The sequence below is a fragment of the Pseudochaenichthys georgianus genome, chromosome 17 (assembly GCF_902827115.2).
Source record: "Pseudochaenichthys georgianus chromosome 17, fPseGeo1.2, whole genome shotgun sequence".
Lineage (NCBI taxonomy): Eukaryota > Metazoa > Chordata > Actinopteri > Perciformes > Channichthyidae > Pseudochaenichthys > Pseudochaenichthys georgianus.
Window position 1 is genome coordinate 36,784,861 of NC_047519.1, and position 72,089 is coordinate 36,856,949.

The 72,089-nt window shown below is 41.6% G+C and overlaps 4 protein-coding genes across 6 annotated transcripts; 3 read left to right on the forward strand and 1 right to left on the reverse strand.

The window, feature by feature from the left end:
• The first annotated feature begins 3,617 nt into the window (after nt 1–3,617).
• Nucleotides 3,618–17,350, forward strand: cryz (crystallin, zeta (quinone reductase)). Its single transcript, XM_034105324.2, has 8 exons — nt 3,618–3,849; nt 7,812–7,964; nt 8,750–8,913; nt 9,700–9,751; nt 12,277–12,426; nt 13,365–13,466; nt 14,779–14,874; nt 16,499–17,350. The coding sequence occupies exons 1-8, from the start codon at nt 3,745–3,747 to the stop codon at nt 16,658–16,660; spliced, it is 984 nt and encodes a 327-aa protein (XP_033961215.1). The 5' UTR covers nt 3,618–3,744; the 3' UTR covers nt 16,661–17,350.
• An 8,333-nt stretch (nt 17,351–25,683) lies between these two features.
• LOC117462951 (tripartite motif-containing protein 16-like) lies at nt 25,684–27,411 on the forward strand. Of its 3 annotated transcripts, none has more exons than XM_071206435.1 (2): nt 25,696–26,754; nt 26,797–27,411. In XM_071206435.1, the coding sequence occupies exons 1-2, from the start codon at nt 25,696–25,698 to the stop codon at nt 27,352–27,354; spliced, it is 1,617 nt and encodes a 538-aa protein (XP_071062536.1). In that variant the 3' UTR covers nt 27,355–27,411. The 3 variants fall into 3 exon arrangements, with proteins under 3 accessions (XP_033961213.1, XP_071062536.1, XP_071062537.1); XM_071206436.1 differs by having other exon boundaries at nt 25,696–26,665; nt 26,792–27,411; XM_034105322.2 differs by having other exon boundaries at nt 25,684–27,411.
• A 5,781-nt stretch (nt 27,412–33,192) lies between these two features.
• LOC117462952 (tripartite motif-containing protein 16-like) lies at nt 33,193–35,066 on the forward strand. The gene has a single exon (XM_034105323.2). It carries the CDS (start codon nt 33,209–33,211, stop codon nt 34,835–34,837), a length of 1,629 nt encoding a protein of 542 aa, XP_033961214.2. The 5' UTR covers nt 33,193–33,208; the 3' UTR covers nt 34,838–35,066.
• A 9,263-nt stretch (nt 35,067–44,329) lies between these two features.
• Nucleotides 44,330–57,108, reverse strand: LOC139435681 (uncharacterized protein DDB_G0286299-like). The gene is made up of 2 exons (XM_071206443.1): nt 56,632–57,108; nt 44,330–46,678 (listed from the first exon to the last, which is right to left on the reverse strand). The coding sequence occupies exons 1-2, from the start codon at nt 56,879–56,881 to the stop codon at nt 46,074–46,076; spliced, it is 855 nt and encodes a 284-aa protein (XP_071062544.1). The 5' UTR covers nt 56,882–57,108; the 3' UTR covers nt 44,330–46,073.
• Nucleotides 57,109–72,089: the final 14,981 nt, after the last annotated feature.

The following is a 72,089-nucleotide window of genomic DNA, read 5'->3' on the forward strand; positions in this document are numbered from 1 at the left end:
AAATAGATTTTGAAAGTGGAGATAGAGAGAGAAAAGCAGCGCTGTCTGCTTAGTTGCAATACTGTAGTTTATGCAATTTAGGCCTATACATTGTTTATGTAACGTATGTGCCAGTGTGTCCATGGTTTTGAGTCTGTGTGTGTCTGTTAAGCACAGCGCCGTCTGCTTTTTGCAGTACAGTAAATTAAGTAGGACTAAGCATACCGGTAGTTTCTGTGGACCTGTCTGCCCGTTTTGTGAGTGCACTGCGCGTGTGCGCACTTGTTTGGCATTGTTTGGGATTACCTAATTTAAAATAGCGTCCCCCCAGTAAAAAAATCCCCACTACACCAGTGTGTGTGTGTGTGTGTGTGTGCTTGTGCTTTTATGCTGACCATTTGCCCCTCAAAATAAAGCTTGATTTCCTGTCTCTGTACAGATGAACCCTCCACTGATGACATGTACGCAGTTTTATTCCTCTGAAGACTCCAGCAGAGTTATAGATGCTTCAGCATGTGCATGTTCTGAGGATTACAGTACACAGCGGTTAGAAACGCAGCAGCGCCACCTGCTGGAGTGAAGGGTACTGCAGACACATTCAATATACTTAACACTGCTCTAAAGTGTTCCAGAAAAAACTAATTGGTAAATCAGTAATCAGTGATGTAAAGAAAATAAGTAGATTTACTAAAGTAAAATGTTGATATTTAAGTATTTCAATGTTTTGCTACTTAGGCTATACCCCACTGCAATTCAGAGGTAAATGTTGTACTTTTACACCACTACATTTATAATAAATGATTTATTTAATACCTTTAGTTACTTTGGATGAATGATGTGAAATATAATCAACACTTAACCTTAATTACACCTGGTTTAAAATGCAACAGCGACACTGCAATATACAAAGTCATTCAAGTTTTGCTCAATTGTAAGTAAACCAATACTGGTAAGCGCCCAGGGGTGCCCAACCAGTCGATCGCGATCGATCGACCGGTCGATCGCGGGGAGATTCCCAGTCGACCGCGAGATGTGTCTAAAAATAGAACAACAATATTCTGTTTTATCGTTAATGTCCTATAATATAATCTTCCTGTGCCAGAATAATGCACTTGAACGCATCAAAGCTTTGTGATTGGCCGGCGTGACCCCATGTGTCGGGGCGTGGCTGGTGGGCAGTGGGCAGTGCACTAGTTTCGCTAACGTTGTCCGTGTCAACACCAGGAGTGACAGTCCGCACACACACAAGAAGCAAAACATATATAATTTTCACTCCGAGTGGGAGGATGATTATTTTTGTATCTATTCCAATTCAAAGTCCATCTGTCTCATCTGCAATGCGAGCGTGGCTTTATCGAAGAAGGGTAATTTAGGAGCGGCATTTCAAAACAGTGCACAAACGCTACGAGACGGAATTCCCTCCTGATTCTGCCCTACGCTCCAAAAGGGGAGAGACCTGAAAGGACGGCTAAATGCACAGCAGTCCATTTTCACCAGTCCAACAACAAGAGCAAGGCTGCTACCAGAGCATCTTATCGTCACGTTCTTGCGTAACACATGAAGTATTTCAAAGACGGCGAAGTTGTGAGTTGCGTAATAAAAATAACAGTAGCATTTCAACAGGTTTTTGATATGATAAAAACTCAAGTTAGATACCGTTATTAATCAGCTTTAAGTTTGAGTTTGTTTGAACTTATTCATTATAATTATTGTACAAAATGGTATAAGAATGCAAAGTTAAATTGATTATAGTCTATTATCAATTCAGGTTAAGAAACTAGTGTTGCTTGCATCCTATTTTTTAAAGGCATTTCTTTTTATAATCTACTAAAATGCAACAAAAAAAGGGTTTGATTCTATTAATTGTGTCTTTTTTTATTGCACTGTTGCAGCAGATTCCTGTGTAGCTTCAGATCTGAATTGTCTTATTAGTAAGCCTCATTTATACTTTTGTAGCGACACTATTTTTATATAATGGCAAAGAAAGGGTTCAGAGTCTTTTCTTTTTTCCCTGTGTCATATGTGGCAGCACTGTTCAATGTTTCTTAAGACATTACCCACATGTGACGTGTGAATAAACTCCAACTCTGTATCAACAACACTATTGTGTAACTTCAGTTAAACAAGTATGTGAAAAAACAGCCACATAACCTCCAAGACACTTGCAGGCTTCTCAACAAGCTATTTAAATGACCTTGAGCAGCTCTGAGGGCTTTTACTTTTCCACCAGTTTGAAAGACCTGTCGGACCTGATAGGGTGGTGATATGCAGACTCACTAACTGCTTTGGAAAGCATACAGTCTACACAATAACAGTTAGAGAATATGTAATCATTGGAATTAACCACTGCTTATTGAGACTTCAGAGGAGGGGAATAGATGTGCAGTATGCTGGATGCCTGCACATGAGGGGGTTCAAGGGAATGAGCATGCTGATAAATTAGCAAAAGAGGCATTACAAAAGGAAATAGCAATACCAGTGTCACTTGGAGAAGGAGAAGGAAAAGCAATAATTAAGAAAAAGGGTACAGTATGGAAATATGGCAGAAATGGTGGGATGAAGATCAGAAAGGGAGGAGATGCCACAAGTTACAAAAACCTCAAAGACCTCAATATATAAAAATAGTTGAAGGAAAAGAAAGAACTATCAGTATGGCGCATAGTCCAGAATTATTTTTGCAAGATATCACTCAGACTCAACAATCATATTTACAGATGGCTCCAAAGATCCAGAGACAGGGCGTGCAGGGGCAGCAGTATATATCCCACATATAAAGAAAAGGGTAACAGACCATGTGTCAGTATACACCACAGAGTTGTAGGCATTGGTGTTGTCATTGAAATGGATAGAGGAGAAAGAAATACATAATAGTGTAATTGCATCTGACAGCTTTTCAGCATAGATCAGGTAGATCTTCATTTAGAATGGACATAATAAATGAAATATTTCTAATTTTATATAAAATGCAAAACAAAGGCATAGCAACTCGTTTCATCTGGGTTCCTGCTCATGTTGGTGTGGAGGGTAATGAACAGGTAGATAGTCTGGCCAAACAAACACTCAGAATTATGAACATAGACTAGAAGTTCCACTCAGCAACGCGGAGGATAAAACATTCATACAGAAATATGCACAAACAACATGGCAAGAACATTGGGACCTTAGTGATACAGGAAGACATCTTTATAAAAGTCAAAGGTATGTGGGGGATGGAAGGAAGGTATGGTTTAAAAGAAGGGAGGAAAATGTCATTTCTCAGATGAGAATAGGTCATAGGTCTCAATCATACTTTAAGTATAATAGGAAAGCATCCAACCGGAAAGTGTATACACTGTAGCCAGCCAGAAACTGTTGGCATGTTTTACTGCTTTGCAGGAAATATAGTACTCAGAGAAATGTGCTTTTCCAGACACTGAAGAAAGCAACATTTCATGACTTGTCGCTATCAGGGCTGTTAGGGAAAACATCAGGCAATATGTATTGTGAGATTATTACGTTTCTAATATAAATTGATAAATTTAAAATAATCTAAAGTTTTGGTTCTTTATTTTATTTTGTTTTTTGTTTTCTGCATAGTCTCTTGCCACATTCCAGTCCAGTTGGTGGCGGTAATGCACCTACAAGTTGGTTTGCCAACCGCCAATAAACACTAAAGAAGAAGAAGAAGAAGTAGAAACAGTAGGCCTACTCTAATAAACTCCGTTGTGTTAAGGACTGGGACGGCTGTCTTTAAAGTGTGTATACCCGTCTGTGTGTGTGTGCAGTATGTCGGCCTGCAGGCTGATGAGAGCCATCTCAGTGCGGGAGTTCGGGGCCCCGTCAGTCCTCAGGCTGACCGAGCTGCCCGTCCCTCAGCCCGGACCCGGACAGGTGAGACAGCTGCAGGGGGAAACACACCTGCACACACACCTTATTCTGTAAAAGTGACATAAGCTGTAGCTGCTTCAAACTACACTGTTATTCTGGAGTTGATGAAACACTATCTGTATGCAAACAGACTCAACGTTACCGCTCAGCATGCTTCTGTTGGGTTAAAAGGTCCCATTGCATCACACACAGTGCTTCCCCTTTACTCCACAAAATGTCAGAGGAAAATGGTGTACTTTTACTCCATTACATTTATTTAACGCAGCACGCACCCCCAACTCTGACTGACTTCCCGCGTCCCTGTGTAACTGGGAAACTGATATAATTGGATCATAAGATCGTGGTGTTTTTCCAACTTCAGCATAGGGGATAGGGATGTTTATTGAACTTCGGAACTTCAGCGCTGCTGCTTGCTTCAGTCTGTGTCTGCGTTCTTTCGCATCTGCCTGTAATCTGAGAAGGTCCCGCCTCTCTGGCTGGCTCCCGCCCGGAAAATCTTCAGTAATAGCCTATCAGATAGCGCTGTGGGCGGGACATTGCTGGTGTGAACACACACACACACACACACACACACACACACACACACACACACACACACACACACACACACACACACACACACACACACACACACACACACACACACACACACACACACACACACACACACCATTCTCCCCTGGTAGTCACACGGCTCCATAATATAACTGGCAACAATGTAAGAATGTCATGCATCGGCCTACAGTGGGAAAATGGTTGAATCTGTTGGAATAATAGAGTAAGAATATCAAATATCACTACTTGTCTTTTAAATGAAATGCTGACATTACAAAATGCATGGTTTCATACTGCAATGGCAGTGAGATCATTTTTGAGAGAAATTAAATAATGAAACGGGTGTTTAAAGGGTTAAAATCCTGACTGTGTGTGTGTGTGTGTGTGTGTGTGTGTGTGTGTGTGTGTGTGTGTGTGTGTGTGTGTGTGTGTGTGTGTGTGTGTGTGTGTGTGTGTGTGTGTGTGTGTGTGTGTGTGTGTGTGTGTGTGTTGTGTGTGTGTGTGTGTGTGTGTGTGTGTGTGTGTGTGTGTGTGTGTGTGTGTGTGTGTGTGTGTGTGTGTGGCGCCAACCCTCAAAGTCTGAGAGGGTGAGGAAGATAGTCACACAAAACAGAACAAGAATCGACAACTCGACCCTCTGCTCACTCCTTTCCTGTAAAATACAGGTCCAGCCCACACATATGCTCCATGGTGCTATAGGCATTGCACTTACCACTACAATAAGCATGTAAATGTTAATCTACAGCTCCGGCGATCCACTAGCACCCGGAGTCTCCACCTGCAGACACAGCCATCCTCATCAACTACTGTAGCATCACCTTGGATACGAGTCCAAACAACTCACAGACTGCATTGGGCGCTGATATTGGCGCCCTATGACCATCAGATCTGACGACGCTGATTGGCTGAAATTATGTTTAGGCGGCATTGTTTACAGATAGCAACAGTCAGCAATGTGTTGGCTGCTGCTGCACTGGCTGAGGGCTCCTTTCTTAGTGCCCAGACGAGAGAGGGTAATGATTAGGGATGCTCCGATCGCCAATTTCGGGGCCGATCGCCGGAATCAGTATCGGCCGATACCGATCGCCGATCCGATCGAGTGGGCGGGGCCTAAATGGAAGATTTAAACATCACTTTAAATCTTCCATTTAAAGTTATGTTTAAAACTCAGTTAATGGGGCTCATTCACTGGAGCTTCCACAAACAATCAACTTAATTATTACATTCATGATGTACATTATTCAAGTTTACATTCACTTTGGATAACACGGGAGAAATGAGCGGAAGCGCTCTCTTTTCCTCTCTCTCTCTCTCTCTCTCTCCCTCTCCTGACAGCCTGTCAGTATCTCATGCAGCTCACTGATCCAGTAATGAGTGACCCGACAGTGAAGAATACATATATTTATAACTAGTTTAGCTTGTTCCAGAGGTAGATAAAATAGATAAAATAGCTAAGTGCGTTAGGTCTAACTCTTTTGTGTTTCGTCCCGCTCACCGGTCCGGCAGGCGGAGCTGCAGGGTTTCTGCTTCACGTTGCATACCGCTATTTTACTGTCTTTTTCGGACACCTTAAAATAATGCCAGACCGGTGAAGCCATGTTGGCGAGCTTGTTTTGCCGCACACAGAGAAAAGTGTCATGTATTTTACGTCATGCGATCGGCTCTCGCGATGGGCATGTTTAGAGAGCACCGATCGATCGGTAGAGAGTGAGTATCGGCCGATCTCGATCGGTGACCGATCTCGATCGGTGACCGATCGATCGGAGCATAATGATACACGCTGCGGCCAGGCAGGAAACATGTGACTTTGCCTTTACAAACATTTGTGAAAAATGGGTCAGTATCTCATGCAGCTCACTGACCCACCCAGTAATGAGTGACCCGACAGTGAAGAATAAACATATTTATAACTAGTGTAGCTTGTTCCAGAGGTAGATAAAATAGCTACGTGTGTTAGGTCTAACTCTTAGTGAGTGTGTTGCTCCGCTCAGCGGTCCGTCACAGCAGGCGGAGCTGCAGGATTTCTGCTTCACACACGTTGCATACCGCTATTTTATTGTCATTTTCGGACACCTTAAAATACTGCCTGACCGGTGAAGCCATTTTGGCGAGCTTGTTTTGCCGCACACAGAGAAAAGTGTCATGTATTTTACATCATGTGATCGGCTCTCCTGATCGGCCTTTATAGAGAGCACCGATCGATCGTCCGAGAGTGAATATCGTCCAATAGCGATCGGCGACCGATCGATCGGAGCATCCCTAAATTCTATGCTTCCAACTTTGTGGGCAAAGTTTGGGGAAGGCCCTTTTCTGTTCCAGCATGACTGTGCCCCACAAAGCAAGGTCCACAAAGGCATGGTTGGATGAGTTTGGTGTGGAAGAACTTGACTGGCCCGCACAGAGCCCTGACCCCCACCCTATTGAACACCTTTGGGATGAACTAGAATGGAGAGCCCTCTCTTCCAAGGTCTGACCTCAAAAATGCTCTTCTGGATGAATGGGCAAGAATTCTCACGGACACACTCAAACATCTTGTAAAAAGCCTTCCCAGAAGAGTGGAAGCTGTTATAGCTGCAAAGGGGGGACCAACTTCATATTAATGCCTGTTACGATCTCACTAGGGTTGAGGAATGTAACACACACCAGAATGGAATTGGTAATCAATTATAATAGGGTTTAATGGAATAATCAACAGGTGTACAACAAAAAGGAGGACAAATGTAGCCTAAGCCAAACTAAGGAGCCAAAAGGGCACAGGTAAACTGCTAAACAAAAAGAGGACTCTAAAAGGGAGTCTAAATCCACACCTGGCTACACCGCTAATCACCGCTAATGGGGAGGCCGCTGGGAAATGCAGCTAACACAGGGAAAACCAAACACGCTACTCTAACACATATCTAAACACGCTACTCTACACACATATCTAAACACGCTACTCTACACACATAAACACACATCACACAAGTTCTGACAGTTTAACTCTAATGTGTCCACGACACAGGAGCAAGATGAATGAGATGTCTGATCGCAGCAGAGCCTCCCGAGTGATAGCCGTCTCCTGGCTTTGTAGTTATCTCCGGCAGGTGTGCACCGGCTGTACGCTGCGATTGGAGTGCGTCGGGCCCGGCGTGCTCCAATCTCAATCTTCAGGAGGCGGACCAGGAGATGGCAGCCAATCACGTCAGGGCAACCGCACAGCTCATTTACATACAACACAGAGTAACACAGTTAAGAGGACCAGGAAGACAGCGGCCGTGACAATGCCTAAGAATTTAGAATAGGATGTCATAAAAGCTCCTGTAGGTGTAATGTGTTGGTGGCCCAATTATTTTGTCTATAGTGTATGTATGTCTAAGATCTGTCGCATGTTTTCAGCTGTTGTGTCTCTCCTCACTGTCTCTCTGCTGCAGGTGTTGATCCGTGTCCATGCTTGTGGAGTGAACCCTGTGGAAACCTACATCCGGGCAGGGACATACCCCCGTAAGCCCCCCCTGCCCTACACACCGGGGACAGACGTGGCCGGGGTGGTGGACAGTGTTGGAGAAGGAGTGACTGCAGTTAAGGTCTGTGTTAAAAACAGAATCAATGGTGGATACATTTCATATTTACTTCATTTTGTTTATTGATATTGCATCCATGGCAAAATATAATGTAAATAAATACAATCATTTGAGCAGAAATGTTTAATAAATAATAAACTATAGCTGACAAATATTTAGTCTAAAATAAAAGAAGAATGTATGACAAATGAGTGTAAATAGTGTATGCACTAAAGAAAATGGGTGTAGGCCATAGACTATGATTAGGAAAGGACAGTATTGCCTGCACACAAATGAAGTAAAATGTTTTTATTCAAGCTGGATGTGCTTCACGTGCTACAGTGTCAAACATGAACACATCATGGATGAGAACCACCTTCAAAGAGCTACAGCCCCACTCCACTAGCTTATGTTGGCTAATGCTAGCTAGGACTGCTCATTATTTTATGAAAAAAAATCGTTGCCCAATAAAATGTCTGTAAACAGTGAAAAATGCCCAACTCCAAGGGCATCTCCCAATGTCCAAGGTGATGTCATAAAATGTCTTGTTCCATCAGCCTTATCTCCAAATATATTATTTTCTGAATGATATAAAACTGAGTAAATCCAATCATCTATGTTTTTAAGATGCTTAAAATAGTATTATGTCAATCAGAGCTTGGAGTGGTTTTGGACCAAAAGCATTTAAAGGTCGGTCATTGGGTTCTAACATTCGGTTAACCTGAAGACAATGTGTTTGAATTGAAGGCTGAGGGAGTTAAAGGCTCCTGGTGGATGTACAGTGAATCCATGTTCTGTGTGATGTGCAGGCAGGAGAGCGCGTGTTCACCACAGCCACAGAGTCTGGAGGCTACGCAGAGTTCAGTGTAGCAGCGGAGCAGTGTGTCCACAGACTGCCCGACGCACTGCACTTCACCCAGGGTGCAGCCATCGGGGTCCCTTACTTCACCGCCTACAGAGCTCTGGTTCACAAGTAAGCCCTGCAGCGCTGTGGCCCTGGCTGCTGGGTCTGGCTCTCACCCGGCATCACTTTTAGCTGATGACATGTTCTTTTGAAGTATCCTTCAACTGCATCGTTTCCACACATCTCCAACTTCCTTACCTTAGGTCATTTCTGTGAATTCACATATTTAATTTCAAGTTGTTCATTTCCGTGATGTGATAAACTCTGAAACGTTTTCAGAAGTTTATAACTCTTTTTGACCCCGTCTTTAAACCCTGATATTTCAAGATATATATGTTATGTTAGGTAAAATGTTAGCAGGAATATAAGTTGCCACACAATTATGATTGTGTATCATCATAACATTAAAGTAGCCCTATTATTCTCATTTTCAGGTTCATATTTGTATAGGACTGAGGGGATACAGAGAGGAGGTCTGATTAAAGACTCCTGCGGAACTACACTTTTATTCCATAGACGTTAGGACTGCAGGATTTGGAAACAATTACACATTTTGATTATTTTAAAGGGGGCCCATTCTGCTCATTTCACTGCATACTTTGACAGTTTGATCAGAATTCCAAACAGAGATTAACAGTGTGTTGGAGACTGTTGGGAGCACTTGGGGGATGCAGAGCAGCAGGCGATCAGTCCCATGCACTCCTGTCAGGATAGACCAGCTAGTATGAAACAGGATTTTAATAAGGTTACTAAATATATCTTTATGAAACGGACTAAAGCTTTTTGGTTTTAACCTTCGTGTTGGTTTATTTGAAATGAATGAAATGTCTCTAACTGCTGTGCTGTGTGTTGCAGAGCTCACACCCAACCTGGAGAGACCGTCCTCATCCACGGAGCCAGTGGGGGGGTACGATGGTTTCTTTCCTTTAACTTGTCTTTTAATTTGTTAACATTTAACAAACTATGAATGTGTCATACCCACTTAACGGGAAGAAACTCAGCTTTCAGAGAATATTAACCATTTTTAGCTAAACGAAACACAAGGGTAATACCCACGGCTCTGAATTAGCCCTGAGCGAGCTTAGCACGGAACTCACGGTAGAAATACTTTATTACTTTTTATCAGATCTGCACAAGCAAGATATCAGATTAAAGCTGAGATTCCACAGATTCTAGAGGTATCGCGGCAGCAAAGGCAAACCCAGACAACACACCACGTAGCTTTACTGATCCAAAACGGCAAATATGTCTTACCTTTGCTGTTTTTCTGATCAAAAGTTGTGTTTAATGGCATTAAAACGATGAAAACGCTGCTGAAGGTTAATCCAATGTGTCTGTGTGTCCCTTTGAAATGATTACTGATAATCCATCATAACATTTATGTCATCAAGAGTGTGAGAGCTGTAACCCAGCTTCCGGTTTTGGGCATGCTGGCTGCACATCACTCTCATTCACCAATGGTAATGTTTAGATGGATTTAGGAACTTCCCCTTAATTCTATTGGCTCTAACGGTTCAAAAGTGGTGTCAATCACCAAAATCGACCGATGGGTTCCAGAGATATGGCAAATCCACCCAAATCACCCCAGAGGTGTTTTTTTTTCTAAACCTCTCTAAAAAGGTCACTTGTTTTGCATCATTCTTGATACAGGGTACTTATTGTTATAGTTTGGATTCCTAAAGCTTTTAGTCTACTATCCCATCATTCAAAGGTGGTTGTCACTATAAGTGAACCAGTGGCCATGGTCCCTCCTCTAGTCCCAACTCAAGTCCCTACTCAATTCCCTTCTCAAGTCCCCTCTCTAGTCCCTCCTCTAGTCCCTTCACAAGTCCCTTCTTTCGTCCCTTCTCTAGTCCCTTCTCTAGTCCCCTCTCCAGTCCCTCCTCTGGTCCCTTCTCTAGTCCCTTCTCTAGTCCCTTCTCTAGTCCCCTCTCCAGTCCCTTCCCTAGACCCTTCTCTAGTCCCTTCTCTAGTTCCTCCTCTAGTCCCTTCCCAAGTCCCTTCTTTAGTCCCTTCTCTAGTCCCCTCTCAAGTCCCCTCTCGAGTCCCCTCTCTAATCCCAACTCAAGTCTCTTCTCAAGTCTCTTCTCTAGTCCCTTCTCGAGTCCCCTCTCGAGTTCCCTCTCTAGTCCCAACTCAAGTCCCCTCTCTAGTCCCTTCTCTAGTCCCTTCTTTAGTCCCTTCTCTAGTCCCTTCTCAAGACCCCTCTCTTACGGATTAATATGCAAACAAGTAATGGGATTTTTTTTTACTATGTTCAATCTGAATTTACTTTAAAATAAAAACATCTATATTGATTCTAAATGTTCTACATCCAACTCACAGGTGTATCATTGCTTTGAGAAAATAAATTATTAATTTACCCCTTTTTAGAAGTGAAGATATCGTCATTTGTTCTGGGCATGTCATTTTCGAGCCTAAAACCTGAAAAACAGAATGACCTTGGCTTGACCGATTTGGACAATTGTGGAGTGGTTTTGGGGGTTATTGAGGATGCTGAATGCATTTCGAAATTCAGGATAAAAAATTGCAGTTTTAACCAGAAAGTGTCCATGTTTTTATTCATTTCACATATCCAATAGATTCAACATCAACTCATGGTAGTCAAAATCAGCCCACCCGGAGTACAAATATGGCCCCTTTCTGGTTTAAACTGTTTTTCATCCTCAACAACCCCGACAACATCTCCAAAACTGTCCAAATCGGTCAAGCCATATTTGACTTTTTGGTCTGCATAGGCTTTCATCAATCAACCAATCAATGTTTATTTATATAGCCCAATATCACACATGTTACATTTGTCTCAGTGGACTTCACAGTTTGTACAGAATATCAGTATGACAATACGACACCCTCTGTCCTTAGACCCTCACATCGTACAAGGAAAAACTTCCCAGAGAAAACCCCACAGTTTAATGCTAATTAACGCAACTTTAGCTAACTTTGCAAATTGCCCAACATATGCAAGTTATCATCCGGCAGTTTCTATGTGATGGGGACCCCTACTATACATTTCTATCATAAGACTTTGGGCTACTCAACATTTTTGGGTTCACTATGATGACAACTAGACTGTTACACGTGTAGAGTAGACTGGTTAAGCAGGTCAATCCCACTTAGGAAATAAGCAAGAAGTTACAGACTCCTTGAGCCAGACAATTTTCCATGGATTATGAAAGAACCCTCTTAATGTGTAAATCCCATTTGGACTAGTACTTTTCTAATTTAACACAGAGTCTCAAAGGAACAGTCTCCCATGTGAAACAAGTCATTTACAATGTTTATCCATTCTCCCTTTGTTGGAGCTTCTTTCACAAGCCATATTTAATCATTGCCTTTTGCCAGCTATCAGTAATATCTAAAGAAGATCCTGGACATTACATTTGACTGGTATTTCAGTCAGCAATTTCTTTTCACTTTCTGTGTGTGTAGGTCGGCGTGGCAGCGTGCCAGCTGTCCCGGGCTCTGGGTCTCAGGGTGTTGGGGACGGCAGGGACCCCGGAGGGGATGAAGCTGGCCCTCAACAACGGCGCTCACCTGGCCTTTAATCACAGAGAGGAGGGCTACACACACAAGATCATGGTACACACACACACACACACACACACACACACACACACACACACACACACACACACACACACACACACACACACACACACACACACACACACACACACACACACACACACACACACACACACACACACACACGCGCTCACACACACGCGCTCACACAGAAACACCAAAAGGACGGGAAGTAGTCATGAATGGATCTCATGGAGCATTTGAACATCTATAACCCAGATTCACAGAGAGAAAGCGCATGTTGGTTCTGTCAGTTGTTGTCGTGGTGTTGCATAATTATAAACTCTGTATTTAAGTGTGTGTTTGTTTATTTTAAAATACTTGTATTGGTTTTTAAAGCTCTTAATGTTCCTGGGCCAGCTATTTATCGGATTTGCTTTTAACCTATAGCCCTTTAGAACAAGTGGTGCTCACTGCAGAGCCATAACCACCTTTAGCTCTAGCTCCAGAGAGTTGGAGCTAGAGGTTATGGCTCTGCAGTGAGCACCCTCTCCTCTCGAACCCTCAGGTGTCTTTTAATCCTACCAGAAGTCAAACAAAGACCCTCGGTGAGGCGTCTCTTCATTGTCACGGCCCGCCACTGTGGAACAGCCTCCCACAGGACCTAGGGCTGCGGGAGCAAACTCAAGACCCAGCTTTTTAATTTGGCTTTAAACTGAATTGTATTTTATTCTTATTTTATTGTAATGTTATTCCTTTTTATTATTTTTATTTAGTTGTATTATTATTTCTTTCCTGTTTTATTCAGTCCTGCGTTGGTACTAGTGTTCTTTTAATCACAAAGATATGTGTTACTCTGGTTATGGGGATATATTATTGTTATTTGTTTTTGTAAAGTGTGTATGTGTTTGGTTTGTTGAGCACTTTGAGTTACCTTTGTGTATGAAAAGTGCTATATAAATAAAGTTTTGATTTGTGCGTGTGTGTTGCAGGAAGCCACAGAGGGCCGAGGCGTGGATGTGATATTAGAGATGCTGTCCAATGTGAACCTCAGTAAAGACCTGCAGATGGTGGCCTATGGAGGGCGAGTCACCGTGAGTAGGTCTGCACCATGGCTCTAAAGAGAGAACTGGGTACGGCGATGGAGGCGGCGCCTCGTTCATTCATGAGAGCTGCTCAGTGGCCATGAAGTCAAAATGGCCTGCCGCTCACGAGAGCAAAGCGTCTCTAATGACCCGTTATGCTGCCTCTCGAGAGCAGAAGTACCAGTATGTGCGCTCTAGGGCTGCTCCCAATTAGTCTATTAAATGTTAGTCGGCGGAAAAAGTATTTGTCGCCAACATTTTCATTGGTCAATTAGTACAAAATAAATTTAAAAAAAAGCTCCGTGCGCTGCATGTGCTATGAGCGTCAGCCGGAAATCCCCTCACACTTCATTCAGAGCTGTGCCTGGTCATTGAGTTAATTTGGTTGGCTAGGAAATCCAAAGTGTGGATCCTTCTGAGCGAGTAAAGGACGAGCAAACTACGACGGCAAAAAGTAGAGCTAGAGCGAAATGTTCCGTGTGTGTCCTCGCTGCTTGTTCACACACACAATAAGAATCCTTACCGGAGCTTCTGCTGTTCACTCCGCTGCGTCCGTGCGCCGTGACTCTCATGCGCTCTCTACATTTAATTTATATTTCAAAGTTCATTATTACAGTTTTATTTTATGTGTAGCACAACGTACCATGCTGTTATAACAACGCTCTTTATCAGCCTTTGAAACCGAAACGATTTTGGGGGGGGGGAACACAAATATTTATATTTAGAATCATAATATATCATAAACGTGCGACGATTAGTCGACTAATCGCCTTAATTGACGACTATTCGTCGACTAGAAAAATCTTTAGTCGGGGGCAGCCCTAGTGCGCTCGGAGCATGCGCACTGGAGTTTCCCTTAAGCCCTGCCTCCGGTCTCCCGCTCTCTGTCAGTCAGATGAATGGAGAGAGAATTACGCTGGATTCTGCTTTTAGCGCATTTGACACATTTGAAACCCTAATGATTGAAGTAAGGGCTATACAACTGTTCGTATGGGGTAGTTTGTTTAGTTGAAAAAAATATCCGCAGATTTAGAGACGTCACTTTCCCAATGTAAGTCAATCAGAAAAAGTAGAAGATAGTAAGAATCCAGGAATGTTTTGTATTTATGTATTGCTTGTTTAGCTATTGCTTGTGTTTTTCACTATACAGGATGCACGTTGGTGTCAGACAGCTGAGTTAGTCAGCACTGCAAACTGGATTTTCCAGTTTCTGAGTTTCATAGAGATTTGCAAACTGTCCAGTGTTAGTACAGCTACTGTACTGTCATGTCATTTGTTCCGGTGTGTCTCAAACTTCATCTGTTTTCCTCTTTTGTTTAAGGTGATTGGCTGCAGAGGCTCCATAGAGATCAACCCCAGAGACACCATGGCTAAAGAGAGCTGCATCATGGGAGTGGCTCTTTCCTTCGCTACACCGGTACAGAGCAGTGACATCACACAGCCATGTTTTAAACCTCATGTCCACTGCAAGCTACAGCTATAGTCCCCCATGGAACAGCTGTTTGGTTCTTCATATTCATGAGTTGGAGACATGTTGCTGAGCCAATGCAAGGATCCGAGCTTTGTTTTGGGTTGAACATGATGTCACACCTGATCAGCTGTGACCCTACATGGGACAACTAAGAATCCTGCTTACAGTATATAGACTGCTTTCTATTTACAGCTGAGAACGAAAATACCTTTTACCAAACGTAGGTTAAAACGAGCAGAACCGTGCCTTAGAAATTAGTAAACATTTCGGAGCCTATTGATGGTATCTGGACTGTTTGAAAAAAGGAACATATAATGACATGTTTAAACACCAGTACGGGTTAGAAGCGTCCCCTTTAGGTATCGGCTCAGCTAACTCAAAAACCTTGACTGAATGTCAGTGCAATGGAACTGACATTCAGTTATTGGTTTAAATGTACAGTTAAGACAACATGACAACAACAACGTATTCTGAAAACCAGACCAACGCACAGCAACACAAAGTTATATGAGTAAAATAATACATCAACAATATCCAAGCAAGCAACACAACTCAGCCAAGCAATCTTGATTCTGTTTAGTTTGACACTTGGTGACAGCTAGCAGCATTAGGATATACATGTAGTACACAGCATACATGACGTAGGTACACGTTAGTAACATGCTGATAGGACACAGCAAACATCAGACATGCAGCACAGAGGAAACTATTAAAGATTGCAAATTATTCTAACATTCCTTTATATATTTCATAGTTTCCAAAGGCTTGTAAAGCTTAGCATGTGACAAAGGGCAGGACAAGGGACAGGTTAGCTACAAGGGTTCATCAATAACTTGCCTACGCAAAACCAAAAATGAACCAACCGAGTCGTGCCGTTTATGATGACAACATTTCGCTGGGTTTAAATCCAGATAAGGCAAAAGCACATATATCCTTCACTCAAGGAGAAGTACAGATACTCGTGTTTAAAAATACTCTGGCAAAGGTTGAAGTACAGACTAAACCTTTTTACTCAAGTAAAAGTAAAGAAGTATGGGCTGAAGTAAAAAGCAGAAGAGACCAGCTGGTCACTGGACCTCACTTTATAGAACATTAAAGAACTTCTATTTCAAATTGTATTATTGTCAGTGCTAGCAGTTGTCTTGCTGATCCTGCCTTGCTCCATTGAAATACCTTCGTAGGATACCAGTAGTTTCTTCCTGCTGACTGCCAGCGTTGGCACAGCTCTCATTGGTCCCTTTTTCTTTCGAGAGGACCAGGACAAAATTAAAATAGGCGCTCAATGACTAAATCATAATGATCACACCACCAAATGCAGATTCAAACTAAATCCTGTTTTGAAAATGTGAATAGAAGAGAGTACAGGTATGTGTGTTAGAAATGTTAGGAGTAAAAGTCAAAAGTTATGATATATATTGTGGAGTATAGTACTGATACCAGAAAAATCTACTTAAGTAAATTAGCGAAGTATTTGTACTTCACTATTTCCCACCTCTGTTTCTATCCTACTTGCATCTGAAAGGCTGTCACACGGTTTATTGGAACATGTCTGATGTACTTCCTGTTTCAGGCGGAGAGCCGGCAGTGTGCGGCGCTGCTGTCGGCGGGGGGGGAGGCTGGCTGGCTGCGGCCCGTCGTCGGCTCTCAGGTACCGCTAGACCAGGCCCCCCAGGCACACCATGACATCATCCAGTGTCCCGGGGCTGCTGGGAAGATCGTCCTGACCATGTGATGAGGAGACCACCATAAAGAGGAGGGGCTTACTACATCAATGATATTATCCGGTTACATTACGCTTAAAATAATGACTGGAGATCACCTTTTGAAATGAGAACTAATGTCCTCATTTATCATTACTGCCTCTTTGTAAATCATGAGCACTAGAATATGTGGAGGATCGCTGTTGAACTTTTTAAAACATCAGTTAATCATTAATGATAACATGACCTAAGAATCAACATTTCATCAGAAATGTGACTATATAACAATGAGGTTTGAAAGACTCTTGAGAAGATGGATCACAATACATACATAAAAAAAAGAATCCTCAGGCCAGCAGGCCACTTAACAGGCCAGGCCATCGGGAAACCTCCCGGTCCTCCAGATGGCAAGTCCGGGCCTGTCCCCCCCCCCCCCCCCTCTTGTCGCTACAATGAGGGAAATAAATTACAGGCCAAAAGTTTTATTTAAAAGTATTAAAAGTAAGCAGAGGACACCAAACCAACTGAGACCTGTCTGTCCGCTGCATCGACAACACACATACACTTAAACACTGTACAACACACACACCTACACACTGTACCATACACACACCCAGCGCCGTGCAGTCAGGGGAGGCAGAGCCTCACCTGTCATACTCCAATGTAACGGAAAACAACTAAAGAAAAACTAAATAGTAATAATAATAAAATGTCTCCACTGATCTGTGTTGTAAGTGTGATTTCTGTATGATTCCAATCGCTTTTTATAGTCAAAATCAGCAAATTGGCCGAACTCCGCTACAACTACATGGGAGCGATGAGGAGTGAGGCAGGGATGAGCTCTGCCTCACGTAAGCCCACAGTAACTGGCTGGAGCGCGGGCACTAATGTAGCGCAGGCATTTATTTTGTGAGCACGCTCAAGCCAGTTACTGTGGGGTGAGGTGAGGCACAGATGAGCTCTGCCTCACCTCAGAATGCGTCACTCCACAGAAACTGGCTGGAAAGCGGGCCCTAAGCGCATGCCTGCACCATCTCACTGTATGTCACCAATGTAATGTTTGTAGATCCCTTTATTACATTTATCCTCGCCATCCATATTCTCTAAATAACTTATTTCACGTATATATGATATTTAGGCCCGCTGGTCTCATCATACAACGGCAATGAAAAAAGCACCTGGAGAGGCAGCCATAACCTCTGCCGCACTGAAGGGGCGCACGTGAGCCCACAGGTTCTTGTTGCTACTGTTATTCTACGCAGAGACGGTAGACGCAAACAACAAGCTAGACTTTTGAACCTAGAGGAAGATAAGGAGGACTTTTACAAAAATGGAATGGAGATTGTTGTCCAGAAGGATAGCATCTTCAAGTCAAGGTAAGACCACAATTGTAATGAACATGGGATTTTACTAAGAAAGAACAATCCAATATTTAGATTGTGGGTATCCTTTTGTTGAACAGTCTGTTTAAAATGAATCGAAGCATCAGACTAAAAAAGCTTTTGAAAATAACCGAACATTTCGATTAAGGTCAAAATATAATATTTGTAAATCTGACTCTGAAAGAGTCAGTGCCTCACCAGCCATGAACCTCACTGGACACTACACATCATTCTTTTAAACATAACACATTTTTGTATTGGTATGTTACTTTTGAATAAAAACAACCAAATGGTCAGAGACACAAAAGCCCTTATAATAATAATCAATTCAATTCAAAGCCTTTATTTATCCAGGTGAAATCCCATTGAGATCAATGATCTCTTTTTCAAGGGAGACCTGTAGCAGTAGGTTCCACATGAAGACATACAAACATAAACAACAGAACAACAAAAGGACAATAATAATAATAATGATATATAACAAATTAATAAAAAATAAACCAAATTATTTTTTAAACAGATAAAATAACAACAACGACAGACATAATGTTTTCATCGCTGTTACTGTTTCCAAAGATCTGATGAGGTGTGTGTTGGTCACACAGATACTGGCAGTGTACAGGTTACATTTATTTTATTTAATCGTGTATTTGAAGAGAGATAATGCATATTGATGAACATTTAAAACAAATAATGCTTTAAAATGTAAACATGCCGGATTTTAGCTTTGAGCTCATTTCCATCCAAAGTCCCTCACATACAACATATAAGAACATGACATATAAATAGCAAAAATAATACATGATATGCAGAAAGAGCAAGAGCAGCATACAAGCATTAACCACATGGCAGTACAATGTAGCAGCTACAACATATTAAGTGCAGGAGAAGATACAAGAGCTACATAAAGTGCAAGAGGAGATACCCCTGTGTTTAAGTGCATTTAGCGGTGATTACAGGTCTGTTTGTTTCTCAACCATTCTTTGAGTTGACCTTTAACACTGTTCAGAGCGGGTCAATGAAGGCTCGATAATCAGCTCACGGCATAAAGGTGTAAGCAGGCCAAGCAGAGTCCTGCACGGGTCTGCTTTTCAAGACCCGCTCCCGCCCCACACCCGCGACGTGCAATATCGAACCCGCCCCGCTACCCGCACATATTACCAATTAGTTCCGCAACCCGACCCGACCCGTTGGCACAAGATCCACAACCCGACCCGAACCCGCATAGCCTATGAGCAGTGAAAACGTGCAATTATTAATACACGCAGTTGCATATTTGTCTCAAAAAGCGTGGGATGTTGGTTATTTTCTCCATCTAGGTAGGATGACATCAAAAGCCTCCCAGACGTTGGATTTCGCTCTTGAGGAAGTGTTATATAAGTGTTATACTCGCTAGAGAGCTTCACCTTTAGAATGTGGCGCGCACAGCAGCAGATTGATGCGCTGCACAGGTTATGATTATGCGCGGTCCCGCGGGGGAGAGGTCTGAGGATTTAAACATTAAACTAAATTATTATTATTTTTAATATATTTATTATGCAATACCCGTGACCCGACCCGCATCATCTTTGTTTTACAGAACCGAAGCCGGAAAAAAGCGTTATACCACCCGCGAATCACCTTTTTTGCGGGTCACCCGTCGGGTACCCGACCCGATGCAGGACTCTTGGGTAAAGTGCTATTTGTATAAGTGGATGGTAGACCTAACATCCTCTAGGGGGGTCCGGGGGCATGGTCCCACTCCTTGAGAGGGAACTTGAGAGGAGGCTTGAGAGGGGACTTGAGAGGTGACTTGAGAGGGGACTCGAGAGAGGACTTGAGAGAGGACTTGAGAAGAGACTCGAGAGGGGACCTGAGAGGGAACTCGAGAGGAGACTTGAGAGGTGACTTGAGAGGGGACTAGAGAGGAAACTTGAGAGAGGACTTTTGTCGGTCGGTAGGCCGACAGGACACGGGGAGCTGGGGTCGGCCGGAATGCCGACAGGACACGAGGGGCTGGAGTGGGCCGAACCACAGACATGACACGGGGAGCTGGAACTGGTGTCGGCCGGAGAGCCAACAGGAGACGAGGAGCTGGAGTCGGCCGGAGAGCCAGTACTGATGCCATGATGTACCCGGAAGAATCAAATGGACAGTGACGTATCTCCAACGAGGCGTTTTGGGGAGGTATTTTCTGTTTTAGAGTTTTACTCCCTACAGGGTGTACTTTGAGGGTTTTGACTCTGCACACCGTTTACATGCATAAAAACCTTCATAACACACAAGGGGACGGGCAATAACCGGAAAAGCATGACATGTCACCTTTAAGAGTTTTTAAGCTTTACCCAGCTGTTTTGGTGCTATTAGATTTAACTGCTGCCTTTGACACTGTGGATCATAGTATCCTGTTGTCACGGCTTGAACAGTCCGCAGGCATTACAGGCTCTGCTCTTGCATGGTTTAGGTCTTATTTGACGGACCGTAGCTTCTCAGAGAAGTTAGGTGTCTTCTCCTCTGCCAAAGCCCCTCTTACCTGTGGGGTTCCCCAAGGCTCGATTCTGGGCCCCATCCTTTTTCTATTGTACATACTGCCCCTAGGTTCAATTCTTACAAAACATAATATCCCCTTCCATTGTTATAATGATGATGAGGTCGGCCCAGACCCTGGGGTTTTTTAAATCAACACTTAAAACTCACTTTTTCTCTTTGGCTTTTGTTTAATTATCTATTTATTCATTTAGTTCTTTATTTATTCATTTAGTTCTTTATTTTAATATGTATAACATAACATAGGATTTCATAAAGTATTTTTAAAATAGTTTATACATTATTCAAATATAGGAATAGTAGATAGGATTACTTAAAATATAGTACCTTTATATTTCATATTTTTCCCCTTTAGACCCTTGTGGTTTATTCTTAAAAATCCTTACCCTTACACACCCCCCATTTTCCCTCTGCTGGTCTATGGCCTTGTCGAGGTTAACGGGGTACAGAGTCGCTTAGATAAGCGGGGGAGTTCATCTGACCAAGAGATAGGTTGTTGTGCTCCCTATCTCTGTTTCTTATCCTATATCTAATAGAACTGCTCGGGTCTTGATAGATTGAGTGGGGAAGTTCATGAGATCTTTTTAGAGGGTTATCAAGAATAACTTTTATCCAATGACCTTTTCCCTCTCTGTCTGTGTCTGTGTATTCTCTTGTTCCGATTAACCCAGCCAAATCTTTTTTCTCGTTTTGTATCTATATCTACGCCGGGAACCGGAGTCGAGGCTGATCCTCTTGCTGTAGTCCTGTGTCTTGGATCCTCTATCCTGAGTTCTGGATTAATTCGTGGACTTCGGGTCGTGGCTGAACCTGTCTCTGCGGCAGTGGCGAGCCGTGACTTTTATACCTAGTCCCTCTGACCCCAACCCCTTCCCTCAAGTTATTACGTCACAGCGTATACTTCAGCGGAATATCAAAACAACGACACGGGGTGCAAAACGCATCAATGAAAGCGACCCTCTACCACACAAAACAACACCTGTAAATAACCCTATTTGTGTTCTTTGAAATTGAAAAGGATATTGCATTGTGTTTGTTACTTTCGTTGCAGTTGTATGTCTTAAGTGTAATTTGGCATGCTTTTATTTTGAAGGCGAGTTAATGCTGTTGACAGGAAGTTGTTGTTGCTATGGAAACAAGAATAGTTTCACAGCGGGCGGAACTTGTCATAAAGTCCGCGATAATAACACCCACCCATTTAGAGGGAAGATATGATTGGTCAATTGTACTGTCATTTGACATTACTCTCGTTCAGTTACTATAGCTGGCCCTCTGTGAGTTCATAGCTGGACCGCCTGGACGTCCAACAGCTCCTCTCTTCACAGACTCGCAGAGATGAGCTTCTTTCATGTAACCCTTCACATTCCAACAGAAACTGAATAGGCAGATTCAAAGGATTTATTTCTTTGGAAATGTTATTTTAAATACAATTAAATCAAGTTATTTTGATAAAACTAATGAAAAATATAACCCAAAAAAAATATTAAACAAAATATTAAAAAAATAAAATATTTTGTAATGTTTTTAAATATTATTTTGCAGAATATCTTAGGCCCTCACAGAGGGCCTAGAGGGCCCTGACGGCTCGCCACTGCTCTGCGGTCCTGCAGTGTCTTGTCATGCTGCTTCCCTGATGGCTTCCACAGGATTGTAGCTGACATCCTCGTGGATTCATCTTCTTATTACAGACACATGCATTTCCTAACATTCGGTCTATATGCTGTAAAATGTATTATCTCTTCGATTTACACACGGCATCTATTGCACGTCTGTCCGTCCTGGGAGAGGGATCCCTCCTCTGTTGCTCTCCCTGAGGTTTCTCCCATTTTTTCCCCTTAAACTGTGGGTTTTCTTTGGAAGTTTTTCCTTGTACAATGTGAGGGTCTAAGGATAGAGGGTGTCGTTTTTCTCATACTGATATTCTGAACAATCTGTGCTGTTGTATTTGCTGTAAAGTGTCTAGACTGTAGGCTATTTTTATTTTATGTACAGCACTTTGGCTCGACCAAAAATCGTTTATAAATATGTTATATAAATAAAACTTGATTTGATTTGGGTCTCCTTCTCTTGGGAGCCTTTTGGAGACTCCGTGGACCTCCAAAAGACAGACGAGACCCATCAAAATCGTTCTCGAAAGAAGCTATGTTGGGAACTGTGGCAGGCAGGGGCTTAGCATGCCTGGGGCTAGCAGGCCGGGAAACACATGTCTGGAGGAAGTCCATAATCCAGCCAGGTAAGAACTTCACTAACCCTGGTTTCTCTGTTGCCCTCTGGTACGCCTCTGCCAGGGCAGCCCTCTTTTGCTCCGCACTGGTTGCTCCTCTCCATTCACCATAGCTGCAAGCCAGCAAGTAGGTAAATTAATATAACTCCACTTCAAATGGATCATCTGCTGGGTCCATATGTGGTTGGTTCGTAACTGTTACTGTTGAGTGACGGATGCAGGACCCAAATGCACATAACTCTGATTAACCTTTATTTCAAGGATAATGAAAATAACTTGGACAAAACAGAACACTCACCGGTGAACTCGGTCACAACAAAAGACGAACCAACACTGAACACAGGAAGAGACAAGACTAAATACAGGGAGGGGTAATCACAGGACGAGAAACAGCCGGGAGGAAAAACACGGGGAGAGGGACCAGACAATACACAAGGAGGAAAACAAGACAGGGAGAACCGAACAGCAAAATATACCCAAACATACAAAACTACAAACGTGACATAACCTGAGAATCGTGACATCGTATCCCCTAAACCTCCAGGGTGTACACAGTTTAATACTGGCAACTTCTAATTTTGAGAAATACGAAAACGTCTTATAAAGAGACGTGCCATAGAACATGTTGCGAAACACACAATAGCCAGCATGTTTAGTTCTGGGGGGGGGGCTGGATCCGGGGGCTGGACCCGTCCAATTCCAGTTTTGGAAAGTCTGTCGTGGTTCCATTCCATTTCATAGAGCTGTGACGCTCAGCGTAACCTTGTCGCACTGCTACTCCAACATCCAATCACAGGGCTTGATGACTAATCACGGGGTTTGTAAAGCAAGGCGGATGTTGTTGTCCCAAACGATAGCTGGGGATTCTGGGTAGTGTAGTGTCTTCAGAAACTGTAGTGTCTTAACTCCGAAAAAACTTTTTGTTATTTGTGAATAAACGTCCCTCCGGAGCGTTTGCAATGAAAGGGTCGGGAGCATGTTGTTTCTTACACGACCACTAGAGCACCTCTAGTGCTCGTGTAAGAAACAACATACACTTTAAAACGTGTTTCTGGGTCGTAATAAGGGCATGGACAATCGGCCTATATGGTCGTTTTTTGTAGGAGGACAGGCTGATATTAATGCTGCCCATTATGGATACAAGCGATTTTCACCCATTTATTAATTACATATTTTAAATTTGTACACACCAATGTGTTTTCCTATCGCCTAAACTTCCAGGGGTGTACACAGTTTAATACTGGCAACTTCTAATTGTGGGGAAAACGTCTTTTAAAACTACAATTCCCAGTAGAGACGTGCCATAGAACATGTTGCGAAACACAATAGCCAGCATGTGGAGTTCTGGGGGGGCGTTCAAGTCCAGTTTTGGATAGTCGGCCGTGGTTTCTTTCGATTTCAAAGAGCTGTTTGACGCTCGGCGTAACCTTGGTGCACTGCCACTCCAACATCCAATCCCAGAGCTTGATGATGAATCAGTAAAGTGTTACCGTTGTATTTATTGATAATAACAGAAAACTTGATTGAAAATCCTAAAAAAGTCTGTTTTCTGAGTGACCAATGCTCCTCTTTCCTTTTCTTTTAAGAGGCATGATCTGGTAAATTGTTTGCCCTCTAGAGACACACCCAATAGGTTCACTTTCACATGGTTTCTTTACTTCTATACCTCCCGAACTGCTATCAGAAGATGTATTACTGAGTGCAGAAACATGGTATGCAACAGAGATGGTATCAGCACGTGTTGTTTGGTGGAGAAAAAAACACTATTAGCAACTTTTGTTGTTAAAATCCCATCTGTGCTTTGGGGTCTCAGACAGAGGTGTGGGTTTGATGAGCAGCTGCTCCTCTTTCTGCTCCTCTTCCTCCCTCTATCAGTGTCTCTCTTTACACATGAGTTAATTAACACGGGGGGGGGGGGGGGTTGCTCTATTTTGAAGTGTAAATATCAGGCTGTTTTCATCGTGTTCAGCCTGACACTGTCTATTCAGTCTATAGTTGCATTAAGGAATTTCCTTCCAAATGTCAACAAGGTTTAAATAAAGAGGCAAACACATGGAAATAAAATAAACAGCACACATTGTTTTTATACTTTTTTGGAAAGAACATTAACTTTACTTGTGTAAGGGAAACTTCTGCAGCAATGGAAAGTCAGGACTCAGAGAGACACGAGGAGAGTTGGAGTTTTGATGTCAAACACTGGTAGTTTATTACAAGTATCGGCCGGAGAATTCATATCACAAGTTACAGCAGCCAGAGGTTCTGACTGCCCGGAGAGTCAATTCTGCCCAGCCTCCCTCTCAATAGAATATACCTTTTAACTAGTTTACAGAGAGTTAATCAACAGCTGGGAACACTGGAGATATCCCCAACATTTGGAGACACTCAGTCACTTGCCTGACTCTTAGGCTCTGTGACCGAGAGTTGACCGGTCATAAAACTGAGAATGAGTGCAGCAGCACATTCTTTAAAGGAGATAACGAGTCAGGGTTGGTTATAAACGTCAACAGTTAAATATCTTGTGAGTAAGACAGAATTATTCCCTCACAACTTGGACATCTGAAGAAAATTGATGGTATGTCATAGCTTTATGTCTAAATACTCTTATTGCACTTTGTTAATGACATAACACACCCTGCCTATCACACAAAGAATTGTTAAATGCAGTTTAACCTGTCGCTTCCTGCTATAAAACAAGCTGAGCTACACCCTATCAAAGTATTTGATTGTTCCCTCCCCTTCACAGGTAGTAACAAGTAACAAGCAACATGTTAAATGAGAAAGCTGTTCTCATTGGAGCTGTGCTCCTCATTCTCTGCAGTGAGTGAGCAAAAGCAGAAGGAGAGGAGATTTGTTGTCCGTCAGAGATTGTTTCTGTTCAGAGAAAGTGGATATTTTACTTTCTGTCTGCAGTCCGTAACTATCACTGAGAGGTGGGATGGCGCAGGGAGGAGTTCAGCTGGACCGAGAAACCTTCTCTTGTTCCATCTGTCTGGATCTACTGAAGGATCCGGTCACTATTCCCTGTGGACACAGCTACTGCATGAAGTGTATTAAACACCACTGGGATGGAGAGCTAATCCACAGCTGCCCTCAGTGCAGGCAGAGCTTCACACCGAGGCCTGTCCTGCTGAAAAGCACCATGTTAGCAGCTTTAGTGGAGAAGCTGAAGAAGACTGGACTCCAAGCTGCTCCTGCTGATCTCTGCTATGCTGGAGCTGAAGACGTGGCCTGTGATGTCTGCACTGGGAGAAAATTGAGAGCCTGTAAGTCCTGTCTTATGTGTGTGGCCTCTTATTGTGACAAACACCTCCAGTGTCATAATGAATTACATGTCTTGAAAAACCACAAGCTGGTGGAGCCCTCCAAGAAGCTCCAGGAGAACATCTGCTCTCGTCATGATGAGGTGATGAAGATGTTCTGCCGCACTGATCAGCAGTGTATCTGTTATCTCTACTCTGTGGACGAACACAAAGGCCACGACACGGTGTCAGCTGCAGCAGAGAGGACTGAGAGGCAGAGAGAGCTGGAGGGGAGTCGACTAAACATCCAGCAGAGAATCCAGGACAGAGAGAAGGAGGTGAAGCTGCTTCAGCAGGAGGTGAAGGCCGTCAATGGCTCTGCTGATAAAGCAGTGGAGGACAGTGAGAAGACGTTCACTGAGCTGATCAGTCTCATGCAGAAAAGAAGCTCTGATGTGAAGCAGCAGGTCAGATCCCAGCAGAAGAGAGAAGTGAGTCGAGTCAGAGAGCTCCAGGAGAAGCTGGAGCAGGAGATCTCTGAGCTGAAGAGGAGAGACGCTGAGCTGAAGCTGCTGTCTCACACAGAGGATCACAACCAGTTTCTGCTCAGCTACCCCTCACTGCCAGCCCTCAGTGAAGCTACACACTCCTCCAGCCTCAACATCCGTCCTCTGAGCTACTTTGAGGACATGACGGCGGCCCTGTCAGCAGTCAGAGACAAACTACAGGACGTCCTGAGAGAGGAATTGACAAACGCCTCACCGACTGAAGTGGATGTTTTACTGTCAGCAGCAGAGCCCACCACCAGAGCTGAGTTCTTAGAATATTCACAGGAGATCACTCTGGATCCAAACACAGCATACACACAGCTGTTATTATCTGAGGGGGGCAGAAAAGCAACACTCATGGGACAACCACAGTCTTATTCTAGTCACCCAGACAGATTCACAAATTGTGTTCAGGTCCTGAGTAGAGAGAGTCTGACTGGACGTTGTTACTGGGAGGTGGAGTGGAGAGGCAGAGAAGTTGATGTAGCAGTCGCATACAAGAATATCAGTAGAGCAGGGAGTGGGGGTGAATGTGCATTTGGACGCAATGACAAATCTTGGTCTTTAGAGTGTAAACAAAACAGTTATTCATTTCGTTACAACAATATCAACACTCCTGTCTCAGGTCCTCAGTCCTTCAGAGTAGGAGTGTACCTGGATCACAGAGCAGGTGTTCTGTCCTTCTACAGCATCTCTGAAACCATGACTCTCCTCCACAGAGTCCAGACCACATTCACTCAGCCGCTACATGCTGGATTTTGGCCTTATGGTTATGGAACCACAGCTGAGTTTTGTAAACTGAAATAGCCTGAAGTCATTTGAGGAACTCTTCTACTTCTTAAACTCATTGTGTCCATCATTGTTGCTGAGTGCTGAGTGTTCATGTCTTCACCGCACAGAGATCAGGGGCCTGTACTACGAAGCCGGTTCAACATAACCTGGATATGTTTGTGTTGGCCAGTTGGTCTAATCCAAAACATACGCGTTCTCGCAAAACGGTCCTACGACGCGCGTTATCAAGTGGATTGCTCAAGCCAGCCGTGTCCTATCTAGTTAGGTGCGCGTTCACATAAAAGGGGCGGGGTTAGCAACATTTGACCAATCACAAACATGGAGAAGCGCACTGACAGCGCAGCGTCATACTTCCTGAATGAAAAGTGAACTATAATATTAGACAAATATGAATACGTCAAACTTTAAACATCCATGACTTAAACACTTTATCCAGGATAAAAGCCACATAGCTGCACCTGCAAGGTGAATGCAGCTGGAAAAAGAAAAAGTGTTTGAATGTGTTCATTAACCTGTTAAGCCCGAAGGTCCCCGCCGGCGGGGACCCTGGTTTTTTCTTTCACAACACTGTGCCACAGGGCATCTTAATATTTAAAAACCTATTAACAGGTTAATGATATCACTGCCCCGTCAGACACGAGTAGATCTGACTTTAATTACATTTGACTCTAGTGTTTCGTCAATTTAATGTGTTGCTTAGAATAATACTTCTGCATACAGTATGTGACGCTGTGAGTGTTGCACGGCCAGATACGGCTCAAGAAGCTGACTCAGATAAGGAAATATATGATACATTATGATGTGATATGATGTGATATGAATGATAATGGGACACATCGACGTCTCACAGTGCCGCGGACTGTACGTAATGTTACTTTGATCCGGTTACTTATGTTGTGGCAGATATTTAAGTAAGCTTTCTTAACGCTAATGTTATAATAGTCAGATTGCTCTGAAGATGGGAGGTGATATTCTATTCATTTTCACGTTCACACAGTCGGTGATTTTGGCCGGCCGTCTTTCCTGCAATGGCAGTTTAAACTGTATTTCCTTTCTCCTGTAATATGACTTGATCGCTTTAAACTCCGCACACTGAGCTCTGATTGGTCAGCAGGCAGTGCTTTCACTGAGTTGATCTCTTATCCTGGAACCTATCCTGCTCCGGAGCAGGCTAGCCGCTCAGCATAAGTTATCTAGCCCGCTAAGAAGTGAACCAGCGTCGTAGGACCGGAAATCCAGGAAGTTAGCTCGCTAAGCGAAAATCCTGCTTCGTAGTACAGGCCCCAGGCTAGCCGCTCATAAATTACCATGGAGATCTAGTCCACTAAAAAGAGAACCGGCGTCGTAGGGCCGGAAACCCCGAGTTTTCCCTGAAGTTAGCTCGCTAAGCGAAAATCCGGCTTCGTAGTACAGGCCTCAGCTGACAATCAAACATTATGGGATGTGCTTTAGCATTACATTACATTACATTGCATTTAGCTGACGCTTTTATCCAAAGCGACTTACAATAAGTACATTCGACCAGGAAGACACAACCTTGAGGAAAACAGAATCATATAAGTACATCAGGTTTCATAGAGCCAATCAGTTCAAGTGCTACTCAACTGGCTTTAGATAAGCCAGTCCTTTATTAGTATATAAGTGCTCTGTTAGCAGTTCTTTGTTAGTCATTCTATCGCTCTAAGTGGAGTCGAAAGAGATGAGTTTTCAGTCTGAAAGGTGTGTAAGCTATCTGCCGTCCTGATGTCAATGGGGAGCTCATTCCACCATTTAGGAGCCAGGATAGCAAACCCACGTGTTTTTGCTGATGGGAACTTGGGTCCCCCTCGCAGTGAGGGTGCAGCGAGTCGTTTGGCTGATGCAGAGCGAAGTGCACGCGCTGGGGTGTACGGTTTAACCATGTCCTGGATGTAGGAAGGGCCAGATCCATTCGCAGCATGGTACGCAAGTACCAGTGTCTTGAAGTGAATTCTAGCAGTTACTGGAAGCCAGTGGAGGGAGCGGAGGAGCGGAGTGGTGTGGGAAAATTTAGGAAGGTTGAAGACCAGACGAGCCGCTGCATTCTGGATGAGCTGCAGAGGTCGGATGGCACATGCAGGTAGACCAGCCAGGAGGGAGTTGCAGTAGTCTAGGCGTGAGGTGACGAGAGCCTGGACCAGAACCTGCGTCGCTTTCTGGGTCAGCTGGGGACGTATCTTCCTGATGTTGAAAAGCGTGTACCTGCAGCAGCGGGTTGTAGCAGCGATATTTGCAGTGAAGGACAGGTTGTTATCCAGGATCACACCCAGATTCCTTGCAGTCTGGGTCGGGGAGACAGCAGAGGTGCCGATGTTGATGGTCAGGTCAAGAGTGGGACAATCTTTTCCCGGAAGGAAAAGCACTTCAGTTTTGTCAAGGTTGAGCTTGAGATGATGAGCGGACATCCACTGAGAGATGTCAGCTAAACAAGAAGAGATGCGTGCGACCACCTGGGTCTCTGAGCGGGGAAAGGACAGAATTAATTGGGTGTCGTCAGCGTAGCAGTGGTATGAAAAACCATGCGGGCTAATGACAGATCCGAGCGAGTTTGTGTACAGGGAGAAGAGGAGGGGACCAAGAACAGAGCCCTGAGGGACCCCTGTAGTTAATTGACAAGGGTCGGACTCGGACCCTCTCCAAGTTACCCTGTAGGTACGGTCTTTGAGGTATGAGGTGAGGAGGGAAAGTGCAGAGCTTGAAACTCCAAGTTCTTGGAGAGCATCTTCTCATGAGTTGTTCTGTAGATGTTGGAGTTTCTTTAGGCGGCGCTCCTTCCTGTGTCTGTTCAGCCATGGAGGCTGTCATGCTCAGGAGGATTTCTGTGAACCTCAACTCATATTACTCTGCATGGAAATGTAAACTTTGCTCTAAATATTTGTTGAATATTTCTATTGATGCATTTGTACATATTTATTTCTCTTTTAATGCCTGAGTCTTAGGAGAGAAAGCATTACAATGATATTAATAACCTTTAAGATCATAATCAATAAGTAAATAAGGTATTTTATTTTAAATAGCTCAGATTTTGGTCAACAAATTGATTGTGTGAGGAACAAATACCTTTATTATTACATTCATTATTTTTGCAGACTAACTGTTGTTGTTGTTGTTGTTGTGGTTGTTGTTGTTGTGGTGGTGGTTGTTGTGGTTGTTGTTGTTCACTGTACACGTTAAGTGTTATGATGTGTTATACAACTTTTAGTTAATAATTTCTTATTAATAATTTAATAAGAAATAATTTCTTATTTTGTTTTATTAGATGAGATTCTGGTTAAACACATTGATTGTGTGGATGAAGTAAATCTGATCTTGTAATCATTGAACAGACTTTACTGACGGGATGTTTGATCTAAAATGGAGGTTTACATAATGAATAAAGGTGTTTAAATGAAAGGTTGTTTTGGTCTTCATTTTATGTTATCATACAAAGCTGATGGATAAAATGTGAAGCTGATATGAGAATAGAACTGAGATAGTAACTAATGTAACTGAAACATCTCAGAGACACTAAGATGGTGTTTGAGCACTAAGACAATAAAGAGGATTGATCACAGAGGCTTAAAAACTGTACAAATAGTCTGAATTAATTTGATCAAGTTTGGTTGTGAAGACATTTTGTTGAACCAGACACACACGAGGAAACAGATATTGAGTAGTTCTGGTCTTGAGGTAATTTTATTCATGTAGGGTCAGAGTTCATGTCGCCAGTAGGTTGTTGCTACGGGAATAGTCTTCCACCTTCTTAAAGTATTGCTAAGGAAATAGTTGGCTTACGTTGCATAGCATGCTGTAAAAAGTGTCTACACCACCATTCAAAACAACATAACATAAGATATTCTTTACAAGCACTCACATATGGAAAAAATAATTACTTCCATGGATGTTACTAAAAGAAAAACAATGTGTTCGATCCACAAACATTTTCTAAGGTTGTTATTTTACACTTTAGTCTGTTTTCTAATTGTGAGTGTGATAGAGATTGTTTTATTGTGTACCTGCCGTTGGCCATTAGCCATATGTACTCTGTAAACATGATGTGACTAATTCAATCTTTACCATCTGCTGTTTTAGTTTTCTGTATTTCCTCTTGACCCAGCACTACTCGGCAGTCAGCACTAAAACCGTGTTTATATTTTCTTCTTAGTACTTATACTTAATTTATTCCTGCAGATTTTCATAGGAAAGCACATGTTGGATGACATTAAGAGGTCAGCACTGACAGTGATTTCCCAGAGGAGAGAGCCGTTTGCTGCAGCAGTGTCCCTGAAATGATCTGTGTCTGTCCCTTTAAATCCCACTTCTAACGCAACTTCCTCCAAAAAGCAACACAAAGAGAACCTCCATCAAACTAAAAGGTGAAGTGAGGTGACAGAGCTTCAAAAGGCAACCTCATATGACTCTAATAACTAAGGCAGATACAAGCCGTTCTGAATGACAAACTGTACAGCTGCCAATACATGTGAACCTGTTACAACACGCAGTACAGTAAATTACACAATATAATGTAACCATAAACAAACATCTCACACCCACACTTCCACTGCACCTATAAACTAAATAACACCCTATTGGTTATTGCTGTCGTAATCTGAATGACCTATAGGGCCTGTGTGCATGAGGCAAGAATCAATCAACAGGAATTAATGGAGGGTCACGGCTAAAATGCCCCCTGAGAGTTGATAAACAATCGTCAAATTAAAAACAAGGGTGCAAAAAAAAAAGCCCTGCAATAATTATGAGTTCCTATTTTACGGATTTCTCCTTGGTTGCATTTATTTGCTGTGTTGTGAAAATGCTATAATGTCCCATGTGGGCAAGCATCCACGGCAGTATGCAATGCATTCAACTGCAAACTTTGTGTGAAGGAAATTGATCGAAAGACAACAAAGAAAGAAACCAGAGCAGAACAAATGATGGAAACATGCAAGCAGCGCCAGAAGAAAACACAAACTCAATAAGAACAAGCCTGTCAATAAAAAATAAAAATAAAACACAAGAAGTTATGGGATAACTGAAGGAACATCTTTCAATCTATTGCAAAACAGTTGAATCCCAGAACAGGGAAACAACTGTAAGTATACAAGAAGTGTGACAAATATACTTACAAATATAATTGAACTGCTTCTTCTAAAAGCACCACTCTCAGACCTATAAATACCATTTAAAAACAATTAAGTATATCTTTTAAAGTGGCTCTTTTATTTGCATTTATTGGACAGCTTTTAGTTACTTTTAAGTTTTAGATTATTAGATAATTCAAAGTATAAATCAATTATTAAATACACTTTGACATATAGAATAGATAGAATATATATATGTTTAGGTTAAGATATCCAGCTGCAGGACATCAAGTTAAATTAGCTCTACATTTAATAACTGTGATAAAACACATATATCATTATTATAGTAAACCAGTAACTCAATGTATACAATTCTGAAAAGAGCCATTATGCATAAGGAGTACTTTTAATGTTGGTACTTTAAGTATATTTTGATACCAATGCTTTGTACTTTTACTTTTAACAGAGTATTTTTACACGGTAGTATTTCTACTTTTACTTTAGTAGAATATCTGAGTACTTCTTACACCACTGCTACCATGAGTGTGGAGCTGTGTGCTACAAAAGCCTGAATTTACAAGAAATAGTTTAAAGCTGAAGACTGTTTTCAAATGTAGAGCAGGTTGTAAGCGAGGCTCCGTTTGTAAATGAGGAAACAGTTCAGAGTGTCTGCTCCTCTTCCTGGAATGAGTCAGAGTTTGATAAGCCCTCCCTCTTCCTCCTGCTCTCAGACACAGCCAGCTCCACTCTGTATTTCCTGGTTCCTCTCCTTTAGATCCACACTGAGGAGGATGGGTGTAACCAACATGTGGGTAGAGCTGATAGGCCACATTCACTGCACACACACATCCTGTTCAGATCACAGCTCACATAGTTTCAGCTCTCAGGAAGTGAAACTCAGACACTCGCTGCCACTGAGAGGAGAAATGGCGCAGAAAGGAGTTCAGCTGGACCGGGAAACCTTCTCTTGTTCGATCTGTCTGGATCTACTGAAGGATCCAGTGGCTACTCCCTGTGGACACAGCTACTGCATGAAGTGTATTAAAGGCTTCTGGGATGGAGAGGATGAGAAGGAGATCCACAGCTGCCCTCAGTGTAGGCAGAGCTTCACACCGAGGCCTGTCCTGCTGAAAAACACCATGTTAGCAGCTTTAGTGGAGGAGCTGAAGAAGACTGGACTCCAAGCTGCTCCTGCTGATCTCTGCTATGCTGGAGCTGAAGATGTGGCCTGTGATGTCTGCACTGGGAGGAAACTGAGAGCCTGTAAGTCCTGCCTTGTGTGTCTGGCCTCTTATTGTGACAAACACCTCCAGCCTCATTATGACGTAGCTCCATTAAAGAAACACAAGCTGGTGGAGCCCTCCAAGAAGCTCCAGGAGAACATCTGCTCTCGTCACGACGAGGTTATGAAGATGTTCTGCCGCACTGATCAGCAGAGTATCTGTTATCTCTGCTCTGTGGACGAACACAAAGGCCACAACACGGTGTCAGCTGCAGCAGAGAGGACTGAGAGGCAGAGAGAGCTGGAGGTGAGTCGACTAAACATCCAGCAGAGAATCCAGGACAGAGAGAAGGAGGTGAAGCGGCTTCAGCAGGAGGTGGAGGCCGTCAATGGCTCTGCTGATAAAGCAGTGGAGGACAGTGAGAAGACGTTCACTGAGCTGATCCGTCTCGTGGAGAAGAGAAGCTCTGATGTGAAGCAGCAGGTCAGATCCCAGCAGAAGAGAGAAGTGAGTCGAGTCAGAGAGCTCCAGGAGAAGCTGGAGCAGGAGATCCCTGAGCTGAAGAGGAGAGACGCTGAGCTGAAGCTGCTGTCTCACACAGAGGATCACAACCAGTTTCTGCTCAGCTACCCCTCACTGCCAGCCCTCCTCAGTGAAGCTACACACTCCTCCAGCACCAACATCTGTCCTCTGAGCTACTTTGAGGACGTGACGGTGGCCCTGTCAGCAGTCAGAGACAAACTACAGGACGTCCTGAGAGAGGAATGGACAAATGTCTCATCGACTGAAGTGGATGCTTTACTGTCAGCAGCAGAGCCCACCACCAGAGCTGGGTTCTTCAGATACTCACAGGAGATCACACTGGATCCAAACACAGCAAACATACTGCTGTTATTATCTGAGGGGGGCAGACAAGCAAAACACATGGGACAACATCAGTCTTATTCTAGTCACCCAGACAGATTCACTTATTGTCCTCAGGTCCTGAGTAGAGAGAATCTGACTGGACATTGTTACTGGGAGGTGGAGCGGAGAGGGGAAGGACTTGATGTAGCAGTCGCATACAAGAATATCAGCAGAGCAGGGAGAGAAAGTGGATTTGGATACAATGACAAATCTTGGTCCTTAGTGTTAGAGAATATTCTCCTGTTGTCTGTGTATAGAAGCATTTTAGTGTTTTCACATGTGTCTGCCTGATACTTAGAGCAGGGCACAGGTCAAAGGTCCTGCCTTCCTGTTGGGGGAAGTGTGGCCAACTAGGCAGATGACTCTAAACAGACTTTATTTGTCTCTGAATATCCTTTATTTAATTATGATTAGAAAGGGCGCAAACAGAGGCTCCTCCTGGATCCTCTGGTAGAATTGCCTGTGTTTTCTGTGTATTTCTGAGTGTTGACTCGGGATTTCTCAATGCACGTTGTGGAAATGCCCTGTACTCACTCACGGCCGTGACTCTCGATTAAACTCAGTGTTTGATATAAAGCGGACTCCAGTTTCCATTTCTTCCATCAACATTGCTGAGCAGAAGTTTCTCTCACAGATTGGCGTCACGGAACAGGACACCAAAAGATCTTCAGAGGCTGGTAAGTACAATTCTATTTTGAGATTGTCTTACCAGCGTTTGGGATCAACGGTGTATCAAAATTACCTGAGAGAACTGAGCTGCTGCAATTTTTTTGGGTTTCTCTACTCATTTACATCTGGAGGCTAATCATAACCTCGGGAATCGGTGTCAAGAGGACGTTGTCCTGGCCGATTTCCCAGTGATTGTTGCTGGGACATGTGTCTACGAGCAAGCACGGCCCATGTGAAAACTATGAGAATATTTGGGGCTAATAAATAACCTCGGAATATCGAATTTCATCCATTTCCTCTGTGTGTGATTCTTGGAATTAAATCACCAGGCAATTACACACAGCAAATATTCGGAGAAACTTTTAAAGGGTGCACCAGTAAAGTGGATTTTCTGAATTAGAAGCAATGTCGCAAGATTTGTATTTAAACGAATCGCCGAATTTAGGAGTTTTCAGAGGATAATTAAAGCCTAAATCAACAGCATTTCTGCGGAGGTGCCAGCGGGTGACTGGCCTCCGACACAGACGCGTGATATGTGGATCCAGACTGTAGCTGCTATTGCAATCAAAGCATGCGCCAAAACTCACACAGATTTTTCGCTGGTGACGGCTTGCGTACAGAACCCAACAGAAACAGTCCCAGAATTTCTCCAGCGTTTCATGATAATGTGGGACAATAATGCGGGCATTAAAAGAGAGGGCAATGATTTGTTCGCCATACAGACTTTGTTGCATAATTTAATCCCTGAAACAGCTCAGGCGTATATGATGACTACCCCAGATTGGCAAATTAAAACATGGAAATTAACCCTCGCAACAATACGCGCGTTACACAGATATCAGATATTTCTGACCCCGAGAATTGCGCAAAAGTTGCCTCAAAATACACAGGCTTATCAGAGTGCGGATAACTCCCAGCGGTTTCAGGGACAAAACCGCACACAGCAGTATCAAAATCAGGGGACATCAGACAATTACCAAGACAAGGGCAGACAGCAGCAGAATAAAAATCCCAGAAAGTTGACGCCGTGTCACGTCTGTGGCGCAACAGACCACTGGGCAGGACAATGTGGACGGCGCTGGGGAGCACAGCAGGATGCACAACCCTTGCCTGCTCTTCCCCAGCCCCCTCGCCAACACCCTGCATTACTGCCCCCCCCTCCCCTGAACAGTCAAGATGTCAGGCAGGCTCAACAGGGGCAAAACGGTCAGCAAAGTCAATTTAACAGAAGATAGAGGTGCCATGATGAAGAAATAGGGTCAAATTCACAGCATTTCCCCATTCAAGCAGCAACAATTCGCCTTTCCAATAACCCGCGTGAAGATCCGATTATGCCCGTTGATTTCAGTGGTAAAGCGGTAGACATTTTGATTGACAGCGGAGCAACATTGTCAGCAGTGCGTACTAAGGAGAAAGTGTGTGAAGCAACCAATAATTTTGTCACAACAATGGGAGTTTCTGGCATTCCTATGTCAGAGCCCGTTTCAGAGAGAACTAATATTTCAATTGAAGGATCACATGTCCAACACTCTTTCATTATTTCAGATGGAAGTCCTATTAATCTAATGGGCAGAGATTTGCTTTGTAAATTACAAGCAACAATACATTGCACTCCAGACGGATTGTTTTTGACTATTCCTGACAGCAAAGTCTATCAAGCTGTCCAATTCATTCAATCATCTCAGGACAACCTTTATTGTTGGTCATTTCCAGATTTCAACATGATTTCTGTTTTCTCAACAACAGGAATTCAGAAAATTGCTAGCATTTCCCCTGTGTGTGCTTCTTTAATGTCCCTTATGCGGCCTGTATTGAATTGTCACTGCACAGCTGCTTTTAACCCATCAGATGACTATGCGCTATCAGTAAGAGGTTTTTGCAACAGCTCAGATCAGTTGGAATGTGAACAATTTCTATTTTTAGGACCCCAGGGGTGCGCATTGCCCCTGAGGCTCAAAACCGCACAACAGGCTCTTTATGCTGCAGACACGATTCCTCACCTCGCAATAGCGGTCACTTCAGGAAGTGACCCTGAAGAAGTGGGGGTCATGGCAGCCCACTGCCATGCTCTGCTGAGGGCTACAAAGGCTTCTCACACACACACATGATCTAATTGACCTCAGAGAACAACATTACATGCTGTATCTCTCTGAGCAACTTTCTCTCCCTCAAAGCACATTTCTTCATTTACAGCCACCTGCACTCACACAATATGGACCCCCTTCAGATTTTTCTGAGGTTCCTGCCACATTATGGGCTAAACACAAAAATCATGTGGGGTTTGTTTGCTCAGCCCCTCCACACAGAGTCACACTTAAAGCCAATGCCAGATTGCCAGCTATCAGACAGTACAATTTACCCCATAGAGCCATTTTGGGAATTGAAGGAGTCATCCAATCTCTGCTCGATCAGGGCGTATTAATCCATACAACGAGTCCATGTAACATGCCCATCTTGCCCATACCCAAGCACAATCGCCCTGATGAGTGGCGTTTTGTCCAAGATTTGCAAGCTATTAACGCTATTGTCATTCCGACAGCTCCTATAGTGCCTGACACTAATTCAATTCTTGCATCATTACCGTCAGATTCGAAATGTTACACAGTAATCGATTTGTGTTCAGCATTTTTCTCTGTTCCTCTGCATCCAGACAGCCAGTATCTGTTTGCATTTACTTTTAAAGGTAAACAAATCACATACACGCGCCTCCCACAGGGGTACGTCGAGTCGCCTACTGTGTACGCAGCAGCGGTTAAGAGAGATCTGGACACTTTGGTCCTTACAGGAGGTAGTATCTTGCTTCAGTACGCAGATGACCTGTTGTTAGCTTCTCCCAACATGGACGCATGTCGCATCGACTCCATTCTGCTCATGAAAAGACTTTCTGAATGCGGACACAGAGCATCCCTGGCTAAGTTGCAGTATTGCCAGACTGAGGTCACATACCTGAGTCACATTCTGAGGGATGGACACCGACTCCTCTCGCCAGCCAGGATTTGCCTTTTGAACAAAGTGGCACCACCCCGCACAAAGAAAGACATGCTGTCTTTTTTGGGCATGGCTAACTATTGCAGACACTGGATATACGAGTACGCTGCTATGGACTCTGTCCTGCGTGCTGCCACTCTGCAGGCTGCTCCTAACATTGTTCAATGGTCTGAGGACATGCACACAGCTTTTCAGGACTTAAAGCGAGCCCTGACATCAGCTCCGGCCCTGGGGCTCCCTGATTACCATCAGCCGTTTCACCTGCACGTCCATGAGAAGGGGGGCTTTGCGACGGGCATCTTGGTGCAGAAGCATGGCTCTAATTCCCGGCCTGTTGCATACTACTCATCTCGACTCTCCCCTGTGGTACTTGGTATGCCTTCATGTCTGCGAGCAGTAGCCGCAGTTGCAATTGTTATCAAACAATCCTCTCCCATTGTACTGGCCAGTGACTGTGTAGTACATGTCCCACATGCAGTTTTGCATATTCTGAACACCTCTGCTATTCAGCATATGACAGCAGCAAGGCGCTCTGGTTATGAAGCAATAATTATTTCAAGCCCACACATCACACTTAAACGCTCTCCCCCTCTAAACCCAGCTACGCTGGTACCGATTCCAGATTTTGAAATCACACATGACTGTGTCACAACGATTGACATGTCTTCTTCCCCCAGAACTGATATGTTGCAAACTCCTATCCCTAATTCAGATATGATTCTATACACAGACGGGTCTGCGAGCAGGCCGTCTGACACAGTACACTTAGCAGGCTATGCTGTTGTAAATGACTGGGAAGTTTTAGAAAGCCGGGCCTTGCCAAATGGCACGTCGGCTCAGGCTGCAGAGTTGTATGCTCTGCCGAGGGCGTGTATTTTGGCTAAAGATAGAGTTGCAACCATTTTCACAGGTACTCCAGGTATGCATTTGGTGTGTGCCATGATTTTGGTGTCTTGTGGAAAATGCGGTTTCTTAACATCGGCCGGTAAGCCTATTCAACATCATGCGTTAGTAGCACAGCTATTAGACGCCCATCATGCTCCCTACACAGATCATGTTTTTAAAATTGTTTTATTATTTCCCCTCTTCAGAAAGACTTTTCTTATAGTTAGTAAAAAAGTAATTACACATTAGTTCAGTCGCTACAAATAAAAAAGAGAATATCCTCAGGTATCACTAATAAACAATATTACGACTTTCTGAGATATTTTCACCCAATATACTTGTAACTTTTTTATAGGGCTTCAGATATTTTGCATGTCTGCATAAACACGGTTTCATCTTTCTTGAAACTGTCCGTTTTACAAAAGAGTGAAGAATAATGGCTGTTTTCTGCTTCTTCATCCTCTGAATTTTCCTCCCCTGTCCCTCTTCCTTCTCATTGCACAGATAGTGTTCTAAATCTGCCTACCTTCCCTGCACTTTTGTGTATAAAAGCTGAAAAAAGTAGATAATGAAGTACTTTGTTTTAGTAGATTTCGTTAACCCCCTGACTCTTAATGTCAGTTTGTGATTTTGAGGCTATTTCAGTGAAAACAAAGCTGTTTTGAACATTTGCCAGATTTATGCTTAAATTCTCTGAGAAAGTTACTGAAAAGATACACTTTTGTGTATAAAAGAGGACCACTACCATGAAAGTATTCTGTTTGAGGAGATTTCGCTAGGATTCTGACTCTTAATGGCAGTTTGTGATTTTAGAGGCTATGTCAGTGAAACAAAAGGCTGTTTTGAACATTTGACAGATGTATGCTTAATTCTCTCAAGAAGGTTACCGAAAGATACACTTTTTATATATGCAAAACCTGTCATTTTGGAGAAACCATCTCGAGTGATCTATAATTTGAAAGTACACAACCAGGGGGAAAGATATGCCCCTCCCTTCAGACTTCCTTACAGAGCCCCTCCTCCAACACACATGACCAGAAAGAGACTGTACTCTGAACCCGGCCCAGATGCTGCATTCGTTTCTTGACTGGCTCTTCAGACGGGTAAGCTGTCACAGGCTGGTTAAACCCCATTCGAGGCGTCTCTTGACATTTTTCTGTTTTTAATGGTGACTTGGTAAGTGTAAATGACTGTCTTTTTTAATTTAGTTTGAGTGTATTTCTATCTTCATCTAATTCCACCTCCACTATCTGCTGGCTTCATAGCCACAGGAAGGGGGTGGAGAAAAGGGGGGAGGCCAGGAGGGGGCGGGTAGACAGTCTCACGCATAACTTCAAAGAGACACCTAGATTAACATCAAAGACTTTCACCAGTGTGAAATCACACCTCACATCAAAGGGCAAAACATCAAAGGCTAATTAGATTAGATAACAAAGGGCTCTGAGGGACAGGGGCCAGACAACATAACTTCAAAGAGTCTGCCTTAATCAACATATCAAATAATTAGACAACAAAGGCACTACACAGGGGGGCTTTTCACACCTACCTGATAACACACATCAATGGACTAGACTACAAAGGAGTGTGAGGGGACAGGGGCCAGACAACATAACTTCAAAGAGACTACCCTAATCAACACATCAAAGAATTAGACAACAAAGGCACTACACAGGGGGGCATTTCACACCTACCTGTTATAACACACATCAATGGACTAGACTACAAAGGGGTGTGAGGGGACAGGGGCCAGACAACATAACTTCAAAGAGTCTGCCCTAATCAACACATCAAAGAATTAGACAACAAAGGCACTACACAGGGGGGCTTTTCACACCTACCTGATAACACACACATCAAAGGGATCTCGAACAATGGGAGGCGGGACTTAGCTCATTAACATGATTGTACCCAGGGGCGGACTGGGACTACAAATCAGCCGGGACTCTCGACCGGCCCACTTCGGTACCGCCGGCCCACCGCGGTGCTAGTGACTTACCGCAGAGGTAGACATTAAGGGTAAAATGCTACTGGCATTATATTATCGCTGGCCCCATCATTGTAACCACTTGCCCGGAGGCCCGGAGCCTTCGTCCAAAAAGAAATCGACTAATGATGAAGAAAATTAACACATGTTTCAATAGTAATTGAAGTAAGCCGGATAATCTCCACATGTCTACTCTACTTTTATAATTTTCAAATCATAAATCTAATCGATAGATTATAAAAGGGTTTTAGGACGCGTCACTGCAGCCAACTCCATCGATCAAGCTGGCTGACACTTTCTCTCCCTCTTCTTCTCATACTCCCTGTCACTCTCCTTTAACTCCTCCGGTGACTTTCTTTTATTTGAAGATAGTTTTTTGCCCGGCGCTTGGCCGGTTACCGCTGGTATTAAAAACATTTTGGCGAATGGTTAGGTGGCGCGATGTCTGTGGTGAAGGAGCGCGCTCCCGCTCACGGGAGCCTGCTCGCGCTGCGCTCCGCAGCAAACAGCTGTTTGCTTTTCACCCAACAACGACGACAAACTCACGGAACGCTATGTTGTCGCGTTAATAAACGAAACAATTTAACTAAATTGCTAGTCAAAATACCAATACCACAGGACAACGATTTTAAAGCAATATTTTTAGTGGCCCGAGCGGGCAAGTGGAAAGTACGTTATGCTGGCCTAAATAGTGCTTCCAGTTCAGCGGGCCATTTATAATGCCAATCCCTGCCGGTTACCGGCCGGCCCACATCGTCCAACCGGCCCACTTCAGTACCGGCTCATCGGGATTCGTCCCGAACGTCCCGATGGCCAGTCCGCCCCTGATTGTACCCAATCACATCAAAGGGTCTCGCAATGGGGGGCGGGACTTAGCTCATTTGCATAAGTAGGGAGAGGTGTGACCTGTCACACTACCTGTCACTTTTGACGAAAGGGGTATGATTATAACTACTTATACAGATAAAACAATCCCGCCACCTTACAAAACATGTGGTAAAACAGCTCTTTGTCAGAGATTAAAACTATGTCACAGAGAATAAGCCAATTAAAGAAAGTCATCATTGTATTCTGAGAGCTTTTCTGCAAATGATTGACCATTATTGAGGGTGCTGGTGTCAGTCGCACTGGCCTTCAAAATAAAACACTATTCGTGTATGGAGGATTGTATCCGTAACTGATCCTTTCAAACACTTCAGGGTAACTTAGCTATTCTTCTCAGGACATTATTGTGTGCGAATACATGATGAAATGATGTCAATGACTCTTTTATGAAATTATGAATGGCACCCAAAACACAGGAAAAACACAAACTCACATATAAATGCATGTGGCGAATGGCAAAGGTGAATTCAGTTGGAATAAAACACGACATTTAGATATAATAGAACAAATATAAAAAACATCTATGTATAAATATAAACAATCACGACAGAGAAACTTAAAATCTGTGGAGGAGGAGGGGGGTAACAATACAGGACAGCGAGTGTTGAGAGCAGTGCATTAAAACTGAAAAACACACATTAATAGCTATATAGAGGATATCTAGGTAGAAATGTCAAGAAACCCTTCTCCGTCGATGCGCAGCGCCAGGAGCTGCTGGATCACCTTGCTGGGGTCGGAAATAAAATAAATAACCACTGATGATGAATTCCTTCACTATCACTGTACATAGCTAATTAGGTTATAAAACATATTAGCAAACCATAGCTGTGTGTTTACCTGATGAAGCTGGCAATGTAGACGTTAACAAATGTGGCCATGAGGTACTGGCAGTCGAACCGGTCCATAATGCCACCGTGACCCGGGATCGTGTTGACAAAATCCTGGAAGAACAGACAACAGTACACGGGATCAGACTGCTGCTATGGGTATAAAATAAATGGAGCAAAGACAACAGACATTAAAAGAGATTGTTTTGAAGTAAACAAACGTGTCAGAAGTCCCTACTTTGATCTTGTAGGCTTTCTTGAAGCCGCCGGCGAAGAATCCTCCGAAGGGTCTGATGGAGGAGAAGGAGGAGAGAGAGCGATGCTGTGGATCTGGAACAGATACAGATGCACTGTGGTCTGCGTAGACAAGGAACATGTGTCAGACTGAAACGGAGACCAGTAGTTCAATCAAACTAAACTAGTTACCGTTATATTTGCTAAAATAGGACTTGCATCCCGAGGCTTTTAGTATCAAAATCAATCCTGACCGAGAAAGATATAATGAGGTTTAAACGTATGATAAAAACCTGGTGTTAAACAGGACTTCGGCTCTGTTAATGTGTACTCTAGAAACAACATTTAGATATATTTTAACTTTACTTAATGAGTAACAGGATTAAAACTAAATAACGTAGCTGACACAATTGAAGTGTTTGAAAGGTTGCACCACAACATTTTATTCTACAAATATTACGGATCCCTCTTGTTTTTTGACATACTGGATTTGCAATATAGTGATTTTATTGTTTTTATGGGTATTTCACTTTATATTAAAATGCATAACAATAAGAGTGCAGAACATCTAATACACTTCACTATGAATCCAGAACAATACAACTGCAGCAGTATGGATAAAGCGAGATGTTTGCATGCATTTTGAGCCGATTTGGGCAGAATCCAGCAGAGTGGATCGTGCTGTTCATCCTATGTAATCTATATGTAAAGAAAAAAAGTCTAAATATTTAAGATAAAGTTGTGAAACAATCTCAATAATTGGCAGCAAAAATGTAAGTCTTTTTTAAATTGGAATAAAAGGATATATGTTGAGATAGGAAGTTCTAATACCTTAAGAGAAGAGCTTGAATATTACATTTTTTAAATACAAACTCTTTTGGCTCCTTCCTGTCTTTCTACTGGGTCTTTCTTGGCTATCTTCTAGCTCTATTCAGGTTTTTTAAGTTTTTTCTAGCTCTATCCCTGATCATTTTCAGTACCTGAAGGCTCTATACGGACTATCTTCTGGATCCATCCACTATCTCTTGTCTCTGTCCAGTGAATTACACTTTTGTTACTGGAGCAGGTAAAGCATACAACAGATACTTTCAGCATAATCTGCGCACGAAGTGGAAGCTTGGATGAAACACAGCGGACTTCTAAACAATGAACACCCGCAACTTGGAAGAAATAAAGTTGGGTTTTAAGCATTCTAATATTGCAATACAAACCCATGATGTAATGACAGTAATTAAGAATAATTTAGTCATTGAATGCTCATTTCAGTAGATTTAATCAAACAAAACATAAACATATTGGACATGGCCTCAAGACTGTAACCGCTTCACATTCTGTTGAAATAGTCAATTACTAGCCATATCTTACACATTGCTGTTTTGAATCATTAATACATGATGAAAGTTGAACTGGATGATGTAACATGTATGCCATCTGCTGGAAAGCAGTGATGCAAACACAGGTATGGTGAAACAAGAGAGAACTATTCGAAGCAGAAAAAAAACAGCATAATAAACCATCTGACAAACGCCTGTGCTATAATGCTTCAATTAACTGGCTATTCTTTATAATATACTCAGATCAATAGGAGACAGAGATGTTAAGTTATAAATCAAGGGTTTTTATTATTATTTACAGCAGGGGTGGGGAACCTTTTTCCTTTCAATATTTACAACATCCTCCGAGGGCCGTACAAATTATTGAACTCAACCTCTGCTTCAAAAAACTAAAATCACAGACCATTCATTTGGCCTTTCTTTCATGTTGTGCAAAGAAAAAGCAACCTCTTAATCCAGATATCTTACCATGACTCGCGCATGCATTCACGTGCACGGTGTGGCATGACCACCAAAACAGAAAGATATGGACACAAGATGTGTGCAAATGTGTTAAGTATCCTATCCATGTGAACATGATTTAATTAGGAGGGACCTAACCTCCTCTAGGGGGGTCCGGGGGCATGCTCATTTCTTTTCAAATACTGAAGTTAAAAGCATCAATCTGGTGCACTTTGAGAGCAACATGAGGAGATCTATGGATACATCTCTCAACACCCATATGAAACAGAACTGTAAACAGATTTTTCTTTTTGGATATTTTACAAATCACTCCCCTTTTAAACTCTATTCTTGTTATTTTTAACAACTTTTTTGTTACTGTCATATAGTATTTTATACCCGTTTTTCATTTAGTCTCTAATCATGTCTCATTAATAACTATAATGATCATATCAAGGTGTGCCTTAACCTCACTGAGCTGAGGTTATTTGAGCCTCTCAGGAGAGAGCTCTCTTCCACCTGGTTGTAGAAAAGCTCTTTAAATTCGTTAGCATAGCTAGCTAACCAGATGCTAATAACAACAGATCGCCACTGTGCTTACAACTAAAGACACAGCCATGCAAACGCTGCGGCATGTGTACGGCTCCTTATGGGTACTGCAATATTTGAAGAGCTGGAGCGGCGTTCCGGTGCTCTCCGTCAGCACTCTAGTCTACACTCCTTTCAGACGAGACATAACCACGTGAAAACACGTGTTGTGTTCAAGGAACCTGTCCTTGGCCAGGAAAAACAGGCACTCGCTTGTTTAATTATTTTGCGATCTAGATTTCTTCTTTTTTGAAGTGAGAAGTTGTCCATCAGTCGGACGGACGGAATGATAGACGGACTCTCCTGTGTGGTCTCTCATGTGTGTCTTTAAACGATCACTCCGTGAAAACGTTTTTGTACAGACTGAGCAGCTGTGTGGTTTCTCTCCTGTGTGGTCTCTCATGTGTGTCTTTAAACTATCACTCCGTGAAAACGTTTTTGTACAGATTGAGCAGCTGTGTGGTTTCTCTCCTGTGTGGTCTCTCATGTGTGTCTTTAAACGATCACTCCGTGAAAACGTTTTTGTACAGACTGAGCAGCTGTGTGGATTCTCTCCCGTGTGGACTCTCATGTGTTCTTTTAAACTTCTACTCTGTGAAAAAGCTTTCTTACAGACTGTACAGGTGAATGGTTTCTCTCCTGTGTGGACTCTCATGTGTGCCTTTACACTTCCACTCTGTGAAAAAGCTTTCTTACAGACTGAGCAGGTGAATGGTTTCTCTCCTGTGTGGACTCGCATGTGTTTTTTTTAAACCTCCACTCTGTGCAAAATATTTGGTACAAACTGAGCAGGTGAATGGTTTATTTTCAGCACTACTTCGTGGATCACTGACAGATTTATGTCTATTTTTCAGTGAGTTTGAGTCTGAAGCAGGTTCTCTGGTCTCTTTCCATTCAGCACTGTCTTCAGTGTCAGGTTCAGAAGACTCTTCAGTGTCGTCCTCAGTCTTTGTTTGTAAACTGCTCTCTGGATCTGAGTTCCTGGCTGGTTCTGGTCCTCGACAGTCATCTCCATCAGCTTCTGTTTCCATGTGTTCAGTTTGTCTTTGATGAGGCTGTGAGGACTGAGGTTTCTCTTTAGCATCTTCGCTCTTCACAGGGTCAGGAGTGAAAGTGGACTTGGTGATATCAGCCTCCTCCAGCTCCTGAAGCTGCTCTCCCTCTTGACTGATCCTGAGTTCCTCATGTTCCTGCTTAATGTGTGGGGGGAGCTCTGGGTCCTCCTGGTCCAGACTGGTGCTCCACTCCTGCTGGTCAGGGAGAAGCTCTTCTTTAACCACCACCAGCAGCTGGACATCTGCAGGAAACAGGAAACACACAGTCAGAACAAACTGTTAAGTGTTAGCATTTAAAAATCTAATCACCATTCAAATGGGAGACATTTTGCAGCCCTACTTAATGCCTTTGTTTTTATATTTTCACATTATCTTTCTTAGACCGGCCTATTGTGTATTTGCGTTGTCTCAATTCACCTTATGTAGCCCAGCCCCTTTCCACTTCCAGTTAAAAATGAAAAAGGGTTTTTTCTTCTGGCGTAGCACTAGCTGCAATGTAAACAAGGAATTGTATTTGGGATCGTTCAGAGATACACTACGCCTACAGTATAACATTAAAATACTCTTGTTACAAATTAAAATCCTGCATTCAAACCTTATTTAAGTAAAAGTATGCAAGTATTAACGGAACATTTTACGGTACCTTCTTATGTAAAGTAATGATGGTGCAGTAAAATGTTCCCTGTCAGTATTCAATTTATGATGATTCTTGATTATTTCGTATGTTGCATTTTACTGCTGTGCATGTTCAAAGTTGCGCTTGTATAAATGATTATAGATGAGGGAATCTGATAAATATCAAAATGTGTTTTTTATATACAGTACCAGTCAAAAATTTGGACACCATCTCATTCAATTTGTTTTGCTTATTTTAATTTGTTTCTACTGAAGACATCAAAACTATGAAAGCACATATATTGAATTATCTAGTTAACAAAAAAGTATAAAAAAAAAAAATCAAGAATATGATTTTTATTTTAGATTCTTCAAAGTAGCCCCCTTTTGCCTTGATGACAGCTTTGCACACTCTTTGCTTCTCTCAGTCAGCTTCATGAGGTAGACACCTGGAATGGTTTTCAATTAACACGTGTGCCTTGTCAAGAGTCAATGTGTGGAATTACTTGCCTTCTGAATGTGTTAGAGACCATCAGTTGTGTTGTGCAGAGGTAGAGTTAGTGCACAGTGGAAAGCCCAGTAAAGAGAAACGACCGTCCATCATCACTTTAAGAAATGAAGGCCAGTCGATCCGGAAAATGTCAAGAACTTTGAATGTATCCTCAAGTGCAGTCGCAAAAACCATCGAATGCTATGATGAGACTGGCTCTCATGAGGACCCCCCCGGGAAAGGAAGAGCAAGAGTTACCTCTACTGCAGAGGATAAATACATCAGTTACCAGCCTCAGAAACTGCAAATTAAATCACCTCAGATTATAGCCCACATAAATGATCACAGAGCTCAAGGAACAGACAATCTTAAAGGTCCCATGACATGGCCATTTCTACTGATCATAATTCCAATATTGTTCAATGTTCCAAAATCACATTGGTTTTCTCATACAGCATCTCTGTATAGTATGTGTATTCACTCTCTGTCCTACATGACTTGTTCGAGCTCCTGTGCCCCCCCCCCTATGAGCCCACTGTGCTCTGATTGGTCAGCTCGCCCACTCTGTTTTGATGAGTCCACCACCGTTACAGCTGAACATCAGTGTTTATGTTTTACAATGGCGTTTGATAGCAACCAGCAAATGACACCAGTAGTGACAAACAGATGAGAATGCTGCGTGGGGTCAGGATGCCGTGTTGGCGGAATGTTGCGGGGCTCGCTGCTCCGCCCTTTGAGGCTCGAGGAGCAGACAGTGTGAGCTGGATTACTGGTGTCGTTTCCTGGTCGCTGCGTGGGGTCTGCGAGACAGCGAGACACCGCGGAGCTCAGCCTGAGCTCTGAGTGTGTTGGTGTACGGAGCTCCGCGCAGCACAGTGGCGGAGAAAATATAAGGGTGGGTGTGTGTGTGTGTGTGTGTGTGTGTGTGTGTGTGTGTGTGTGTGTGTGTGTGTGTGTGTGTGTGTGTGTGTGTGTGTGTGTGGAGCTCCACGGATTGGTCCATTTGGACTTCGTTACGACAGTATGCCCCGGAAGGAAAAAATGGAAAAATCTCCAACGAGGCGTTCTGGGGCAGCATAGACGTTACGTGATCCCCAGTTGTCTTTTCTGTCTCAGGTGCACCTGGTCTGCACCTGGCTCCGTCTCTGCCCAGGTGTAACTAATTCCACTCAGACGTATTATAAGGAGAAACTGGAGGAGAAGGAGGTCTCGCCTATCCAAATGCCGGGAGACACTCGCCTTTAATTATCTCTCTGCTACTTTTGAGCTGTAGACCATTGATCTGCTGATGTTTTTATGTTTAGCCTGGAGGACCTGGTAGTCCAGTTTCTGCGGCTTTATTTTGTTTCCCATAGGGTATTTATTTGAATTCTGGTTAGGGGAGGGAATCTCTGGGTCCTACGGCCTGTGGTGTGGCTGGCTCGGGTTCCCTCCTTCTGTTTGTTTCTTTTGGCCAGACCTCCAGACCTCTTTTCGTTTGCCGGATTGCTTGTGTGATTAAAGGGGTGTACTTTAATAAATGATCGTTATCAAGTACTGGTTTTCGCGTGTATTATTTTATGTTGCGGGTCTCCCCACGAGCCACTACCACGGAGTAGAGGGTGGGTCGTAACAATAGGCACGTATTTTCTGTGTTAGAGTTTTACTCGCTACAGGGTGTACTTTGAGGGTTTGTGACTTTCAGTGTGCGAAAAAGTACACGTCCCACCGTCCCGGACATGTTATTTACAATATCGGACAAGTAGATCTGTCAATTGACTTGTCCGGCGGACAAGTGACGTTTTTCGCCCCGATTTATTGACAAATTATTGATAAATTCAGTTTACAAAAGGCAGAACTCATTCGCAAATTGTCCGTGTCCGCCATTGTTCGTTTAGAAATGTTTCGGTTCTGCTTGTCGATTCCTAAGGAAATGCATCTTGCCGCTTTCTGTACAGTTAGACGGGCGGGCGGGAAGTGTAGCACAGTGGCAGGGTTGGGAAGCAAAACTCGGTTACGAGTAGAAACAAATAACAATTGTCCGGTACCGGGATTAATAAGAGTTGTGAGGACAGGAGGCGAGGCCGAGCCCCGCGAACTGCGGCTCTCTCTATGCTCCGTATCAGCTGATCGCTGCACGGTGCAGCTCAGCGTCTCTCTCTCTCTTTCTACACACAGCGGATCCGCTGCCCGTTTAACAGCCTCATCTTTGTCAACCTTTTTTATGTTCTTTCTCTAACACATAATGAAGGTTATTAAGCGTTTTAACTCCTATGTTGTTAATATTGACCGCCATTTCCTTTATGAAGTAAATCAGCCTCCCTGTCTGTCCTCGCACTGTCCTCACATCCCCGGACCGCCAGACTCGGAGGAGCACAGGGATGTCAGTATTGTTTATGAAGCAGGGTATAGAAAGTACATTATTGAAATGCTATTTATACTATTTATTTACTTTTACAAACAGTGAGCAGCTGGGCAGCTGCAGCATGTGTATTGCAGGACATGTGTAAGCGTGCAAGCGTCTTTGAGTTGTAGAAAAGCGCTAGGCCTATAGGGTATAAATATAATAATAATTTTAATAATAATAACTTTATTTGTATAGCACAGGGGATTGCAGTTCAAAGTGCTTTACATCAGTAAAAAATAAGGCATACAATCAGTGTAAAACAAGCAACAAGAGCAAAGCATAAAGTGGGATAAAATAATTAAAAATAGAAACATAGGGAATAAAACATAGAGAAACAGTGTAATGTCAATCACAGAGAATAGTGCAGTATAATAGTGTAAAATCAGTAAAATGCTTTGGTAGAGAGATGGGTTTTAAGCTGCCTTTTAAAAATGACCAGTGAATAGTGCATTGCAGTAGACTAGTCGGCTAGATATAAAAACCTGAATTAGCTTCTCTGCATCATTGTGATTTATGAATGGTCTTACCTTCACTATGTTTCTGAGATTAAAGAAAGCTATTTTGGTCACTTTGTTTAAATTGGCGTTGAAGTTCAAATCTGAGTCCAGGATGACACCGAGACTTGTCACCTCCGGTTTAATCCAAGTGGTTAAACTTCCTAGATTATTTGTTAGCATCTCTCTTTTTGAGATAATAATAATGTATTATTATTATTATTAGGCCTATGTGTTGGAGATGTGTGGTTGGACTTTGTCTCACAGGCAGAGGAGACTGGGCCAATTGTACATTCTCAAACTGCACCACTTAGAACTAACTAAACAATGCAGAGATTATTTTTATATAATTGTATTCAATAACCGTAAGAAATTAAACAGTATGAAGTGATTTGTAAATAGGAATACAGATTTGACTTCATGTTTTCATAAATATATTTTTCTCCCAGTTTGTCATGGGACTTATTTTTACCCTCTCAAAGAACCGGAATAGAGAACCGAAAATAACCGGAATCGAAAAGCAGAACCGGAATCATTAAAATCCAAACGATACCCAACCCTATGTGTGATGCAGTAAAATCTTACCGCTCACTTACGTTAGCGGTGTTGTAAAAACCGTGGGAAAGTGTAAAATACAATGACGAAGAAGAAGATTCCAGTGGCCCCAATATTTGTCCATTCTGGACAAGTGAAAAATGTATTCGGACAAGTAAATTGACAAACTCACTTGTCCATGGACAAGTACTCTCTAAAAAAAAATTCTCACACTGACTTTGCATACCGTTTGCAGAAAAAGCTACATAGCACACAAGGGGATGGGTAATAACCGGAAAAGCATGACATGGGCCCTTTAACATGCACTGTTAAGAGGACACAGCGTGAATTAGGCCTTCATGGTCCAATTGCTGCAACGATGCGTCTAATACTCGTGTATATCTCTCTCAAAATATATATTCTGTGTATGTATGTATATGTATATATATATATATATGTATATATATATATATATATATATATACTAGTGCTGTCAAAATTATCGCGTTAACGGCGGTAATTATTTTTTTGAATTAATTGCGTTAAAATATTTAACGCATTTAACGCATGTGCAGAATGGCCCGCCCCATACGTGCCACCAGTGGCAGCGCCAGGGTATGGCTGGGGTAGGCTACACCCATACCAAGAAATGGCTTAGCCCCACCATGAAAAATGATGTTAAAGTAAGCAAAATAAAGTCTGCCAACTCGCGGAGTAAATTGCATAGACAGCAGTTAGTAAGATTGATTTCAGCAGCCACGGTTTTGAAAACTTTTGTCACGTAGTGATCGTCTTCCCAATAGAACATCTTTGATAACGGCGTGGTGTTGTTGCAGGAAGTCCCGACGGAGAATACCTTTGCTGTAGTACAGGGCAGAGCCATATAATAGTAATAATATGGCTCTGGTACAGGGGTGCAAATAACTGGTAGGCAGGTTATGTGCGTAATCTGAAATGCGTACCGTCACTTGTGTCACAACGCGCATTTGCGTACCGACATACTTGTGAAGCTTTTCCAGAAGGCGGTTAGATCACCGGACGACAGAGTCGGTCTCCGTGTGCACAGACAGGGCTGCTGTTAACGTCGGTCTGTACAACGGAATTGTGCCAAAACTCCTCCCCCCCCCCCCCTTCACTGGAGAACTGCGCTAAAACAGCTGATCACATTCACAACGTTCACACTCTGTGGTCACGAAGTACTCCACTAGCCGCCGCCGCCCCCCCCCCCCCTGTCGACTTTCCTGAAGTACTCCCCGTTGATAGAAATCAACACGTAATGAATTAAGACCCCATGGTTTGATGATTGATAGGTGTGTGGGTTGTCTTTCATTTTGACACGTAGAAAAATGTTATAATAAACATAGATACTGTATGTTAAATGGATATATCCGCCTTCTTTCATTTATCTTTCCATTCCCACAACAATATACATAAAGAAATGGCATATTTTGGACATAGTTCGAATGGTGATTAATCATGATTAATTCATTTTTAAACTGTGATTAATCCGATTAAAAATTGTAATCGTTTGACAGCCCTAATATATACATATACACATACATACATATTGGCAATAATTGATTGATGAGATTTTACATGAATTTATATTAATGTTTGAATTACTTAACGACCTTTGTACTAGTTCCCCTATTCTTTATCAAGTAACATTGTAGATGTGTTTAATTTTTTATTGATAGGGATGCACGATATTGGGTTTTTGAAACCGATACCGATAACTTCCTGCTTCTCAAGACCGATACCGATAATAAAAATAAAAATTACTCCACTAATTATTTTAACGCGATTAGCGCATGTGTATTTTTTTTCCTCGGCCGCCCCGTAGTTTCAGAGCGCATCGAGTTTAAAATACCATCTACAAGCTGATGCTGACAGCCCCGCTCCTGCCGCCCGCTTGTGGCAGACCACACTTCCACGCTCACCGGCAGGCACCGACTGGCCATCGAGAGGACCGGGAGGGTGTGTGTACGTGTGGTCCGAGCGAGCAAGAGAGAGACCTTACGTGCATTGTTGTTGTTAGCATCTGGTGCTAGCTAGCAGCGCTAACGGATATAAGGAGCTGTTTAAATGAAAACAGAGGAGCGCTCTATCCACACAACTGTGCCGAGCACACTCAACAACATGATTGCAGCGTCCAGGCAGCTCCGGTTCGAGCATATGCCTTGAGTTGCACATAGCTCCGCGCACACACACACACACACACACACACACACACACACACACACACACACACACACACACACACACACACACACACACACACACACACACACACACACACACACACACACACACACACACACACACACACACACACACACACACACACACACACACACACACACACACACACACACACACACACACACACACACACACACACACACACACACACACACACACACACACACACACACACACACACACACACACACACACACACACACACACACACAATTGTCTCCGTACGCTTTTAACACACCATCGTAGCGATGGCGATGTTTCAGGTGACTGATCAGGTTCGAAGTATTAGGGAGCGCTGGATTTGTGAAGAACTCCCCTCTTCCTAAACCACTAACACCACAGTACTGGCAAAACGGGAGGAGCCGAGTGAAAAACAAGCGCCCCTCATCCCAATCCACCCACACCGCAGTATTCTTTTCTTTTTTTTACCCAAAAAATATATTGTATATTATCGGGGCTATTAATACTGTTATCGGTTTATCGGGATGACGTCATAATTCCTAATATCGGACCGATAATTATCGGCACGATAATTATCGTGCATCCCTAATTATTGAACATATTTATTCATTGATTTCTTTATGAATTATTCTCGCGCAATTTGAATTAATCCAAAGTATTTGTTTTTATTTGCTTTTACACATTTAAAAAGAAAAGGTGAATAAAGAAGCACATTAAAATTAAAGTATCAATGTATGTCACATTTAACCAACTAGTGCCTACATGTATGGGTAATATTTAAATCAGTAAATTAAATGGCATATTATTCAACCGCTTCTTGCATTAATTTAGTTTAACTCAACTGTACAAATGAGACTAAAGTGAAAGGCTAAAGATCACTGGGGACACAGTATTTATAAAAAAAAACATAAAAAAGGACTTAGCTAGCTCCACCACCTATATTACAAATCAATCATTAAAAGATAATACATTTCCATGAGCACAAAGTTGCTCAATGGTTAAATGACTCGTGTCTTACTTTAAACACTAACAAAACAGTGACAATGTATTTTACGAATAAGAAAAAAACAACCACGCATCCACAGCTTCGTGTGAATGGTAATATAATTGAAAACGTCAGTGAGGTCAAATACTTGGGAGTGATCTTGGATGCCAATTTGACTTTTGAAAGCCATATTAGAAGCATGACTAGAAAGCTGAAATATAACATTTTCAAATTTAAACATATTAGGAACTCATTAACCATAGAAGCATCGAAAATCTTTTTGCATGCCATGATACCATCACCTTTTCACTACTGTATAACCTGCTGGTCCCAAGCAACTAAGACTGCTATGAGACCACTTGAGGTTCTTTATAAACAAGCCTTAAAAGTTATGGATAGAAAGTCATTAAAACACCATCATTGCAATATACTGTCCAAATACAAACTATTCAGTTTTGATAGTCTTGTTCTACTTTTCCGAGTTCGATAGGTATTCAGAATTAGGGGTGCAACAACTAATCGACTTAATCGATTACCAAATTAGTTGCCAACTAATTCAGTCGTCGATTCGTTGGTGACGTCATCACGTGCCGTTAAGCTCCAACGTTATTGGTCTTTTTATCGGTACCGGAGACATTTAAAAAATACATGTCATGTATTATTGCTACATAAGCATTATATCGCAGTCTTAGTGTCGCCAACTCGTTTCTAATATGCAAAAAGACAAACAAATGCGTCTATGATGTATTTTCGATCTTTCCAATCCAGAAGAGAGATCATTCTCTCCCCCGTCTGTGTGCGAGGGGGTGGGGCAGTTTACACACACGCAGCTGCTACATGCAGCAACACACTGCGGAGATAACTCGCTCCGAGGTGTGGTTAAACTTTACCCGTCTCGATGCTCGTTGCCAAAAGTGCAATAAGAGTTTAGCATGTAAGGGCGATAACACGAGCAATTTGTCTAAACATTTAGCAAAAGTGCTCCACATCCAGACAGAGGAATGCACCGGGTTCGACTGTCTTTCTAGCAGCTCTGTAGCCCCATCCACGAGTAACATTTCCACGTCAGGTGTTATGTGTGCTAGCAGCAACACACAGAGTTAACTACATTATACAAACATTGGTTAATGATTAGAGGTAACTGAGTTATTTATTTTGTTAACGTTTCAGCTATTCTGTTTACAGTTCTGTCATCACATTATTTAATACGATTTGTTAAAACACTGTTGTTTCTTTTGATGTGAAATATTATTTATTTAATTTAAATAAAAAGCAATGCTAATTTTGTTCAAAATGTGTTTCATTAATATAATAATATGTATTTTTGAATCAAGTATTCATCTTTATTGTCTTCATTGTTAGTTTCCACAAGTCTAAAACAACCTCAAGATAAATCTAAAAGTTGATGGCTAAATAAGAGCGTTTGAGAAATTGTGCAAGGCATAATAGTCCGAATAGTCGATTAATCGATAGAATAATCAATTATCAAATTAGTCGTTTGTTGCAGCCCTATTCAGAATCATTCACAATTCTACAACACCACCGTTGAGGAGCTTTTTTCAGCTTCGCCGTGAGCAGAGTTGCAGAAACTCCAGATCTGCATCAAATGCAGATCTAAACATCCCTCTGAGGCGCACTGCCTTTGGACGACCAGCATTTTCGTGTACGGTCATCAAGCACTGGAATACTCTTCCAGTTGAACTTAAAACCTGTTCTGATTTTAACTCGTTTTCTTATGGTGCAAAAAAAATGATATTAAGCAACCAGTCATGCCAACATTAATTACACTGTAATCTGAGTTTTTTTTTTTATTTGAACTGTATTGTCTTGCTATATCTTAGATATTTAAGTGTATTTGAAGTGTACTAAGTATTATGTTCGCAACATGTATTTAAATCAGGCTTTATAATTATTTGAGTGACCGAGATCATGTAAGTGTATTTCAAGTGTACTATGTATTAATTTGTTGAGCTGTACTTAAATCAGGTTTTAAAATGGTTTGACTGATAGAGATCATGCAATGTTATTATTTGTTTATTGATTGTTATGAACCTGCATGAAGACCACAGATGGAAATGAGCTATAATCTGGCATATTGCATCTCTTCTCTTTGCTGAGATTAATGTTTTTGTATGCATGGTCCTTCTATAAATAAATACAAAAACAATGTATGTATTTTTATAAATATATTTATTTTTGGTAGGTTTGCTCTTCCGTAATACCTTTAATTATTATAATAAAGGACATGTGTCTAATTATACTTACATACTTTTACTTAAATAAGATATGAATGCAGTACTTTAACTTGTAATGGAGTATTTTCACAGTGTGTTGTTTGTAATTTTACTTCAGGATCTACTACATGCAGCAAGTGCTGATAAAGGGACTAAACTCTAAAGTGTTATTAATGTGACAATAAAGTGCTACTGAAGAGTGTAACGTGTTAATTAAGGGTAAAGGGAACAGACCTGCTCTGTGTATCCGAAGCTGAGGCTGTAAAACGGCGTCCAGTCGTTTCTGGAGTCTCTTGTTCTCCTCTTTGGAAAGAGACCGCTCCTCCTCGTACTCTGCTATCGTTTTTTCAAACAGAGCAAATATCTCTTCAACAGCAGCAGTGAGTCGCCGCTTCTTCAACGACAGCAGCATTTGGACTTTACTCATGTTTATTAGATCACCTTTTCCTGCAAACTCCGTTAAACACACCGTTTCTCTCTCCATCAAACTCTCAATCTGACTAGTGTTGCTAACGTGTTTCCAGCTAGCATGCTAAACTAGCTCCTATAGTCCGAAGTAAACGCTGCAGAAAAAAGAGCACACAGTCCATTCAGAGGTTTATCCAAACACACAGATGATGGATCAGCAGTGCTGGAGCTCACACACACTTTCTCAGGAACACAGAGAGAGAGAACCGTAGCGACGAGACGCAACCTCGATCCAGGTTAGAAAGAGCTGGGAACTTCACTTCCGGTGAGGTTTGATGACGTCAAAATAAAAGCGGGAAGGATTTCTTCTTTTTGGTTTTAAGAACGATTGGCATCCGGACGTTCCCTTAACACCTACTACTGGATCAATAATAAAACCACTCTTTCCAAAAAAAACTATTATAACTAACAGAAAATACTCATAAAGGAAAAAGGGAAAATAAATAAACATAATTAAGCTAAACAGGTCGCAGTACACAAATCAAATATATGTATAGCAATTACAAATGTTTGGCATGTCTGAAGCAAATTTTCTTGCAGGATTCGTGCTGTTCGGAGTTTGCATCCTCGTGGTTGATTGACTTATTGTAAGCTGCAGAGGTGGAATAAGTACTCAGATCTTGTACTTGAGTAAAAGTAGAAGTACTCAGATCTTGTACTTGACTAAAAGTAGAAGTAGGCCTACTCAGATCTTGTACTTGAGTAAAAGTAGAAGTACTCAGATCTTGTCCTTGAGTAAAAGTAGAAGTATTCAGATCTTGTATTTGATTAAAAGTAGAATTACTCAGACCTTAGGCTACTTAAGTGAAAGTAGAAGGACTCAGATCTGTAGGAATAGTCTGTTACAGTAAAAGTCCTGCATTAAAGATGTTACTGAAGTAAAAGTACACAAGTATTGGCATCAAAATATAATTAAAGTTCCAAAAGTAAAAGTACTCAATATGCAGATCGAGCCATTTCAGAATAATATATATGATATGTTTTGATTATAATCATTGATGCATTAATGTGTTTATCAGATTTAAATGCTGGACGTATTCGTATTTTGTTGATCATTTCTACGCACCGTGGTATTACTATTTTTATTTAAGTTGAAGTGCTGACTACTTTGTCCTTAAGTCGTCAAATGCTACTTATATTTGTAAAAGTAAAAGTACCTGAAAAACATAATATTCAGAAATATTTATGATATATTTTTAAATCATAAATCACAATCCATTAATGCTCAAATGTTGCCTCTGATAAATAGGAAGCAAGTTTACCGTTGTATACTGCAGGGTAGCTTGTACATTTATCATAGGGGCCAATAACACTCTATAATTATACACATGAACAATTATTTGATTATAAGTATTAAGTAGCAGGAAAAGTAAATACTCAAGTAAATTACCTAAAAATTGTTCAGTAACTGAGTAAATATACTTAGTTACTATCCACCACCACTGCTTTAGGATATAAACAGCTGTTATGAAATTGTTCAGTAGGTGTCATGTAGGAAGGACAGTAGGAAGTGGACGTGATATCTATTTATAAATGGGGAAGAAGACTAAGAGGGAAGAAGCCCGTCACACACACTGTTTGTTTTTTTATACCTTTAATTTTCTTGAAACTAAGGCAAAGCACATTTTAGCATCAAAGAGTACAATTTATTTTCTCTAGACACAATGTCAACAAAAACCATTGCACAGTTTTAAGAATAATATACTGAAATCAAACAGCTTCTGCGAAGCAAATGTTTTTACAAAAAAGTGAGTAAATTGCTTAAAAATATACAGCTTTTTCTGAGGACAGAACCAAATAAAATGGATATTGAAAATGGCAAATTATTTCCAAAAAGATTTCGTGAAGCAGTCACAGATAATAGCACAAACGTAAGCTGTTTTTTTTTTTAAGAATAGCATTTAGATACTTAACACATTTCTGCTACACTGACTGCTGTATGATGGATCATATTGCTGTTTTGTCCTTTACAAATAAACACAGCATTTCTATAGCCAGGGTTACATTTTCACGTAAGGTACTTAATTTGCTTTTCACTGAGGAGGATAAATGATATATTTTCTGATTGGATGGAAACGAAAGGATGAATCTGCACAGACATGATGGACAACCTGATGTGATTGGATGATTATGGTGACATATAAGAGCCTTTGTCTTTATACAACCAGAGTTGGACCCACGTACACTGAATACAGATGTGTGTTCCCAAAATAACCCAGAAAGATGTGACCATTTGTTGATGAACTTAGCAATATTACTTTGTACCAGTTTTTGGCCTTTTTGGAAGTTTGAAGCACAAGCCAAAACTGCTTTCCCTTTCATTATCAATATCAACAAAAATTCATACGGACATCATACGGACATTTTTACCTGGGGCGCTTCCCCTTAAGAAAACAAAACAAAATGAACTCAACATTAGAGAATCTTTTATATTTGAACCACCAAATGAAGCGAACATTTGCCACTGGTATAAATATCAAAGGGTCCTTTCTGAAAAACATCTTGAATTGGCAATCAGCTCACATCTGGCACAGCTGCCGTCACACACACAGGTCCACCAGCGATAAACATATTCTGTATATCATCTCTATTTCTGCCCTGAAGCTGCATTACAACATAAAGAAGAAGATATTGGCAGTATAGAAACCATTATTGTTTCCACTAATGTATACAGATGCAACAATCCCACCACCTTACAAAACATGTGGTAAAACAGCTCTTTGTCAGAGATTAAAACTATGTCACAGAGAATAAGCCAATTCAACAAAATCATGATTGTATTCTGAGAGCTTTTCTGCAAATGATTGACCATTATTCTGAGAGGGTGCTGGTGTCAGTCGCACTGGCCTTCAAAATAAAACACTATTATTGTATGGAGGATTGTATCTGTAACTGATCCTTTCAAACACTTCAGGGTAACTTAGCTATTCTTCTCAGGACATTAATACATGATGAAATGATGTCAATGACTCTTTTATGAAATTATGAATGGCACCCAAAACACAGGAAAAACAGACACAAACTCACATATAAATGCACGTGGCGAATGGTGAATTCAGTTGGAATAAAACACGACATTTAGATATAATAGAACAAATATAAAAAAACATCTATGTATAAATATAAACAATCACGACAGAGAAACTTAAAATCTGTGGAGGAGGAGGGGGGGGGGTAACAATACAGTTAAGCGAGTGTTGAGAGCAGTGCATTCAAACTGAAAAACACACATTAATAGGTATATAGAGGATATCCAGGTAGAAATGTCTATCTGACAAACAGTGGTAATACAAGTCGTCTATAACGGAAATGTGTAACAGTACAGTAACTCCCAAACACTGGACTCCCAAACCAAATGACGTTGAATGAACAAAAGTCGTTTTTATTTGTTCTTTGATGTGTTTTTCACTCACACACAAATCACTGCCAGTGTCCCAGGTTAGCAGGCGGTCCTCGGGGGGTGCTGCCCTCCTCTCTCTTCTCCCCCTCAGGGTGAGCCACAGTGGGTGAGGGGGTCTAGGCCATGACGTCCTCCAGCGCCGGCAGGAAACCCTTCTCCGTCGATGCGCAGCGCCAGGAGCTGCTGGATCACCTTGCTGGGGTTCGGGCCCCTGAGAGGAGAGGGGAGATAATTAGGGAGGGAAATTACTAAGATTATAACCATCAAATCTCAGCATCGATTCCAAATAAATGGATGGGCGGTAGAAGAATAAATACGAAAGATATGAACATAACCTTTAAGTTAAATTATTTATTTGTATTATATATACTATTTTGTATGTTCTTTCCCACTATGACTATGTATGTCAATAAGTATGGTCCTGTCATGCTATGTTGTTTTCTTTATTATCACTTATTGGCTGTTCTGTTTGTCTTCTATGTTGAAAAGAAGTCTGTACCATTGCTAACACTTGTATGCTTCTTCTCAATGAAAATATTTGTAACAAAAAATAGGAACATGTTAAATTTGAGGGCTCCTTTTCTGAGGGTTCAAGCTGGAACCACGTGCTTTATCTGCTTTGAGGTCATTTATAAAAAGTGCTTGTGCTTGACTACATAGCATTTGAACAGCCTGATCTACATAGTACACTCAATATGAAGTTACATTTAAAATCTTTTTGTTCAGTAATCATGAAGTCTCAAAGGCACCATACAGCGATATTGACCAATACTGAAAAGTCTCAAACAAAATTCAGTTTCTATACTTTAGTTTCATGTTTGTATATGTATTCAGTGTCAGAGGAAGACATAAAACAACTCAATATACAGAGATAACTCTTTAATGGTTATTAGCAAGCTAGCTAATTTAATGTTCAACCAACAGTTTGTTTTCTTCAAGAAATAAAATGCTTTCTCTAACAGTCGGAAATAAAATAAATAACCACTGATGATGAATTCCTTATCACTGTACATAACATATTAACAAACCATAGCTGTGTGTTTACCTGATGAAGCTGGAAATGTAGACGTTAACAAATGTGGCCATGAGGTACAGGCAGTCGAACCGGTCCATAATGCCACCGTGACCCGGGATAGTGTTGGCAAAATTCTGGAAGAACAGACAATCATCAGATGCTGCTATGGGTATAATATAAATGGAGCAAAGACAACAGACATTAAAAGAGATAGTTGGATTGTTTTCAAGTAAACAAACGTGTCAGAAATCAATCAATCAATCAATCAATCAATCAATCAATCAATCAATCAATCAATGTTTATTTATATAGCCCAATATCACAAATGTTACATTTGTCTCAGTGGTCTTCACAGTGTGTACAGAATATCAGTATGACAATACGACACCCTCTGTCCTTAGACCCTTACATCGTACAAGGAAAAACTTCCAAAGAAAACCCAGTTTAAAGGGAAAAATGGGAGCAACCTCAGGGAGAGCCACAGAGGAGGGATCCCTCTCCCAGGACGGACAGACGTGCAATAGATGCCGTGTGTAAATTGAAAAGATAATACATTTGCAACATAGGTAGTCCAGATGTTTGGCAATGCATGTGTGTATAATAGGAAGATGAATCCACGAGGATATCCATCCAGGACTTATGATCCAGGACCACAGCCACGACTCAAGATCCAGCGCTCGCGATCCAAGACACAGGACCGCAGGATCATCCATGACTCCGGATCCCAGCGTATATAGACACCAAAAGAAAGACATTTGGGGAAGCTGGGTTAATCGGAACATGAGAGTACACAGGTATAGACAGAGAGAAGGAAGAAGTAAGATGACCCCCGACAAACTAAGCCTATATCAGCAAAACTAGGGGCTGAATCTAATTAGCCCTAACTATAAGCTTTATCAAAAAGGAAGGTCTTAAGCGCACTCTTAAAAACGGATAGGGTGTCTGCCGCCCGAACACAAACTGGAAGCTGATTCCACAAATGTGGAGCTTGATAAGAAAAGGCTCTGGCTGCCATTGTACTTTTAGAGATTCTAGGAACAACCAACAACCCTGCATTCTTGGAACGCAATGCCCTAGTAGGACAGTAGGGTATAATGAGTTATTTAAGGTAAGATGGCGACTGCCCATTAAGGGCTTTGTAGGCGAGAAGAAGAATTTTAAATTCTATCCTGTGTTCTATAGGGAGCCAGTGTAAGGCAGCCAGAACAGGAGTAATGTGGTCCCTTTTCCTAACTCTGGTTAGTACACGAGCCGCAGCATTTTGAATCAGCTGAAGCGACTTGATTGACTTCTTGGTACTCCCTGATAATAAAGAGTTACAATAATCCAGCCTAGAAGTAACAAATGCATGGACTAGTTTCTCTGCATCGTCTTGAGGCAAGATATGCCTGATTTTTGCAATGTTACGTAGATGGAAGTAGGCGGTCCTTGAAATTGATTTTATGTGGGCATTAAAGGATAAATCCTGATCAAATATAACACCAAGATTCCTTACAGTCTCACGGGAGGCCAAATTAATGCCATCCATAGTTAGTATATCTTTAGATAATTTGTTTCGTAGATTCTTCGGGCCAAGTACAATAACTTCAGTTTTGGTCGTGTTTAACATCAAAAAGTTTAAGGTCATCCACGTTTTTAAGTCCTTAAGGCAGTCTTGAATTTTATTTAGATGATTAATTTCATCAGGCTTGATTGATAAATATAGTTGAGTATCATCCGCATAACAATGAAAGTTTACAGAATGATTCCTTATAATATTGCCTAACGGAAGCATATATAATGTGAACAAAATAGGACCGAGCACTGAGCCCTGTGGCACTCCATGGCTAACTTTGGTTTGCGTGGAAGATTCATCGTTAACACGTACAAACTGAGAGCGTTCAGATAGATAGGACCTAAACCAGCCTAAAGCAGTTCCCTGTATGCCAACTAAGTGCTCTAGTCTTTGCAATAGGATATCATGGTCGATAGTATCAAATGCAGCACTGAGATCGAGCAAAACAAGAATAGAGACAAGTCCCTTGTCTGAGGCTATTAGAATATAATTTGTGACTTTAACCAGAGCTGTCTCTGTGCTATGATGTGTTCTAAAGCCAGACTGAAAGTCTTCAAATAAATCATTGTTTTTTAAGTAATCACACAACTGTTTTGCGACCGCTTTCTCAAGAATTTTTGAGAGGAACGGAAGATTAGAAATAGGTCTATAGTTAGCTAAAACCTCTGGATCGAGGTTGTGCTTTTTAAGAAGCGGTTTTATCACTGCTACTTTGAATGATTGTGGAACATAGCCTGATAATAAAGACATATTCATAATATTTAATAAAGAAGTGCTAATTAATGGAAAAACTTCCTTCAACAGCTTAGTTGGAATTGGGTCTAACATGCACGTTGATGGTTTAGAAGAGAGAATCATTGAATTTAATTGTTCAAGGCTTATGGCTGAAAAGCATTCTAGTTTACTATCTAGTGTAATATTAGAACTTACGTTTCCGGGAGCTGTTGATAACACTATACTGGTCAAAGGCAAGAGGTCATTAATTTTGTTTCTAAGAGTAACAATTTTATCGTTAAAAAAGCACATACAATCATTGCTACCGAGTGCTATGGGAATAGAAGGCTCAATGGAGCTGTGGCTCTCTGTCAGCCTGGCTACAGTGCTGAAAAGAAATCTTGCATTATTCTTATTCTCATCTATTAATGAAGAGTAGTAGGCTGCTCTCGCTTTACGCAGTGCTTTCTTATATTCATTGAGAGTAATATGCCAAATTAAACGAGATTCTTCAAGTTTAGTGGAACGCCATATCCTTTCAAGTTGTCTAGACTTTTGCTTTATTTTGCGGGTTTCGGCATTATGCCATGAAGCTAATCTATGTTGTTTTATTTTCTTTTTTTTCAAAGGAGCAACAGAGTCTAATTTTATTCGCAGCGCATCTATAGCACTATCAACAACATGATCAATTTGGGGTGGTGTACATTTTGTATAAGTTTCCTCCCCTACATGCAGACATGCTATCGAGTTAAGTATTGGTGAAATCTCTTCCTTAAATGTGGCTATAGCACTAACAGATAGGTTTCTGCTGCAAGAGCTTTTGACTAATGCTTTGTAGTCTAGTAACAGTACTTCAAAAGTTACTAAGAAATGGTCGGATAAAGCAGGATTATGCGGTTCGACTAATAGTTGCTCAATTTCAATACCATAAGTCAGAACAAGGTCGAGAGTGTGATTATAGCAGTGGGTTGGTTTATTTACACTCTGACAGAAACCAACAGAATCTAATATAGAGTTAAATGCAACAGTAAGGCTATTTTTATCATCGTCAACATGAATATTAAAGTCACCTACGATAATTACTTTGTCTGTTTTAAGAACCAAAGTTGATAAAAACTCAGAGAATTCTGATAAGAATTCTGAATAAGGACCTGGTGCACGGTACACTGTAACAAATAAGATTGGCTGCAAAGTTTTCCAGGTCGGATGCGTAAGACTAAAAACGAGGCTTTCAAAAGAGGTATCATTTAATTTTGGTTTAGTATTGATAAGTAAACTTGAGTCAAAGATTGCTGCAACTCCACCTCCTCGGCCCGTGCCTCGAGCAATATGAGTGTTTGTGAGGGAAATATTTTTGTTTATGTGTTTGTACCAAAAAGCATTTTGTGTTTCACATAGGTCTGCTATAACTTAGAGCAGGGGGTTAAAGGTTTAAAGGGTTAAAGGTTCCGCTTTCCTGTTGGGGGACTGTGACTAACTGCCAGAGGACTTTAACAGACTGTCTTTGTCTCTGAATCCATGTGTTTTTGTGATTATCGATCAGAAGACGCGCGAAATAGAGGCTCCTCCTTGATTATCTGTGTAGATTTGCGCTGTGTTTCTGTGTAATCTTCAGTGTTGGCTGGGGAATCACATGATGAAGTCGTGTGAGAACCCTGCCAATGCTCCCGGCCGTGGCTCTCAATAAACTCAGGTGTTTGATATAAAGCGGACTCCAGCCTCCATTCCTTCCATCAACATTGCTGAAAAGAAAACCTCTCTCACAGATTGGCGTCACGGAACAGGCACCTTCAGATCTTTCAGACATTTGTGAGTACATTTCTATTTTGAGATTGACTCGCTAGCGTTTGAGATCAACGGTGTATCAAAATTACCTGAGAGAACTGAGCTGCTGCATTTTTTTGGGTTTCTCTACTCATTTACATCTGGAGGCTAATCTATAACCTCGGGAATCGGTGTCAAGGGGATATTGTCCTGGCCGATTTCCCCGTGTTTGTTGCTGGGACAGGTGTCTACGAGCAAACGCGGCTTATGTGAAAACTATGAGAATATTTGGGGCTAATGATAACCTAGGAATATCGAATTTCATCGATCTCCTCTGTGTGTGCTTCTTGGAATTAACTCACCAGGCAATTACACACAACAAATATTCAGAGAAACTTTTGAGAGATGCACCAGCAAAGTGGATTTTCTGAATTAGAAGCAATGTCGCAAGATTTGTATTTAAACAAATCGCCGAATTTAGGCATTTCTGCTGAGGTGCCGATTCTCCGCCCCCTGGGGAGAGCTGCACGTAGAAAAAAGGAGCATACAGCATTATCCGCGATTATTGACACTTTTGAACTAAAGAAAGTGCTCAATGTGTGGTTTGAGAATGTTGTATGAATTGCCGAATTTAGGCTGTGTTTGCGCAAGATTTGTATTTAAACAAATCGCCGAATTTAGGAGTTTTCAGAGGATAAATAGCATTTCTGCTGAGGTGCCGATTCTCTGCCCCCTGGGGAGAGCTGCACGTAGAAAAAAGGAGCATACAGCATTATCCGCAATTATTTACGCTTTTGAACTAAAGAAAGTGCCTAATGTGTGGTTTGAGAATGTTGTATGAATTGCTGAATTTGGCTGTGTTTGCAGATACACGAGAATTATGAGGATAGAGGGCTCATAATTAGTGGCCCCTCTGAAAGTCTCCCTAATTCGGATTAAAATAGGCTGGAAGAGTTTTTGTCAGGCTGAGTTGTTGAGAGTTTTTATGTTTGTTTGTCTAACTGCAGTGTTTGTTTGTATAATGGTTTCGTGTTTGTTTGTCTACCCGCCGTCTTGTGCATGCGTTGTAACAACTCATAATGAATCAGTCCACAGCCAGGGTAAAATGAACTAAAACTTCAGTTATTTCACCAAAATTAAATGACTTGAGAGAAATAAAACAATAATGTAAAGATGAAAAGCTCAAACAGCTCAATGTTGTATTATTTGTTTCATTTATTCTTAAATCTATGTATTATATGGTAATAATGAATAATAAAAAAAAACGTAATGTATTGAACACATTCCAAAACAAAGAAGATAAGACAGAACCAGACTCAGACATGAGGACTGGCTTATCTATAGCCAGTTGAGAAGCACTTGAGGTGCTCGGCTCTGTGAGGCCTGATGTACTTATAGGGTTCTGTTTTCTTCAAGGTTGTGTCTTCCTAGTCGAATGTACTTAATGTAAGTCGCTTTGGATAAAAGCGTCAGCTAAATGCAATATAGTCAGACAGTAATTGAAACTTTTGCGCTGTTGCTGCAAAATGAAAACCTTGTTGATTGTCTGTTTCCAACTGGCCACTGGAATCAGATAATTGATATACGTTGAAGTTCAATTACAGTTTAAATATAGTTTAACATTCTTTATTAAACTGTTTCAAATTATTTCTAGTACAATTGGTCTATACAGACATTACTACAATCCTAATAGTTGTCAAATACTGAGCTTATGAACAATAGAGTAAAGGTCGCTGGTTAAGCCAGGATCAATATACTTGTTGAGGTTTTATTGTGCACATAATAAATGTGTTTAAACGAATTGAGCAATTTTTTAAGGAGTATAATGTTGCAATTTTTAAGATAAGTAATTGCAGTTCAAAGGTAGATGTTTTTTTCTCCTTCTCTCGTTCACGAGCACACAAAATAAATCATAAACATTTCCAAATCCGAACAGACAGAGAAGTAAACTAAACTATTTTGCTCTTCATTTTTAAATGGGATTTTCCGCTACATAACAGAAGACTTAATACAGGACTTAAAGAACGTTTTAAAGACAAGTCATGGAGAGGTTTGCATTTTGGACGGAATCTCCCCTTTCCTCTGCTCCTAAAATCCTGCACCCGAGGTCAATCACAGGCGTGACTTTTGGAGGGGCAGAGAATCTGAGCAAGACCACAGAGCGACCATTGGGGGTTTTATGGCCTAAAGGCGCAAAGACGAACATCTGGCTACCCCCAACCAAACAAACACACACACACACACACACACACACACACACACACACACACACACACACACACACACACACACACACACACACACACACACACACACACACACACACACACACACACACACACACACACACACACACACACACACACACACACACACACACACACACACACACACACACACACACACACACACACACGTGTAAGTGATTTACAGTTACTAAATCAGCCTACTATCACCTAAAGAACATATCTAGGATTAAAAGACTAATGTCACAGCAGGATCTGGAGACACGTGTCCATGCCTTTATCTTCAGTAGACTGGACTACTGCAATGGTGTCTTCACAGGTCTCACTAAAAAAATATATTAGAAAGCTGCAGCAGATTCAGAACGCTGCTGCTCGAGTCCTCACTAACACTAAGAAAGTGGATCACATCACTCCTGCTCTGAAGTCTTACACTGGCTTCCTGTGTGTCAAAGAATAGATTTCTAAATACTGCTGCTGGTTTATAAAGCACTGAATGGTTTAGGCCCAAAATACATTTCTGACCTCCTGCTAAACTATGAACCATCCAGATCTCTCAGGTCTTCAGGGACTGGTCAGCTTTCTGTCCCCAGAGTCAGAACTAAACATGGAGAAGCAGCGTTCAGTTATTATGCTTTTAATTGAACTAGTCATATCTTAGACCGCACTGTAACTTTTATCCATGTACTTTTCCTTTTAATGTTAAATTGAACTATTCATATTTTAGACCGCACTGTAACTTTTATCCATGTATTTGTCCTTTTAATGCTTATTTTATTAGCTTTTCTTTTAATGCTTAATGTCTTTCATTTTTTTGTAAGGCACTTTCAATTGCCTTGCGTTGAAAGGTGCTATATACATCTGATGGAGATGGATAGAGGCATTCATTTTAATTGTAGCAGTCAGTTTGTGGTTCTGGCAGCATTGTTGAGCATTTTTCATAGATGTGTTTTCATGCCTCTGGGTAAGGCTTAGTCTTTCTATCTGTATAGCCACTGGTGTAACTAAGTTCATAAAGTCAACAGGTACTATACTTGAGCACTATTTTGAGATACTTGTACTTTATTTGAGTATTTAAATGTTTTGCCACTTTATTCTTCTACTTCTACAGTTCAGAGGTACATGGTGTATTTCTACTCCGCTACATGTATTTCATACCTTTTAGTTACTTTACGGATCTGGATGAATGATGTGAAATCTAATCAAGTGTTAAATCAGACTTTAGTTCCACCTGGAGTAAATCCACCAGCTACCCTGCAGTCTACAAAGTACTTCAGACTAGCTGCACCTTCACCAGCTTTGAGAACACTTTGATGATAAATCATTATAAAACACATCATATATATTATTCTGAAATGGACCAATCTGCACAACGACTGTCGCTATTTCCACTATATTTTGATGAGAATACTTTTCTACTTTCACTTGAGTAACATTTTTAATGCAGTACTCTTGCTGTAACATAGTATGCATACACTCTGGTACTTCTACTCAAGAACAAGCGGCTGCAGATTGTCACGTAGTGATCGTCTTCTTAAATAGGACATCTTTGATAATAGATTCTGGCCTATCAGAATCGAGGTGGCGGCGTGGTGTTGTTGCAGGAAGTCCCGACGGAGAATAATTTTGCGGTAACACATCTCGATATACATTGATACAACATTACGTGTTGATAGAACTCATCACATAATGAAATAGGACCCCACGGTTTGATGATTGATAGGTGTGTGGGCTGTCTTCCGTTTTCACACACAGGACAGTGGGGGATCCACGAATGTAAAGTAATTCACACAGCCTTTTTTCCTCTGTGAGGAGCAGCAGGTTCAGCTTCATTTAAATATGTCGTGTAGTAATACTGTCGATGGATTTATTTTTCATCTCAAGAGAGAATGTGTATTTTATGTTTAGTATTTCAAAAAAAAAAAAACCCAGACAGCGCCGCTGCGGGGTTGGGTTTTCAGCATGTCAATTTTGTCACACAAATGTGCCTTTTATTTCATACAGTTCCATTTGGATTGAGACAGGGAAATAATCCAAACCTCATGCGTGGCGTTTCACCGTCAAGGGGGCGATATAGCCATCTGTATGTCAAATATGTCTTATATGTCTTAAATGACATGATGAATTGGAAATGGGGGACCCTGATGTAAACAAGACGAAAGTCTTTCTCTGGTCTGCATCCCCTTGACAATTGTATTTTTTGAGCTGTACTGTACCCAATATACAAGCTGTTAATAAACTTTTCAAACAATCAATCAATATGTAATTACATTTCAAATACTGATTTGAGCCCCACCACTGTATGAGTTAGCCCTACCATAGATTACCCAACAAAAAAAAATACTCAGGAGCTGATACGTCAATTAATTGCTTATCATGACAGGCACACAATAAAACAGTGGAAACAAACATGTGTTTGACTTTCATTAGTGAATGACACTGTGTGCCCTTTTATAGTCTGAGTCCAATATTGTGCATTTATATATATATATTATATACATATCCTACATATATGCTAAGGTCCCGCTACTGACACGATAGCAGTCATTTCGTGCGCATGTGTGTAATTAAACCCATGATATCGAAATCTCAATCCAGCCAGGTACCCAGAGTTGGCAACCTTGCCCATGCCCCAAATAATATTTGTATTGCAGATCTACATGAATCACACAAACGACCTAGTTTGGATTCAAAAGGTGACAAGTTTGCATACCTGCTTGTCATCCATTTCATTACAGAGCTGGGAAAATGGTGTATTGATTAGATTCTGATCCGTGCAAGTCCTATTTTAACTGACTTTAGTTTCTAATATTAATGATAATTTGATTTCATCCCATAAATAATTATTTAAATTAACTCAACATTTCACATGATGGATTAGTGTTCCACATTTCCCCACTAATTTCTTTTATGATTGAGCCACTGGTAAAGAGAGACATTGATGATCCTGTGTTCCGTTTGTTGTCTATGGCTTCGGACGGCTTCACTAAAAGTCACCCAGCTCTGCCCTACTACAGACCGGCTGAGTGCAGTCACAGAGATGCTATGGCTGCGCTACATGACATTAATGGTCTGGTCCGAGAATGGACACCATTCCCTGCTCACAGAGAGAATGACATTCCTCAAACTGAACTTTACAGCCGTTGATACTGTCTCACATGGGTTTGCTCCCCCCCACCGAGCCATGAACTGAAAGCTTGACGTCTGCTCTGAACACTTGGAAGCCTCCCTGTCACACCAGCTCCAAACCCTTGGGTCAGTCAGATGAGTCAAACGGCTTCACTTGGGCACAGGGGTCAGAAATATGACTCTCGTTACCACAGAGTGGGTTTGTTTGTTTTTTAAGGCTATCCATACTGCTATGCAGAGGATGCCTGCAGGTTGGCAAGCTGTGAAAAGCCCCTACCATTTTTAGTATAGGCCTGTTGTCAGGGGCCTGTTACTGTCTACTACATATATTCACATTATATAGACCATGAGGCTGCACGGAGCTTAGGCTAAAAATACAACCATTCTGTTCTACTCTAAAGATTCAATTTATAGATTCTATATCAAAATAGTTTGTTCTTATTGTTTCCAATGATAACGTCACCTTGAGTGGAGGAATGCAAACCTGTTTTCAAATGTAAGGTTTTGAATTTGTTTGACATTTCTCAGTAAAGACACCCTCAGACGCCCACTATCATTCATGCTCCTTCAGTGGTGACTCAGATGTTAAGGGGGTTGAAGCTGTTCCTCCCAAATCAGAGATGCTTTGTTTTTTTGTTTTGTTTTTTCAACAAAGGTGTGCATTTCCTGCATAATATATGGTTCTCACAATTGTTTTTGTTAGTTGCGCACAGCTGATACTGAGTTTTCTCGACTGATGGATTATGACCTCTACCATGCTTACATGGACTTCTATGTTTTATTTCATGTCTAACTGAAGTAAGAGAGAATAGAGAGAGATGTGGAGGAGAGAATAGAGAGAGAGAATAGAGAGAGATGTGGAAGAAAGAATAGAGAGATGAGGATAAGAGAGAGAATAGAAAGAGAGAATAGAGAGAGAGAATAGAGAGAGATGTGGAGGAGAGAATAGAGAGATGAGGATAAGAGAGGGATAGGAAAGAGAGAAGAGTTATTTGTAAGTTGCGTGCTGATACTGAGTTTTCTCGATTAATAGCTTATAGACGATACCATGTTTAAATAGACTCCTACGTTGTTATTACATTATGTGACATATGTAAGAAAAGGGAGGGGAGAGTCAATTATATTTGAGTAATTGATCTCATATTGAAACATTCATTTCTCAAACCTATGTTTATGGAAGAGGAAATGTACTTCTGATAAACTAATCTTTTATCAAACGGTAAATGGTGAATTAATATAATATTTAGAATAATTGAGAACGGGTTATATCCACAGGGACTAGCTCACATTTAACTTAAAATAACATTTCTCTGCTTTGGACTGATGAGTATATGATTCTTGCATGTTAAATGACTAACACAAACCTTACATGTATGCATGTGCATGTGTCAGGAAGGCTCCCAA

Bases quoted from the DNA above. Each gene is read 5' to 3' on its own strand.
- cryz (XM_034105324.2), top strand. From the start codon at position 3,745: ATGTCGGCCTGCAGGCTGATGAGAGCCATCTCAGTGCGGGAGTTCGGG. The intron at 8,914-9,699 runs GTAAGCCCTGCA...TGTGTGTTGCAG, and splicing joins TACAGAGCTCTGGTTCACAA to AGCTCACACCCAACCTGGAG. The intron at 12,427-13,364 runs GTACACACACAC...TGTGTGTTGCAG, and splicing joins GCTACACACACAAGATCATG to GAAGCCACAGAGGGCCGAGG.
- LOC117462951 (XM_034105322.2), top strand. From the start codon at position 25,696: ATGGCGCAGGGAGGAGTTCAGCTGGACCGAGAAACCTTCTCTTGTTCC.
- LOC117462952 (XM_034105323.2), top strand. From the start codon at position 33,209: ATGGGTGTAACCAACATGTGGGTAGAGCTGATAGGCCACATTCACTGC.
- LOC139435681 (XM_071206443.1), bottom strand. From the start codon at position 56,881: ATGGAGAGAGAAACGGTGTGTTTAACGGAGTTTGCAGGAAAAGGTGAT. The intron at 46,679-56,631 runs GTCTGTTCCCTT...TGTTTCCTGCAG, and splicing joins GCTTCGGATACACAGAGCAG to ATGTCCAGCTGCTGGTGGTG.